At 43.5% G+C, this 72,089-nt stretch overlaps 1 protein-coding gene across 1 annotated transcript; it reads left to right on the top strand.

The window, feature by feature from the left end:
* Positions 1-17,784: 17,784 nt before the first annotated feature.
* Positions 17,785-55,668, top strand: SH3BGRL2 (SH3 domain binding glutamate rich protein like 2). The gene is made up of 4 exons (XM_068678111.1): positions 17,785-18,047; positions 35,522-35,707; positions 50,200-50,280; positions 51,429-55,668. Exons 1-4 carry the CDS (start codon positions 18,003-18,005, stop codon positions 51,435-51,437), a joined length of 321 nt encoding a protein of 106 aa, XP_068534212.1. The 5' UTR covers positions 17,785-18,002; the 3' UTR covers positions 51,438-55,668.
* The last annotated feature ends 16,421 nt before the right edge of the window (positions 55,669-72,089 follow it).

The raw sequence follows: 72,089 nt of genomic DNA, 5'->3' as shown, positions 1-72,089 counted from the left end.
ACTTCAGTTTCACAATTCTTTTAAAGCCTTTCTCTTGGTGTCACTTCTCGGGCTACGACTGGTTGCAACCCCCTTCGACGGGGTTTTCTGGAGCATTCTCTGCCCGCGATGACATCGGAGCTGCCGCCGCCTTCCTGACAGCCCCTTTGTGGCTCTGACAGGCGGCCGAGAATGGGCGTCCGTGAACTGAGCTGAACTTGAGGGTGTCTGAAAGAAGCACAATTGGCAGTGTTCATGGTGAATTATTTATAACAATACAATTTTCCAAGGCCGTGAAATACTGAAATATTAAGGGGAAAATACGGGGCAATTAAGGAAACGTTGCTGTATACTTCACAGCACTAGAGATTTCACTAATTTGTCCAAATTATTGCTTTAGTTTACCTGCTTTGATTTTCACCTCACGGCTGCCTTGCTGAGAAATATTAGGTGAAAGACAAAAGTGGTTGCTTGTGAATTCTGCGAATATAACTTACAATTTGATGAATGAACGCTTCCACATAATGAGATACTCCATTTCTACAGCATGAAGCGTTAACTGTGTTGTAGCTATAGGTCCCGAATTAAAACAAAATATTTTTTGCTTATGGGATAGCAGCAAGGATTTGACAAGCAATTTAAGTAACCAAAAACAAAACAAAAAACCAAACCAAACCAAACCAAAACAAACAAAACAAACCACCACGACCAACAACAAACACCATTAAGTTGTGGAGAGGTGGAGAAGAAACAAGTATTGAATGCTTGATTTGAAAAAATTATTTGAAGGAGACATTGCAGTTAAGGACACCTTTCTTCAGAAGGCGTATGCTACTGGAAGGAAGATTTCATGCAGATTGTTCAGGATCTGGTAGTTTTGTATTAAACCCTGCATTTGTTCTTAGAGAGCTTTAGTAATGCTTTTCCAGAAAATCTCTTTCTGAAGGACAAACATGGTATTTGTGGCCTTGCTTCTGCTGCTTTTGCACAACCTACACTTTCATATTCATAATATGCATATTAATCTTTGACAAAAAAAAATATTCAGTGGCCAAATAATTTTGACACATTCTTTAATCAAAAGCAATGTGTGTTGCTGCTGAACATCCGTCTCTTTTGACTTTTAACTTCATTTCTATTGCTAGGATAGCAAATTAATTTTGTTCTGTCTCTGTAGAGTTTAGTGATATAAATTATGGTGCAGAAAAATAAGGTCAAATATATCTTTGATACCAGTAAAGAGAATGGCTGCTGTATCAAAATAAATCTGGCCTCAGAGTTGGCTGCTGTATCAAAATAAATCTGGCCTCAGAGTTGAGTATGACTGCTTTGAAAACATTTGTATTGTCCCAGTTACACAGGCATACTACCAGGACTAAAAAGAATCTTCATCTTTTCTTCAGATATAAAGACAACTTGATTATTCGTGTTAGTCTCACGAAGAGAGTAGCTCACACCACTTGTAGGCACCTGATCATGTCATCGTCACTGTATTATTTTTTTAATTCATAATGGATCGCTTCCAGTGAGGGAGGAGAAGCACCAACATCTCAGCCCATGGCATTATCTCCCACAGTCTTTGGGGAAGTAAAAGGTGAGGATTTGTACCAACTGTTAGAGGAGGGAGTTGAAATTCAGATTTCTGGATGAGAACCTCCCACATCGAGCTTGTTACAGGCGTGCAGACAGACAGAAGCGAGTTATCTGTGAGATGCTTCCCAAGCTGCCCATCGCTGCGAAGGCTGAGCTGCTCCTGAGCAAGCTCATGCCTTGGGAAGTCTAAGCACTACTGGATTGGGACAGCAATTTGGAGGCATCACTCTTAACTTAATTACCCGAATTTGTTAAAATCCTATTTAGGGTAAATCTGAGCTTTTACAGCTTGAAATAAATAAAATTTTGCAATGTACTCATCAGCTTAGTTGAATTCTCTTTAGCGGGATTAAATACCATTAAACCAATATTCTTTTTGTCTCTTCAGGATTTGGAGTAGCTTAGCTTTTTTTTTTATTATTTTTTTATTTTTTGGGGGGGTAATAAGAGCAGGAATATTTTGTTATTCATATTGTGCCTCCATATTGTGTTTCAAGGATGCTTTGATTGATGAAGACTGCTTTGTGGATGTATTTTCCCTTTCCATTTTTCTAACTGAACTTGTCAATCCTCCCTTAAGACCTAGTAAATAATGAGATCAATCACTGTGGAGTCGAAGTAAAAGCAAGGACAGCGTCGGAGCTGACACGGGAATCCAGCTGAGCAAACAGGGAAGGGATATCTCTGAGAGTTAAAGCCAAATCCTGGGCCTGCTCAGACACATTTTAGGACTGTGTGCAGGATGCTTACAAAGGCTAATGTTAGGCTCAGGGGGCTAGTCCTCTAGAGAGCCCATATCAACAAAAAGGGAGAGACACACGCCCATACAGAGCATGTGAAGTAGGTTTTGGCTCATTTGCTTTCTCTCTTTCTGTTGACCACTTAGGAAGCCCTTCAGCAGCCCAACACAGCGACATGAACTGTCTGCCTGCTGGAGGCACCATCTTAAATGTGATGAGCCAGCCATCACAGGACGGTGAGGGGGTGGTGGGGAATCCTTCCTGAAGAGGCTAAAGAAAAGGGCTGCAGGATTCCCCTTTCCCACAGAGCAGATTCACTTCCTTTCCTTCTCTCCTGCACCTTCCAGGGTCCTATTACTGCAGCTTTAGGGCTGGGGAAAGGGCAAATTTGTAATGAGGGCTTAAAGTCCATTTTAGTTAAAGTAATAATAATAATAATAATAAAGTATCACTCATTGAGGGTTTAGTTCCTTTTTTTCCCATGGCTACTTCCAGGAAATGTCTGTCTGGAGAGAAAAAGCAGCATCACGTCTTTCTGTGCCACAGGTGGTACCCATGAACTCAAATGCCGTGTATACATTTCAGGTGTCTGCACTTGAAGAAAGGTGTTGAAAAACTAAAAAAAGGCTTCACAATCACATTTCAACAACCACCTGGGGTCTGTAAAACTCCAGGTTACAGGGAACAGCACCTTAAAGAGGATTCAATACAAAAGAAAGGTTGAGAGGTCATTGGATAGTGAGTTACGCTGTTTCTGATGGTGGATGGCTTTCAGTCTAGCAGTAAAAAGGCGTAATGGAACTTAGTGGTTAGAAGCTGGAGGCAAGGGAAAGTAAGAAAGTGCACGTTTTTAACTGGGAAGTGCTTTTACCCAGGCGAAGTGAGCAGAAGAGGTGCGGAGCTGTAAGTCGTGACTGCCCCCAGCTGTCTGCTCTGCCCAGCTGCTGCAGGTTCCTGCTCCCTGGGAGCCTGCAGAAGGAGGTGAGGGGCTGTGTCTCGGGTACTTCAGAGCCAGTCAGGCTCACCTGCACTGCTGACTGAAGCTGCTGATCTGAGGAGGTGGCACAGGTATCGTGCTAAATCACCACAGCACTATTCCCCAGAACTGGGGGGTTGTGTCGTCAGCACGCTGTAATGGCAACCTCTAAGTCCTAGTTGACTTGGTGACACTAAGTGTCATTTGGTGAAATAATAATGGTGAAACAAGCTACAGCAGTTCTTAAAAACAGGATGCTGAAACTAGCTAACCTTGAGATTTTAACTGGATGCTAGCTCAAAGGTCATTTCCAGTCCTGGCTAGCCTCTGTGTGGCAAAGACAGCCATATACATAGACCAGGATGATAATTAAGTACTGACTGGCTGAATGTAATGTGTAACAAAATTCACAATAGGATATACCATGCATGATATACAAGCATTAACATGACCCAGCAAAGCACCACTGTGGTAAAGGCAGCCGTGGCATCTGGGGCTGTGGGATGGGGAATGGTGGCAGCAGGCCGAGGGAGGTGATCCTCCTCCTCTGCTCAGTACTGGTGAGACACACCTGGAGTGCTGGGGCTAGGTCTGGGCCCAACAGTATGAGAGAGATATGAACAGATGGAGAGAGTCCAATGAAGGGCCACCAAGGTGAAGAAGGGACTGGAGCACCTCTGCTGTGAGGAGAGGCTGAGGGCTGGGGCTGTTCAGCCTGGAGAAGAGGAGGCTCAGGTGGATCTTGTCAATGTCTGCATCTTGCTGATGGAGGAAATAAAAGAAACGGAACCAGGCTTTTTTCAGTAGCATCCAGTGACAGGAGAAGAAGCAATGAGCACTCTTTGAAATACAGGAAATTCTGTTTAAACGTAAGAAAACACATTTTACTCTGCAGGCAGTCAAACACAGAAAGTTTGTCCAGGGAGGCTGTGGAGTCTCCATCCTTGGAGATGCTCAAAAGCTGACTGGACGTGGTCCTGCTTGAGCAGAGGGGTTGGACTAGGTGATGCCCTGAGGTGCCTTCCTACCTCAGCCGTACTCTGATTCTGTGACACCAGGGTGTATATGACATGCGTGGAGTGCTGGGGCTGACAATTTACGTTGCTGGGTGATTCCTCTCAGTGATACAAGTTGGTCAGCAATTGACCACTCTGCCTCAGTAAAAGAAATCTGGGGGTTGTAGTTAGCTTTGTTTGTGGGGCATAGGGTGAGGTGCTTGCATAGGAGAGAAGCAATCTTTGAAGACAGCAGTCCTAATAAGATCCTTCATAGTTCAAATTCTTATGTATGCAATGTTTTGATTAGGACATTTCCTTGTGGTATCAGAACCTGAGTGCTATTGATTAACCTGTTGGGATTTCTTCTGATGGTGTTCCTTCTCAATGTCTTGCTGCATTTAAACACTCATCCCCATATCTAAAAATTTGATTTATTATTATTATTTTTTTTAATTTTCTTCTTAGATGCATAAGATTGTATTTGGATTAATATTTGTTTTAACAAAACTGGACATTTTTTGAATCTCAACAAATGACTGATCAGTTTGGGTCATAAAACCACTGCCTTTGCTATTTTCCACACTATCAATTTGTGTGTCATAATGCAAATTGTATGTGCAGTAATGCTATATTTTCATCAAGGTCACTGGTAAAAATGTTGAGAAGATTCATGCTAAAACAGATCCCTCTAGGAGCTCACAAAATATGCAGCCCCCTGGAATTAAAACACTTTGGTTATAGAATATTGTTATGACCTGGTATTTGATCAGTTTTTAAAAAATATGAAATATGTTAATATCATTTTTGGTTAGATTTTTTTTTTTTTTTTTTAACTAAAGATTGTATCATATGTTTGGTAAAAGCACTATTCCAACAACAATCTCCTTTATCAGTTTAATGCTTAATCTCATTGAAACAGTATCAAATTTGTTTGACAGTCTGAGTTCCCGGGAAACCACGTCAACTGATACTAATAAATCCATAATCCGTTAATTCTTTCATTAGTATCCCATATCAGCAATTCTATTAGTTTGCTTGACATCACTTGCTAGCTAATGCTGCCTGTAGTTACCCAAACAATTATAGTATTAAAATACTGGCTCAACGTTAACTTTTCCTATGAAAAGCCTGACGTTTAAGTTATTGATGTACAACTGCCAAGTGACCCGACAACAGCACCACATAATTCCCTTCCATAATATGTTGTTTGGGGTTTCTCAACTGCTTTTCCATTTCCTTGGAGGCCGTCAAAACATCTTTGCTTGGCGATGGAGGTGCTGCCCACCCTGGGGTGCCGCAGGTTTGTCCATCCCTGATGCCGGCATGAGCTGAAGCCTCTCTTCCCCAGTCGTCCTGCGTTGGGGCCGGTGTCCTTCAGGCCTGCACACCTCGGTTTTCCCCCCGAGGACCCCAGGGTGGTAGGGACAGAGGCAGGGCCAGCGGGCGAGCAGCAGTGTCGCGCCGATGCTCTAGGTGGAGCTTCAACACTGGCGGAGGCACCGCACGCCAGGAACCAGCGGCAGACCTGCACGGCCTTCTCCTCCTCTTCCTCCTCTTCCTCCTCTTCCTTCTCTTCCTCCTCCTTTTCCTTCTCTTCCTCCTCCTCCTCGGGACTGCAGCAGGAAAACCAGCCACTGAAGGCAACGGGAAGGGATCTAAACCATCTCTGTTTATCTTCTTTTAAAATTCGTATACTTCTGGCTACCAGCCGCTGCGCATGGAGGAAGTTTTCATGGCACTAATTCCTAACAGAGATACATGTAAGAGTCCTCTAAACTATTTTGACCATCTCAACCATGTATCTTACGCGTATGCCCCAACAGGTACACCCACAATGCTCTCAGACATATGGTCTGATTTTCGGGTTGTCGTGTGCAGCACAGCCAGGGGTTGAACCTGATGATCCTTGGGGGTCCCTTCCCACGGTGGTCAAACCCAGGAAAAGGCTGCCCAGAGAGATTGTGGAACCTTTGTCCTTGGAGACGGTCAAAACTTGACTTCACACAGTCCTGGGCAACCCAGTCCAGTTGTCCTTGCTTGAAACCCCCTGTCTGACTAATGACCTGCAGAAATCCTGTCCAAGCTGTATTCTCTGTCAGTCTCTGGTTCCAAAATTGTGTGGCTGTTTCCAAACTGCTAGCGTGCTAACCTGTGCTATCTCCCAAACTATCTACAAGGATTGCTCAGGAGAGTCCAGGCTGACCAGGGTGAAAGCCATGCCCCTGGCTATGGCTAAAATTTCACAGGGAAGGAGACCGAGTTCCTGGACTCTGCAATGGTTTAAGTGAATAAACACAGTTTTCAAAAATAGAGGAATAAAATATAAACATGGAAAATAAAATCTGCTTTATTTTAATGCAAACAATGTTACCGTGTTCTTTCCATTCATTTAATTTGTATCAACAGTTACACATGTGAAATCTCAGGATACATATGGGACAGGTATCACTGAAGGCTTTTGCACACTGTTACAACTTTATGCAAGTAACTTTTTATTAGAAGTGGTATTTCATTTACACTTTGGAGATTCAAAACCCTTTATGAATCTGAAGACTTGTATTTCAGAACCAAACTAAACAGTTCTTACAATGTTTGACAGTTTTTCCGTAATAATCCATATACCTAATTATTTATTCCCTCATTCATGTTAAGGTTCCTTCATATTAAGGTTTATAGAAGATGACCATAAAGATTGCCCAATTTTCTGTGTACAGAAGACATTATTTACTGTATACATATATTTAAGCAGGTTTCTTGGAGACCTGGGAAAAACAGATTTTTTCCTGTGCCTTCCAGGTTCATGGTGTCATTCCTGCAGGGGGAATATAATCCAAAGCAACTGAAAATGCCTTTCTCTGTTTAATCTATTAGCCACTCAGCTGTATGATGTATTATCTGACACACAGAGATAATCAGCTTAGCTGCTCACAATCATATTAAATATGTTTAGTTTAGCCTAATTCTGCAGGGCACCACGAGGAGACACCCTGCTGTCCATCTGGAACCCTTTAGATATCTGCACAGCTTTGTACGGAGATGGGGACACTGCCATGTGGCTCATGGCCTTGGAGGTAAATATACTGTCCAATTGCCTGGTCCTTCCCTCTAGCCTAAAATACTTTCTTCAGCTCCTGTTCATGCACATAAGAAATGAAACATTCAAGTGAGTCCATGCCCTAGAAAACAAAAATATCCCTGTAGCAAATCATGCAGAAGTTTGTAGGTTATAACGGAACTGCCTTGATGTCTTGTTTAATGAGCTCAGATGGAAAAATACATTTTAAAAAGAACTCCTACCCTGTCATTTTCAGTACTTTAAAAATATATCCATTTAGTATTTTGTTGATAGTTCATTGGACTTTTGACAGTTGCATCTACTTAGATTCCCTCTTTAATGATTAGTAAAATTAATGGCACCTTGAATAATTTGATTTCTCTTCAGCCTGCTGAAAGCCCCAAAGTCCCAACTAATACACAGGTGAGGTAGCACTCACTGCCTCTTTCTGACACCTCTCTGAGGTTGAAGGGATAAAGACTCTGTAATGACAGATCCTCTAAGCTACCTCTCCACCGCGGCTCCCACTGTTACTGGCACGGATGCGTGGACTCCTTTTGCTGTTCGGGGAGCTCCATCTGCAGCTCAGTAATCACAAGATGAATCTTAACCAATAGATATAAATAGATTTGATGTGGATAATGAACGTGATAGTCATCCCTAGACAGCCACTGCCAAGAAAACAGCAAAATTCTTTAAAAAATATAATCCAATTTCTTTGGGAAGTGGGAACAAACTGAGGTGGAAAGAAGCAGCTAAGGTAAACACAAACTCAAACACAGTGTTGTCTAAATATTGTCTAAATTAAATAAATACAGCATCAGCTAAAATGCAGGTCTACTAATATTGGCATTTTACCCTGAAGTACGAATTGGTGTATACACTTGTGGCAGGAAAAGGAGAACAAGCACAAGTTTCTCCATGTCTGGCTTGACTTTCTATTCATTTTTTGCATATTTTTGAACACAACCACAATTCTCAGCTCATCAGCTTTAAAAAGAAAAAAAAAATCAGCTCAGGCTTCTCTGTAAAAAATGCTACAATGTCACAGAAGTCTATTTTAAGGGGAGTCCTTGTACTCCTTTTGATGGCAAATTACATTTGACACTGGAGTTAAAGGTTATATGACCTCAAACAAGATGGGTGCCAGCACTGAGGAAACTGAATAGAGTTATACAATTTCCACAGGTTTTAAAATTAACCTCATTGCATGATTGGCTTACATTTCTAATCCAGTATAGCAGACTAAATATATCCTTTGAAGACAATTTCTTTCCATGCAAATAACCACTGCAGGCTAAAAATGAGTAAAAATGTAAATTAAGAAAAATGTTAAATTAAATTATAGAGAAACTGTCATCTTGCTGGAATATTGACCTGAAATTGCACAAATAGAAGACAACTGCAAGAGAGAGAAAGCAAAAGGGAAAAAATAAATGGAGAAATTAGAATGTCTGAATATATATTTATAGAGGAAGAGTTTCTGATGCTGTCAGCAATTTCTGTCAAAGATCTACCTTCAGAGGCATCGCTTTTAGCTTTCAAACGTTGCATGTTTTATTACTGCATTTTAATCATTAACTATGAATGGAATCCCTGGATGATCCCTAGAAGCCATGAATCATTTATTATAACTAAAAATAAAATCTTATTTTCTCCATTAAAATAAACACATATAAAATAGTTTCCAAAAATCAGGACAGCAAATCCTTTAGAAAAACAACAATGACATCAACAACAAAAACTAATATGTAAGGAAATGCTATAAATCAATACTACAAAAACAAACAAACAAACAAACCCTACAAGGTCAGAGAAAGAACCAAAAAGTAGGGAGCTGAGATTAAGACTGCATGCAGTTCTTCTCATTTTCTCCTCTAATCTCCTTAATTCCTGAGAATGTAAATACCATAAAATGTATTATATAGGCAGATATAATTCCAATTTAATAACTCCTTACTAATATATATATATATGTATTAGTATATATATAAAAGAGAGCTGCTTTTGTGCAAGGACCAGCTCTGTCGCACTAAAAACATTTGGGAGAAGTCTTCCATTTCTCATATCAGCACAAGACATTAATTTCCATGTGAAAGACAAAAAAGATTTGCTTCACTGACAAAGGTTCCTATCTCTGTTGGAATTCTGTGAAGTCTAAACATAGAAGAAATATAACCCAGTTCACTTGGTTTTATTTGTTTGCTAATGCAAGTTTTACCAAGAAGTATAAATAGCCCCTAGTTCCTGGGGAAGTTCATGGCACTGTTTTTGATCATCCTCACAAGAAATTTGCCCTGTATCCCAAAGGGGTTTATTCTTAATGCACAAATTCCAGCCTACGAGAGAAACTAAATCTTCAGCCATGATCTTCATAAAATCAAAGTCCCACAGAAACCATTCTCATTGGTTCAACATCTAGGAGCAGCTTTTGGATAAGCAGGTGAGACGACACAGGCTTGAAAGTGACAGCAACATGGAGATACTGTGAAGATGCCTCAGGTTAAGCAGAGTCTGAGCAAGGTAGAGATGTATGTAGGTGTGAAAACCATGATTAACAATTACCTATTCCTTGTCAGGCTTAATAACTGCATCCCAGTGAGTGGCAAAATGGAAAGATCCCAAAAGAAAGACTGAAAGAGAGACTGTTAGGAAATGCTTTTAGAAAGATGCTGCACACCAGGTTAGCTGCAGAACTCAGAACCACCACAGGCTTCTTGGTTTGTAGGTTTGTAAGGTCATATCCTAAAGAGAATTCTGCTGTGTGAGTTCATGTCATTCACAGTTGCTATGTCACAGCCTGAATCTGCAAGTTTGCTGAGCATCTCACATTCACACTGACATTCCCATTTATTTCACCAAATCCTGCTTGCCTGCGTCAGGCCTACTCAGTGGGAGTAGGGACTGCAGATACAGGCTTTAACGATTATATGAGGAGGCTGGCAAGTGAACTGAAATGAAGAGGCTGAACTGGCTCTGTGGGCATATGAAACAGTATTTTTGCGTTCTTTGAAACCTTTGAGGTCTTTGTTGGACCTTGCTGGTCTACTGACCTCATGGACCCTCGACACTTGCCTCCAGTCAGCTGATTTTGAAGTCCAAAAACTCTGAGAAAGGGTCTACTTTACAGCAGTTTATTTAGATTGCTTTAAGAAATGCTGCATCTGATTACAACACCAACACATAAACTGTGGTGAGACCAATATTCCTCAGACTTTCCCAGACTGCAGTCATCAATGTTAGAAGTTAATACTGAGTCAAAGTTATCTCATGGTTGGGTCTTCTCTTTCAGAAGTTATCTAGAAGCAGCCTATGCTGACCAATTCATGGCTAAAATAGGTTATGATTCAGATAGGTATGCTGTGTAAAACAGGCTAAACTTCAAGATTTGAGATGTCTTTTTATTTGATACCCAACCTCATTAATCATTTTATCTCTTAAATTTGAATCCAATCTTTAGCATTTTTAACATAGTCCAGGGTCAGATTTTGCTCTCAAACTCATCACTGAAAGCATCTGAGAGCAAAAGTTTGCTACTGGGTTTAGTAACATATTTGCTTGGCCATACCTTTATGACTTATTTTATACCTGCTGTTCTGAAAGTAATTTTAGTCGAGTCCAGCTGCATTTAGAAAACAAAATCAATAACAGCTTTGACATGCTTACTCCTGCCATGTCATCATTACCAAGAGCAGACTCAGCCCTGCTGGCTGCATGATGCGTCTGTTGCTTAGTGAAACAGAAAAAGATTGCATCCTGAGATGTCTGGCCTGTGCATGATGATGAATCAAGGAATAATATTTCTTGCAGTGAGCTTAACTCAGCTAACCTCTCATAAGTTCTCATTTGGCTTGCCATGTTTGTTTTACAGTTTTCCAATGAAGACCAGTTGTGCTCCTTTCACCAGCCTTTTCCAATTAATTAAAAAGCATTGAATTAGTGTTTTGTTCTTGCTATCCAAGTCATGCTCTAAATAGTCTGGAAGCTGTCCTAAGCTGTGCCTTCACTGACAAAAGTAACACATACTTGTTGTGTCAACCAGCAGCTCTCCCAGTGGAAAAGCATGGACACAAAGCATGTCGAGTTTTCTGCAAAGAAGAGCAGGTAAGGTCAAATGTGACGAGGGGTCACAATACTGAGTTTTGTAGCCATCTTTTGGGAAGTGCTAAAAAAGCCACTTAGCATTTTCACCACTTCAGGTTTTAGAACTGAACAACAGGTTAATTATTCCTCTATGGAAAAACACTAGTTGCTATCCACTAGCTCCCCAGTACCTTTATGGCACTACAAAATGCATTTTGTATAGCTCTGAGACTAAACAACAGCTGTGCTGACATTCTGGTCTCAGAAAACATGGTGCAAAACCAGGACAGGGATACAGCAGTGTGGAAATGCAGAACATAACAAACTTTATGCTGTGAAGACCTACAAGTCTGAAAGGAATAAATAAAGGAATAAGCAAATTTTGCAGGGCTACTTTGCCAAAGAGCATAAAAAGTGTATCTGGTTTGACAGGCAGGCCCACAGCACAGAAGAGCTTGGTTTGAGATGAATAAGATACACGGAAGGGCAACGATTTGTATATACTTCATTTGAGAAGCTGTATGATTTCTCATTTCTTTAGCTGCTGTTTAGTGTGGCTCGTTGCCTCCTATCTGCTCCTTTCCTCAGCACATCAGTCGCACGGGTTGTACCTGTCCCACCTCAACCTCTACCACCATTCTCCTCGGTCCCCGCCACCAAGTGTGTGATGCTGACTGGGCAGCACACCTCAGGTCCAGAAGGATGCCAGTAGGTTGGCTGCAGTGCTTTTAGGGTCAAATCCACAGCCTTTACAAAGCCTGAGATCTCTGCCAGTCACGCAGCACTGCCTCCAGAGAGATGGAACACATCTGCAGCGTGCCCAGCTGCACCAGAACCTGGTGCACCCACTGCAAATGAGGATGCCTTTGGCTCTGAGCTAATGATTAGTGTGGGCCCAGGAGTCTTCCCTTCTGGTTCCCAAAGGCCACCTCAGACCTGTGCCTGAACAGTTTCATGCCCACGTGTTGTGAACGTGATGGCAAACACAGCTCTGCTTGTGGGCTTGAACCTATGCTTGAAATGCAGCGCACACATAATCTTTATCTTCAAATTTATCCCTCCTTTTGAAGTTAGTGATTTTTTCCTTCTGCTTTGTGAAGTATCTAAAGAACTCCTGAGTACTATAAAAATAATAACTATTCTTAGTTTCTTTCATGCACACTTTTCAGGATAGTTGCCAGTATTCATCTCTTCAGTTGCCTCTTATTCTCCACAAGATTGCTCAATCTTTGTCCTTGGGTACACAAATATTACTGCTGACCCACTTCTCCTGCATTACTCAAGGTTACTCAGGTTAGCAGAGATCATGACAAAGCCTTTTGCTAAATTGTGAAAACAAAGAAAGCTGCTCAGAAGTTTGCTTTCACCAGGAACTGCAAGTCTGTTTGGCTTGAAATTGTTGATTTGTTTGCAATATCTTGGTCTGGAAGAGTTTATGGAGCGGAAAGCTGGATGCTGACTGACACCTGCTTGGATTCCTGCTCCTTTGTCAGAGACAACAGCTCCAGAAACAGTGGGATCTTCAAAGGCATGAGTGCAAAACGAACTCTGGTATTTCTTACATTTCAGGCAATGTGGCTGTAAGGCTGTAAGTAATGATGAATGGCTTAATACCTTGAGAGTATGGAAGAAGCTTTTACCTTCTGGTTCAGCTATTGCAAGTCAGATGACTGAGTTACACTGGATGATGGACTTTACAGGAAAATGGTTTGTTTTTCAAGGTTCCTTAGTATTAGGAATTCACAGAGAGCCTCAAAGCAGCCACAGATACTAACAACTAGTAATGCTTTAACTAAAGGGCAGCAGCTGAAAAGAATGGACTCTTACTTTCGGAATTATCTAGGCATATTTAGATTTAAATGGCATGAAGGAAGGCTCACTAAGCTATGTGATTTGTTTTTGTTATTTGCTATAGGTTATAAAGAGATGGTACAAAACCGATCAAGAACAGAACAGCAATACCTTTCTGGTTTCCTCAGCATGCCACAAGTTTGTGATAGTGAGAATTTAAACCTTTGTCAAAATTGTTCCAGCTCTAGCTCCCTTCCCATGTGCCTGCTTTAACACCCGCATTTTATAGTAGCTTTAGATGACAAAATCAGCTTCAGAGTAATTCAAGCCAAAAGAAGAAAAAATATCTTGGGACACTCTTTAATTCTGTTGACATTATCTCTAAAATCTGACGGTGGATAAAGCTGTGAAATGCTCCGAATGTAAACATCTGGTCATGATTAAGGATCTGGAAAGCACAGAATCCTGTGTGAGTTTGCTATTGGGAGACTTTGGTGTGATTTACAAAACCTGCAAAGCCAAGGATACAGTGATCTTGACTATGAGTTGCTCAACCTGTTGTACATGTAGAGGCAGAGCCATAACATTATGCACAATGCACTACTACAGGCATTAATGCACCACTTAGAAAATGTACCCTGGAGACTTATTATATGATTAAATTGATACCTTAAAAATTCAGTGGCTTCCAGGAAGTATGTGCAGAATCTGGCCTCAAACTACTTCATCTTATATGCTTTGGAGCTGTGTCTAGCCAGGATATTTAGAGCCCATCAGCCACCACATTAACTGCCATTACTTGACAAGTGAAACAATCCTGTACTTACATCATATTCCCTTGGCCATTTTGTGTTTTAGAGCCTTTAAGTTATCCACATTCTCCTGGGGTTTGCACTGTGAGATCAGCTACTGATGCTCTGCAGCCCCATCGCAGCTGGAGTACTCTGCTTTCTCTTCTCCTTTGGCTGCTTCCTAGGATGATGGTCACATTTCTACCAAGGATGATTGCTCAGGATTCTCCAAGCTTCTAATGACACTTGAAGGCAGTGGTTTTCAATATATTGTGATACTTTTTTAAGCTCTTAATTTTTAAGAGCTGCTGAAGACCTCTTTAGAAATTTCAACTATGTGGATTATTGCAGACCATATGTGAATTTACTAATTCTTAACAACCTTTCATAAGTCCCACAGAAATAAATGATGAGTACCAACAATCCACAAACCAAAAAACTTCTAAAATGTCCCAGGCAGAGTGTTTCTTCCCAGTGAGAGATGAAGCCATTTTATACCCTTATTTAGGCCTGAATATAATGTCCCATATCTCCAGAATTTCTCTCCTATGCTTGCTGCATCTTGCTATACAAATAATCTTTTATCATACTTTTCACATATCCACAATCCTTGGTTTTGTGTGTTGTTTGCTACCTTAGCAGCAGTAAAGTTCTATTTAATCTGCCATGAAAATCTGGCATAACAATGAATCATTCTTACCATACAAGCTTTAGAAACTGCACCCCACAATAAATTCACGTTTTCAACTCCAGTCTTAGAATGCAGTGTTTCTGCACCTCCTGTAAACATGAAAAACTGCTCATAAATCATTTTAATGTTGCCTTTTATTTATCACATTCCTTATACTTAACTAAATGTTTGTACCATTTGGTCTTCGAGTCATTAGAATTGTACAGTAGAAGTGGAGTCAGAGCTATGGCCTCAGGACATTTACCAGCAGCAGCCGCAGAACCCTGACAACCAGCCTTAACCCATTCACCATCTGAAAATGTAAAATATCATGTGGTGAGGTCTAATAGGTTTTACACTCCACAAAGTAATAGTTCTCTGCTTAGGACCTATGTAAATTAAGAGGCCACTCTACAAGCTGTGAAATTTTTAACTTCTCAGTGCAAGGCGCTTTTTTTTTTTTCCTGTCTGCATTACTTCCATGGCAGAACTAGCTTCTTAGCACGTATGGTCTAAACAGAAACACTAACAAAAGCGAAATGAGAAAGTTAGCTGGATTCCCAGTGCTTTCCAGCCCATGCCACACTAAATTTGATCCTGAGAAATTACAGCAATCTGCAAGATTTTTTTTAGCCCCAAACTTTAGAAATTGACATAAATTGACAAAAAAAAAAGAGAATTACAAGGAAATTCATTGGAATACAACTTGTAAATCTCAGGTCTACCTGAGAGATGCAGGTAGAACAAAAGGGAGACTTTAGAAAAGTAAGGAAAACCTGTATTGGCTTGGCCAGCTGGGAATCAGTTTAGGGCATTTGAAATGAAGTAGTGGGTTTGGATTTTTCTAACAGGTGTTGGTTTTTACCTTTCCTACCACCTTTTCTTTCCTATAGCTTTTGAGAATTTATGCAGCTCAGTAATACTGTCAAGAGGAATGAAATGAAAGGTATTTGTTTTCTAGGTGGGAAAGGAAGCTGTATTTGTAGCTTTTGGAGCTGCCAAAGTAAAGAACTCTTAGAGGAAGAGAAAACAACCTTAAAAGTACTTTAGTTGCAGTGTTTCTGGTCCCTGTGGAATTTCTTAATTTTCTTGTTTACTTGTCGTACTTTTCCCAGTTAGTGCCATTGCACTCTATTTCAGACTTTGTCACATGGTTTGTTTAGATTTCTGTGTCAAGGTTGTCTGTGAGGGATGGGCAGCATCCTCTTCTGCTTAGTCAGAGTGAAAGATGTTCAGCACCACTCAGAACCAGACTTCCCTATCTTTTTTATTCCCGTTTTGCTATGTGTAAGAAATATATTAGAGGGATGCAGTTCTTAATATTATAAATTGATGCTATATATTGAAGCTGTGATAGAATCAAACACAACCTGCTGTACTGAGTTGCCCTGATTCTATTTATTTCACATAATAACAGTACAGCCAGCTATAATATTAAACATAATATTTTCTAGTAGAGGAATAAATAGGGCAGTAAGTGGAAAGTAAACATCTTCACTTTCTTGAGAACACTTAAGGACAGGAAAACGTGTTGTCAGAAATAATCTTTCAGTGTGCAAAAAAACACACTAAGTAATGGTGATTTCCCAGCAAATTCCTATAATGACTCACCTATTGCAGAATCTTGCTGGTTGTTCAGCAGCAATTAAGCAGTAAATTGGTTTGTTGTTGCCAATTAACTGTCACTGTTTTGTTGTTGCCAATGCGAGAGATGGACTCAAATTAAGACAGTGGCACTGAAGTCAAATAATAGAATCCTCAAATATAAAATGAATGGGAGGATTAATGTACAAGCAGAAAGATGGTACCAAAACAGTAAGAAAAGATTTAATCTAAATGCCTTAAGATGGTGCAAGAAAGAATGCAAAAGACTTACTTTCCAATACAGAAAACTTTACCCTTTGCACCAAAGTTTACTCAGATCCAGTTTATTCAGTTTTCAGCAAGTCCTCTCATGAAAGCACATAATGCATAGTTATAAACCTTTTCAAGATTGCTCCCTGAATTCTTGTTACAGGACTGTACATTAAGTGCCAATACCGAGCTCTGTTCCAGAGGACAGTGAAGCCAGGGGAAAGCCTGCCAATGCCTTCCACAAGATATAAATTAAGCTCAAAATGAGCTCCGAGTATCCTGATTATTCTTTATTGCTCTTGTTAGGTGTATTCCATGACTCCCACAAACATGTCATATTCTGAAATAAATGATAAATATTGAAATGTAAATAAAGCTTTAAGGACATAGTTGGCAGTCAAGGTTGTTTGACCAGGAAACAAAAAGCCAAGAGTCATGGTCTATGCTTAGCTTGGAAAATGGAAATTTACTGAGTGCAGTGACAATGCAAAGGTCTGGAAGAGTTTCACCATTGGGGTAAAATCGTGGGAGGAGAAAGCTTAATCACGGGAAATGAGTAACCATCTGGCCATATGCGGAGAGTTAAGAGGATGAAGGTTACAACTGCAGTTTGTGGAAGTCTACCATTTTTAGGGGGGCTTGAGCACTTAAATAAAAGCTGTGCCCTCACAGACCCCTAAGCTAAGGAAGGCTGCAGGGATTCCTCTCTGTCATTTATTGAAGAACTGACAGATAAAGGGCGATTTGGGGTTATTCCGTTGATTGACAACATCTGTTCTAATCCCTGCCAATACTTGACAGCCATGTGCCTATACCAGTGAGTGAAAATAGATGATGGTGTTTAATACTTTTGAAAGGTGTGGGAGAGCCCGCAGTGCCCCGCAGGCCTGCCTTGTCCCTGCCACGTGCCCTGACAGGAGGGCAGCCATGCCGCCTGCCTGCCTGCCCTGCTGCCATTTTGCGCCCCTTCATCCTGCAAGTGGCAGCCTATGGGGCTTGGCAAGGCAGTGAGGACAGCCCCGTGTGGGGCAGGAGGACCAGGAGCAGCTGGGTGGGATGTCTGGCATGGAGAGGCGACCCTGTTGGTGAGGCTGTCTGCCTTTGGGGTGAATTTAAGCATCTCGTGCACCACGCACCCTGCACCTGTGGTGCTGCGGGCAAGCAGGCAGCACACTAGAGGCACGGTGCAAGCTGTTTGGCAGACTTTCACACACGGATGGCGGCACTTAGCACTTGGGGCAGGTTTCCTCACACCACATTTTCCTAACACCACACAGGCGGCAGGACTACAGCGCCCGGCGGCCCCTGCGCGCCGCCCCCACCTGCCCGCCTCTCGCCGCTCCCGCCCGCCGGCTCGCCTCAGGGGGAGCCTGAGGAGAGAGGGAGGGAGGGAGGAGGCGGCGGAGCCGGTGTCCTGCCCCATCCCGTCCCCGTGTCCCCGCGTCCCCGCCGTGGCCGCTGATGAGGTGAAGATGGTGATCCGCGTCTTCGTCGCCTCCTCCTCGGGCTCGGTGGCGGTGAGTGGGGGGCGAGGGGGCTGAGGTGAAGCCGCCCCGTGGCTGGCGGGGGTCGCTGCCCAGCGGGAGCCCCCAAAACAGCCCCGGGGGTCCACAGGCGGCTGGGATCCGGGGCTGGATGTGCCCGGGCTGAGGGGAGTCTTGGGGAAAAAAAAAAAAAGTGCGTTTTGGGGGAAAAACAGGCTCACCCCCATCCCCGAGGGGCTGCCGGAGTTGTTTGTAAAGCGCCTCGGGGCAAGTCCTGAGGAAGGCTCGTCCTGGGGACATGTGTGGGGCTGGCTGGAGGGTTTTTAAGCCCTTAAAACCGGGCTGAGCTCCCCCACATGGGGGGGACCCCGGTGCGGGCAGAGGCAAATGCAATAAATGAGAGCCTGGAGACGAGCCTCACCTCCCTGAATTCCCACTTGCTCTGGAAAAGGTACAGCTCCTGTCAGACTCGGCTTGGAGAAGCATCGCTGTGTCCCTCTGCCTAAATGAAGCTCCTCTTGGTGCACTAATTCCATGTGTGACCCGTGAGTTTCCATATTTTTCATAGAAAATTGACAGTGCTCGGTTCCGTGAAGGCAGTCCGAGCGTAAGCGTTCAGCTGAAGTTGTTCTCTAATGAGAGCCATCAGAAGGATTTAGATGTAATTGCTGCTCTGTATGGTTCAGCAGCGTTTCGTGTTGTGGAAGGACGTGGCACTTTTCCCATCCGAAGGTTTAATGCATGTTCGCTGCCTTCAGTCTCTTACTGCCTGGTATTTGCTTTCAGTTCAGCAGCACGGTGACAGGTATGTGCGCTGATATGTTTTGGCATGAAGCGTTCAAGATGCTCAGTAGCTGCGTTACAGCTAATAAAAATTAATTACCCGTTTCAGTAGCCAGCTGAGTAGACACCGAGCGTCCTCAGGACTCTGCAGTCCGTGTGCATCAGGCAGCCGGCACAGAAACCTCTCCTTGCCTCCGCTGGCAGTTGGGTTTGTTGTGGCACTCTGGTATAGCGAGGTTTAGTTTCTGTTTCAAACAATACTCTTTAGTTTTATATTTTGTTTTTCTTGGGGGTGGAGAAGGACCACATAATTAGATCACCATATCTCCTCTTTTGACCAGCCTGCAAATAGGCTATTGATTGGAGTTTTTGATTCTGCCCTTTCCTTCTCCTGCCTCTGCCTGCAAGGTAAATACCTGGTTAGCAGCACCATAAATTCTTCTTCACTGTCTATTAACCCAACAAACCAAATCTGAGGTTGAAAAGCAATTTAGTTTGCATGCTGGTTCATCTGCTACCTTTTTTTTTTTTCCTGGGTCTGACAAGAAGATGACATCTACCAGGAATAACAGTTTGCATACTGGTGATAATCAACATTTTTTGCATAGTCAGCAGTACATCTGAGTATGATCTAGCCAGGGAAGAATAGTTAATTGAATGGCTGAAGGTACTCCTACCCGGGACCAGAGCTGTCACATCTCTTCACTGTCTGCTTTTCTTCATCTGTGTTATCTTAGCATTTAGGAATCTTCATCATGCACTAAGTTCCTGCTGTGCTCAGTGTTGGGCTTTTTTTTCCTGTGGGCTTTGTGGGGGTGTCTGTAGATCATGGCTAAGTGATTGAGGAAAATCACAAACTATTATCAGCGGGTTATGTGGGAATCCTTGTCTGGAGAAAAGGGCAGTAACTGTATTTGCACATCTCTAAGCAGGGAAATTTAAAGCTTATTTTCATCCTCCTGAGCATAAGAACAATAACTAAGCATCAGTGAAGGTAAATAAAAAGTGATTGAGTTGTGCAATTCTTTGTCTTCTACTCCAGGCTTCTGTAGAACAACATCAGATTATCAGATACTTCTTGGGTTGCAGTTCATGAGACAGGATGATTTCCCTGTCTAGAGAAATAAGTAGCCCTCATAGATACTGCTCTGTCTTCTGTCTAGCTGTAACGTTCCTGAGAAATACACTGATTGTGTAGTCAGCAAAGATCTCAGTTTCTGTAAGTATAACTGTCCCTGGCAACTTCTAAAATATTTATTGATCCCGTGTTATGGTGCAATTTGTTTTATGCTAAAGAATATCAAAATACATGCTAGCTATACAAAATTCGAAGCGTTTTGGGAGTAATTTGGAGAATGAGAAATAGAAGTTGACAGAGTGGATGAGGAGCAGCCAAGAACAACATGAACTTTCTGTCCAGTTGGGACAAGACACTTCCTTGCAACATCTTCCACACCTCTGAAGGTTTGTAGACCACTGAGAGGTTAATAGTAGTATTCTTTATTTTTAATAAAACTTGTAAATATTAATGCCTCGTGAGCTTAAAAGAGCCCATGGCAATGAAACCTAGTTGTTGCTTAAGTGGAAACATTCCTCTGCAGTGCTTACCGAAGCTGGCCTGTGGGTTTACGTGGTAGGGATGCTGTAGGCAAGTTCCTGAGTAAGGAGAGGCATTGTGTTTATGTGTACATTTCTAAATAACATCGCGTTGTTTTAAGCACGCATCAGACAGATGCAATTGAATCACAATGGGAAGCCTCTGAATAGGCAGGCAAGGCATGTTTTTACAAGCCTTTCCATCTTCTACTTTTTCTGACCTGAATTTCTATTTGTTGCTGGTGAGCTGTATCGAATTCCAAGCACTTTGTAGGCTGGGGAGGCAGGCTTTGCTACTCCTCCTTAATAAAGACAAATGGTCTTTTCTTTTGTGCTGAGGAGAAAGGCTACTTTAAAATTAGCCTTTACCTTTCTCCCTCAACAGTGCTTCACTGTTTTCAGGAAACAGTTTCTTTGTTTTTCAACAAACCATTCCAAGGTGACTGTAATTCAATCCACTTCACGTTTTCCAGTCTATCAATAAAAATCTGTTCTTTTCCTTGTGCTGCTGTAATATGTATTGACTCAATTAAATGGTTTTCATTGTTTTCAAGCTAGATTTACCTTAGACAGGAAGCTGGTAGTACTAGCTAAGTAACTTTTTGCTGGAATTCCTACAGCTAGCTGGAAATACCTAACCAGAGGGACTTCTGACCTCTGGCACTCAGAGGACTGAAGATCAGGTAAAGGAAATGTCGTTGAAGAGCTTTCAGATAATGAAGAAACTTTGAACAACTGTTTCACTTGTACTTTTTTTTTCCTGTCTAGTAATAATTTATTGCCTTGGAGCTTCCTCTGTTAAGCTGAGCAGGTATATAGGGAAGTTACTGAAGAACAGGGGGTAGAATCTGCTCTGACTAGTGAGAGATGCAGAACTTTCCCATGGAAATTTTTGTGTGTTCATAAGATGTGAAAAACATAACTGAAATCAATTCAGTTTAATGTACAAGAGCAAGCATTGCTCAGGCATAGACTTCTTGAGAATGTGTTTGGGAAGGAACAGCATCGATCTGAAAAGAATAGACTTCTTTTAAAAGATCAGAAGTTGAAAACTGACTCTTGCTAATGAAGACAATAATGTGTTTTTTTTTTTTTCTAGGAAGCTTGATAAGATAGGTATAATTATAGTGAAGTTGTTTCTATAGCAAATATTGGTTTTGTGAGACTAAAGCTTTGCTTTTTTTAAAGCATATTATGCAGGTCAATGTATAAGTGCAAACACGTTGGAATTTTTGCTTCCTGGAATTACTTTAAACCATGGTATAAAACATCAGAATGCCAGAGCAATCACAGTTGCGTTTATTTGGTTGGATAATATAATTGAAGGCAAATAAAATGCTAATGTCCTTTTGGCTAAGCTTGTCTCCTGGTGATAAGGACAACTTTCATCCCCACCTTTGTTTGTACAGGCTTGAGAAACTCAGTGTTTCTCAGTGCTGCTCAGGAAGAATGTGCTTCTTGTTGAGAGGCGTGGAAGAATTAACTTAGAATGTGTTGATTTTAGAGTATCCACCAGCTAGCAGATTTTTTTGCCTCTCTGCACCCCAAAGCAACAACAGTCAAAACTGGAAGTGGTTGAGCTGTACAAACGCTTTTTGTGAAAATTGTGTTGGTTCTGGCAGTCGCTTGAAGGGATCTTCAGCTTGTTGCATGTGACTTAGAGAAATTCAGCTACCTATGGCATTAAACTTTGCAAATTATAAACAGTATCATGAATTTTTAATATTGGAAGTTTGTAAAACCAGATGACAGCAGCAGGTAAGGTAGTTTTTCAGAAGTGAAATGTAATCCTTGCAACTAGAAGCAAACCTGCAATGTTTACATGGGAAATAGCAATATTTTAAATGTATAAGCACAGCGTTGTCTTGCATCTGTTCGCATGCTCCGAATACACCTGTTGGATTGGATGCTAAGGTCGGATTTATGGATTGTGGTCGTTGTACTGTGTCGCTTCATTCGATCAAAGTGATGGTGCTTTTGATTATGCACCTGCAGAGTAGTGCTGTAGCAAAAGCAGTGAGACCAGAAGGAAAAATGGACACCTCCAGATTCTTGCTTGGTCACAGGATGCATCAGGGATCTCGTGGATTTGTGGGCTTGACCTTAGCAGTTGTATCCTGCCCATAGGAGAGGGCAGGGGACTTTCTGAGCAACAGAATGCGTTCCTGCATCATTCCTCAGTTTTCCTCTTGCTGAGTGGCTCACGTTCAGCTTGGTGGGCTTCTGTCTGTCCTGACAGCAGGGTTCATGTAACAAAGGGAGCCTGAGAGCCCCGGTCATGGCCGAATTCTGCAACAGGGAGCTCAGCACTGAAGGCTTTGTCTCTTTTTCTCCCTAAGGACCCCCTGTGGATCTAGCTCAGATCCGAGTTCTAGGTACATCCTGAGAACTGAGAGCCTCCAAACGATGGCTCAGAGAGCTCGAGGAATGTGTGTGTTCATCAGGGAGCCCGGCAAGAACCTGGGCACAAGAATACAGGTGGAATTCAGACCATCTGCACACGGTATTCAGTACCTAACAGTTGCGCCACTCCTGTGTGCTCGAGTGCTTCTCAAATATTTACCTTTCTTCTTGGCAGATAGATCATGTCAGAAACAATGCTACCGTGTACAACACCCTTTGGAATACATAGCGTTAGGAGCAGGAGGACTGTTGCCGACCTTTGTTTGCAATCGGAGCTGCAATAAAACTTCAAAGGAGGTATTGTGCTGAGTGGGTTCCTGAGGACTGTTCGGAGCATGTTTTGAGTCTCTGTATGCTGATCTGCTTTGTACAGGCAATGTCTCTGACAGCTATATAATGACTTTCTCATTGCAGACTTAGCCCTCTGTCTTGAATATATTCAAGTGGACAGGAAAGACTGAAATGACTGATAACAGGCAACTTGGTAATTTTAACGCCCCCGCCTTTTTTATTTATTTTCCCTGTAGAACGTCACTGTCAGGGTGCAAGTCCCTGAATGGGCGTAATTCACTGATGGGGGCCTGCTCTCCTTAATCTTCAATCACATCATCAAAGCCTGGAAATACATTTTCCTATCCCTGGTTGTAGTGCCAAGGGGTCAAAGGAGATCACATATAAGTGAATTTGATGTTAACAAACAAAGAAACACAACTAAGTTACATGCAATTTACTGATTAAATGACTTTCAGATTATTTCTATTTTTGTTTTGTGAACTGCAAATCAATTTGTGCACCTGACTCACCTGTTTTCTGGAGAATACAACCGGGGAGGAAGGGCAGGGACTGAAGCATGTGCTGTACTGCAGTCATCCTTGTTTTGTTGTCTGGCGCTGGTACGCCGATGTAGAAACTGCCACTCTCTCAGTTGTCATCGTCACGTTATTCTCTGCCAACGCTGCTCCTGCACAGTCCCATCCCAGCACAGGAGCAAGGCAGGCAGCTCTCGTGCTGTTAGCACCTTGGGTCGATGCAGCTGCTTGCTTCAGTGAAGCTGAACTGGAGCTCTTGGTACCAGAAAGGTGCCAGAAACCTTCAGACTGAAGGCTGCAGGCTTTCCGTGCACAGCTTACCGCAGGCAGGGCGCCTGCCTTCTTGTCACTGCGAAGGCCACGCACACAATTTGTGCACGACATGATCCCAAGCTTGTTGAGATTAATGATAATGTTTTCATTGACCAACTGGGCTTTTGTCTGAGCCAGGTGGCTTCCATACTTATATTAAACCTAAATGGTATCTTGTGTGTGTGTGGAAAGGTGCAGGACCTCAGTGGTGTGCAATGTTCTGAATGGTTTTATTCACACGTGAACTGGATGCTGCTGTTGGCTCCAGGTTTGACTTGCTCTAACACCTCCTGCAAACAACATAGTGCCCTCGTTAGCTGTAAGGAGAAATGAACCTCAGGATATAAGCTCCTAGTTCAGCTGGAAGAACCAGGCTGTTGGTAGAAGGGCTCTGTTGGGCCACTGAGCCTCTGTCCTTGTGCAGACCACAGCCACGAAGCGCCGGTCATGTGGTTTACAGGCCACCACCGAGACAAGAACTTAACTTCCTGGGAAACACTTCTTCTGGAGGACTGGGAGGTCAGAAACAAACAGCTGTGGCTCCTGTGAAGTCACGTCTCTCTTGTGTTCTCAAATCCTTTCCCACTTTTAAAACTTCAAGGCCTGCAGGTAAAATTCAAGAAACAATGGGGATGTACCAGTAAATGGAAAAGGGTTCTGGTTGACGTTATCTGATGGTACCAAAGCTCAGAAAACAAAGCTTGCCACTGTAATGGAACAATATTTATTCAAGGTAAATTATCTTTCTTTGTACTTGTAAGAGCTTAAAAAATCGCCTGTGATTTAATTGATGTATTGAATATTCTGTTTCTAGTGGGCTTGTCAAAGATGAAGTATACTGCTGAGTAAGTCTGTTTCACTTGTTATATGAATGCTTTTGATTTTAGGCAAAATCAAAGCAAAAATTAAGTTTAGGATGAAACACGGTTCACTTGCTGTCTGCTAGATTCTTGCTGGTACTCTTCTGTACAGTGTGTCTTCCAATTGAATTGTTTCAGACAGCTTAGACTTTGATTTATCTAAAGAGGGGAATGTAAATAAATCAGGATTTGTGGAAAAAATAGTTGGTGTTTAAGGAAGTTCTTTATTGTAGGAAGTCAGGATTTCTTTTTTCTTTAGCAATCTGAGTATGACTTGGAGGTGCAGAATTGTCCCTAAGCTGCTGACCCAGGCTGTGTCATTCTGCTGGCAAATACACCAAGGGCAATGGTTTCCTCAGCTGCAGCCTAAAGTGTCTTCCTCCAAAGGGAATCTGGGATGATCTTTATGATGCAAGTGGTGTGAAAGCCTGGTTAAGAGGAGTAATGAACACAGAAGATGCAAGTCCCTGAAGTTGGTGGGTTTCCTTCTTGGTGGGGTGGGGGAAGATGCAGAGGCAGTGGCAATGTTTCCTACCTGTGGCTGTCAGTGGAAACAGCCTGGAATTAACAGCCTGGAAGAGCTGAGTTTCTCAGTAGCCATGGGATGGAGGAAACCATCTTCTCTCCTGGGTTTGTGTGTTGTGTTGTCAGTGCCCATCAGGTGGGCAGGTGGAGTTGACTCAAACTTAAGTTACTGTTGGCTCTCCTGTCTGACAGCAAACATGGGATTAATTTCAGGGGGACTCATGTAGGTGAGCAGAGCGTGGCCTGGTGTTTCTAGCAATGACTCAGTGTTGCTGGAGAATGGGCTGAGTGCAGGTATCGTACTTTTGGGGTGCTAAATGTTACAGTGATGAGCAACCTTCTTAAAACAAGTTATTTTTTTCTTCTTGTTAGAGGTGGAAACGGAAAACAACTGCATTTTAGATTAGTATACAAACATGTTTAACCTAAATTTAATATTGTATGCCACTGTAAAGTAAGCAGAGAAAGGGGATTAACTGGCTTGCTAGTTAATTTATGAAGAGAAGCTCTTAGGAGCTGCAGGTTGTCCAGTGACTCATGTTAATCACCACCACCAACATGCCCTTCGGTTGTCGCCCACCTCCCCTGGGTGGCACAGAGCTTGTCTGGGTGGTTAAGAGTTCCAGGGTTTTTGCTGGCAGTTCTGTTTTCACCTCAGGATAACTAATCCCCACCAGCCCTGCTAAGAGAACTTGGAAAACTGTAAGGTGGTGCTTGTTTTACTGCAAGGAACAAACTTGCAGAAGTCAATGCCTAGGAGGGACCTTTGCAAATACATCAATCTGCCTCTTATTCGAGTACACACGTGTGGATGTGCATGTATATGTATAGTGTTATGTCCATATGTCTGCACGTATATTCGTGTGTGTATATGGTTTTTAACCTCAGAGGTGCTGATAGATGCTAATTAGCACTCAGTAAAAACTAAATGCTAATTTTTACATCCCCAGGAGAGAAAAAACAAAAACATTCTGGTGCCTGACGTCGGTAGCTCAAGAGACATCAGCATCTGGCTGAACTCTGACAAAATGACTGCTGCTTTATTCAAATGGTCAGACCTCGTGGCACTGTAATCACGAGTGTCTGTTGTCCATGTAAACTAGAATGCAAAGACTGGATGTGCAGTGGCATAACTCTCTCTATCCCTACCTAGGGAAAAGGAACCTCAGTGTTTTCAGTGCTGGGAAGAATTTTGTCTAAGAGCTCCAACAGGGCTAGCAGTGGCACTTTAAGACCTTACTTCTTATAACTCTGCAGCTGCTTTCCTGTTGCAGAGCTTCTCTCAAGTAGAGGTACCTGTGTTTTAACCTCTTTGGTTGCAGCCTTATGTGTTTGCCACGGCTGCTGAAAGTGGGCCAGCAACACTTTGGCCTGTGAAATCGAGCATCTGAAGGAGGAGAGGACACGTCCAGTGCTGCCGCTGCTGCAGGGTAAGTGATAACTGCTGGCAAGGAGGGAGTGGCAAGCTGCTGCTTGCAGGAAAGCCTTTAAACAGCCACAGCGTCTGGCTTCCTGAACATCCCATTTTGTGGGATTGTTCTGCTGCAAGCTCTGCCAGCAGGGTTACTGTCAGGCCGCGTGTTTGCAGGCAGAGCCCTGAAACCACAGAGTCATAGTACACGTTAAATACAAACCAGAGCATGTGATTATGTACGTGTCCTTCACACGCAGTGGGAAGGTTTTCCTGTGGGCTTTTAGTTTTCCTGCTTTAACGGAGACAGAGCTTTGTTTACCTTCACGTGCTGGGAGCTACAGCAGGCTGTAACCCTTTGCTACGTAATGTGGGTCCTAGGATTCAGTGGATAGATCCCACTTGGAGCAAGAGAATGTGACAAAAAAATCCATCATGATTTAATGGTGGAAATTCCATCACAACATTGACAAATCACTTTATTTCCTGATATTTTCACATGTTGCAGCATATGATGTTGGGTGTTACCTGTGCTTTTAAAATCTCTTGAGTGATTCTTTGGAACACTTTAATAGTAACGTTACAAAGATTGCTTTGTTAATCATCGAATTGGGTCTGTGTTTTCAGACAACAGCAAAAGATTTTTGCGTGTTTTTATTTGAAGGAAAGCTTTCTTTGATCCGGTGAGCACTGGAGCATCATCAGCTCAAACCTGTCATTATGTGGCTGCAGGGCTAGTGAAGTTCTCATCCCTGCCTAGCCTAAAGAAGAACAAGCATGCATTAAACCTTTCATCTGGATCTGCGTCTCCTAAGGTCAAACAATCTTCCCAAAACATCTCCATTGGGGTGATCTGTTTGTGTAGAAGCAGAGACAGGAGTGGCACTGGAAGGATTTAGATGGGATCAAATTGTTTGGTGGGAACCTGCTGGCTGAGGCTGCCTTGCCAGAGGCAAGGACTCTGCTCTAGTAGAGAGGTTCCCTGCATCTGTGTCTGGGGATACAGGTGGCTGTCCAGAAATGGGGCTGCAGAAGTATGAAAGCAAAGGTAATGTGCACGTCCCAGAGCTGTGAGAAGACTTAAGCTCAAAGGCTGGAGCTGTGTTTGCTGAAAGAGGAATAACATTGACATTTGTTAATAAAGTTAGAAGCCTCGTTCTGCTCTCAGTTGGACCAAAGGTAATTTTGTTATTGATCTGAATAATAGCGGTGGCAGTCAGCCCTAGTTTGGGGACTGATAGCAACAAAATCCATCATCCTAGTGTTACAGAAACACGTGGGTAGGACTTTGCAGTAATACAGTCCAATTTTATCTGAAATCTGACATTTATCTGAAGCCACAAGTGCATTTTTCTGTTGCTGTTTCATATACTGTTGGGAAAAGCCTGTAAATATGCTTAAAACTTAGCACGACAAATTGCCAGTGACTCGTCCTGCTGTTACTGCTGTCAGTGTAAAGGGCATTATCAGGGGTGTGTGTGCCTGTAGCTGGCGGGATGACACAGCTGTGCTGCGTGGATAGCAGCTGGCAGAAGAGAAGGGCGGCAGTATTGACAGCTTCAGCGCACGAACTTGTTTTTCGAATTCTTTAGAGCGCTTTGGGATCCCAATATCTCCGATCCTTCATCCATCAGGAACAGAAAGCAAATAAATGCGAGCACGATCCTCTGTAGGGAAAGGCTGCCTGTTCTTTCTAAGTGTCCAAGGGCTTTTACCATTCCCTGAAATTCACAAAGGGGGGTTGGTGGCTGTGGAAGAAGAATGGTTGTGACTTATTTGTGAAATAAGCCCCCCTTATGTGATTTATGTGGGGACAGGGCTCTGCATGAACCCAGCACATCACTGCTGGGCAGTTCGTGAGCCTGAGCAAGGCTGTGTAGTCTTGGAGCTTGCCTGAATGTCTCTGAAACTCTACCAGGCAGTCAGGACGCTCCTCTGGTGGTGGCATCTTGTGGCTCCCCGCTGCAAGCAGCCAGCTGGGTGCTGCAGAGAGTGCTCTGCAAGGTGCAGGGGGAGCAGCCTCACGGCTAGGGCAGCAGGAGGCTCGCACCAGGAGTCCACAGAGCTGAGACCCTGCCTGGGCGAAACACAAATCACTTCTTACATCTTGTGAGCTGCTGGGTGGTTTTAGCTGCTCTGGTAGATAAATATTCCTGCGCCAATGGGTTTTGGTGCTTAAAGCTACTGAGAAGGAAGAAACATGACCTATTTTTTTAGTGGCAATAGGTTTGCTGTTATATCTCGGCTGCAGTACGTACAGAAAATGCAGCTGGGAATGATTTCGTTGCTGTTACAGAACAACGGGACTGATAAATACACAGAAGGAGTTCACAGCACTTCCAGTGCTCTGCTGACTCACCATGTCACAAAAAAAAAAAGACAATTGTATGTTTTCGTCTCAAAAGTCTAGGTGATACACTTCATTTATGTAATGTGTTTATGTGGATTTCTTGATAAGGGACTTTTTTTTTTAAGGCAAAACTTTTAGTTTTCTTCACAGAATTTGAATTCTGTAACACTTGCTGACTGTCCTAAGCCTGCTAATAAAGCTGATCTTAGTGCTATTTCAGTGAACTTCAAATGGCTCCCAACTATTTAACATATTTTAAGAAAATAAAACATAATTGTGTTTTCTTCCCACTACCAAATCACAATTCTACCAAGCCAGCTGGATTCACATAATAAAGTGACACCTCTAAATCCCTGTGGAGTTTCAGCCACAGCAGGATTGGACTTGTGTGCAAGACCCCAAACTGCTCCCTGTGTTCTAGCCTCAGGAGGAGGTGCTGCGAGATTCAAACACTAATTCCTGGTTCATCACTGCAGGAATAAGGACTGAGTTTCCGATAATTTAACTACCTTGCTGCACTGGGACTTGACTGGGAAGAAAGAATATTCTTCAGAATCGAACAACTTGCATAAATAAAGGAAAATAAGCATATGAATCAAGAAAATATAGCATGGAGATGAGAGAAAAATGTGTTTGGTGAGGAGGCAAACTCTCCTACCAATAAAGAGCAGGTGAGCAAGTGAAGGTTGCCATTATCGTACTTGTATTTATGTACTCACTGTGAAAAGGAAGATAGATACTGCTTGGTGAAGGGGTGTTTTCATGATGCAAAATACTTGCTATAAATATGCCAATTTGACAAAAGAGAACAGAACAAGGAGGAGTTAAGCGCAGAATGCTAAGCAGGAGATGTAAATTAATCTCTGGCAACTTTGAGAGATGTCTGTTGGAAAAATGCACGAAAATAACACTTTCTTTTTAACCAGTCTCTTGAATCGCTGAAACATATGGTAAACTACAAACAAAAACATCTATCTATTGGAAGATTTCAGCTGCCAGCTCGCGTTTGAGTTGTTAGTCTTTTGAAATGAAGGATTCTCGTCCTGCAGGACGGTTTTGTCAGGAGGAGCAATTCGTGATAGCTGAGAACATGCTTTATGAAACCTTAAAACCTTGCGGGCTGCTCAAGCTGTCTGTAGTGTTGTGCTAGCCGCTAGAATCCCCAACATCATTTGAAAACAAGCAAACAAAAAATTTTGTTTTAGTAGTTTTTTGATTTCCACGAGCAGTGCCGTTTGGTTTCATCCTGATGCGATGGGACACGGATCCCATTCATTAGAAGATAGATCCAGCCTCTTACCCTTTTGATGACAAGTAGCGAGCTAAGATTGGGAGGTAGTTGGTATTTCTGTAGAGCTTTTTCTTCTTTTCCTGGTCTTCCCTTTTTTTTTTCAGTCTAGCCTGTGTCTGTTTTCCATTACAGGCTCACTGATGTAAGTAGCCCCCCGAGCAAACTTCCACCTGTCGGGTTTTGGGCAGGGGTAGGCGCGGTTGTACTTGCTAAAGCCTCCTTCGTGTTTCTGAGCACGACCTTGGTACTTGCACAGAGAATGAAGGTTTCTTACAAACCGTCTTAAATAAGAAACTTTCTGCTTCCACTCGCAATAAGAACATGTAGAGGAGTAGATTTAAGTGTGTTTTATCGCAGTGCAGCATCTAACAATGAAAATATGAGGCTAGCAGGCCTTGGATATGGAACAAAGCTCCCTGTCTCCTGTGGCTTTACAGCAAAACTAAATCATGAATTTTCCTTTGCTGACTGCTTGTGAGGAGGAGTCTTTAAAAAAACCAAGCCTGGCTTGAACTAATTGCATTTTGTAAATACGAGGCTTTCAAAAGTAGCATGCGTATCCCACGCAGAGGTAGAGGTAAAAATCTCCCGGCAAAGCGGTGTCTCAGCAGTTCTCAGGGCTCCGCAGGCTTACTTTACATCAAGCTGAACAGATTGCCCTCCCGGTTTGATGGAGGGTTTCATGTGGCGTGTCCTTAATTATGTCTCTGTCTGCAAGCGGCAGGTTGCTGCTGGCTGCAGCCCAGGGCAGTACACACTGCGTGTGGCTGCTGCTCAGGGACTGCTTTATTTCTGGTCAGATGGAAGGGATCTGTGGGAAGTTGTGGGATTTGGAAACACGAATGTATAGGCTTTCTTCAGGGTGAAGTGCTGAAAGTGTTGTGATCTCTGGGGAGGTCTCTGAGCAGGCCATTGCTCTCCTATCACGTGCAGTGCAGTGCTTGCTGCAGCAGCTAGCCGCTTACTTTGCTGCTGGGAGTAGTTATGTAATGCAGAGTTATTTTCCTCTTCCTTCTCTTCTTCCTTTCTCCACCTCACCACGGTCTCTCATCTCCCTTTCCCCTGTGTACCCAGCAGAGTTGTGTTTTGCTGTGCCCAGAACAATGAATTAATCATCTGAAGCCTTGGGAAGGGCTGTCACAGCCCCGCCACCTCTCTGCAGTCAAAACCTTCAGGAATCATAGGGAGGGAAGAGAGAAGAGAAAAAAGTAACCCGTTGGAAGTGATGAGAAGCTTTCAAGGAATTTTGGATAGAGGACGTGATTTAATTTTGCTGAATTTCTGGTCCTTTCTGGGTGTGATCTGTGATGGTAACATCCCTGTTTTGTTACCCTGCTGCTAAAGGAGCTGCGGATCTCTTTGTCTTTTTGACAAGACCATTGCCTTTACTAGAGATCACTGTTAAGGTTAGCTGGGAGATGGTTGAGGAGTGACATAAGTACGTATTAGTTGTGCAGGAAACAGAAACGTTACAGCAGAAGAGTTTCCAGTCTGACAGGCAAAGATATTGAAGGCCGAGTGGCTGAAAACTGCAGGAGAGGTGAATTCTGAGTAGAAGCAGGAAAGGATTTAAGTGAGGGCATTAATTGACTGTGGGAACAATTTACCAAGATGGATAGGTTCCCCGTCATTAACAGTTAAGGAATGGAGCTTAGGGGAAAGCAGTTTGAAGGAAACTCCTTACTCCTAAGCAAAATTGATTCAGGGATGCTAGAAGTCAGAACAGATAACCCCAGTGGTCCCGCCTGGCCTGGCGCGAGGATGGCTTCCAAGTATTTCTGCAAAGTCAGTGGGAGCCTGTTCTGCTGTTACCTGTTGCAAGTCAGGATTGAGAAAAAAAAACAGGGGAGAAAGCCTGGATGCTTCAGCTGAGGTGGACTTTATCAGCTGAGCTGAATAGAATAAGCAATTAACTCATTTAAGCAGTTGTGTATATCAACATTATTGCTGGTTTTAGCCCTAATAAGGAAACCAGCTCCAAGTACTGGGACGAAAGGGAGATGTCTCTGGGGATGTTTTTCTTGTGGGTAGCAATACAGCCTAACAGTAAAACCAAACCCATGAAAACAGAGGTTCAAAAAACAGTCAGCCTGCTCAAAACGTGGAAGACAAACATTGGATCATAATAGTAGACTACTTAGCTCAGTTTTCTTTGCCATGTTAGAGATGGATTAGGATCATATCAGGTAAGCAGATCCTGATTTTGTTTCATAGGCAGTGTGGCTGCTTAACAGAAAGAGGTGACATTGCCTATTCCTGTTTGTATTTATGGCTAGTATTCTTTTGTGACTACAAGGAAATTTTTTTTAAAAAAAAAAATCAACTTTGAATTGCCCACCTGAGGTGAGATAAACGGGATGCCTGTGGAAGCTGCAGTCTCGTTATGGCATACAAGATGAGGTGGGAGTGTTTCTTCCCCTCAGACTTCACAGTGGATGGATATTTTGATGGTTTACCTTACAGAGTCTCCTGGTCTGCTGGGATGTAAGAAAAGCAAAATAATTTGATGCTAAAGCAGCCTATCCTAAAAGAATACAAAGGCTTTCACAAACTGAGGTATGAATAGCCATGAAATGAGTTTTTCTGAACGTAGCATTTCTAATTGGAGGAATACCCTTTTCAGGTTCCTTTTAGTTACGTCAAGTGCTGGGAAGCCGGGAAGCAGCAAGGTAAAAACCCAAATTCCACAAAGAGGGCTGGGGTAACCCCCTTGGTAGTTTGCCAGAGGAGGATGCACTGATCTTCTCCGGGCTCTTGTCAGGAGCTCAGGTCCTCTGTGTAGTGTGGTGAGGAAGGAAGAGGTGGCACTGCTCTTTGGAGCATCTCGTCTCTGCTGTGGGTTTCCTTGGGCTGAGCACTGGAGGTTTGTAACTTGGAGCAACCACAAATGCGAGCTGCAGGCAGGATCGTGAGGCTGACGCACTCCTGCGGCACGGATCCAGTTGTATGGGAAGACAAAGGTCCTGTGGTTTTCGTGGGGCGGCATCAGCTGGCGTCTGTTGTGGCAGATGCTCTGAGCATCAGTCTTCAACAACAAGGCATGATTTAACGGGATTTTTAATGCAAATAATTCTCTCGCTTCATTTTACAGACTTCAGTCAACTCACTAGGGGGGGGAGGAGGAGGAGGAGATGTGACTTTTTTGGCTAAAAATTTTCAGGGCATTTTGTTTAAATTTATGCAGCTGGCACACCCACAGCTGATAACTCACGCAGATGTCATGTGGAGAATTGCAAAGCTTCTGGATTACAAAAAAAAGGCAAAAAAAAAAATCCCCAACAATTTATTTCCCTTCAACATCTTAATTAGGTTTATGAAATTAAAAGGAGAAATTGGGAAATGTGTGTTTGTGGGAGAAACTCTCATGGTGTGAAGGGTAAAGTATTAGGGATCTGCTTAAAGCTGAGTGGCACTTAAACTTGTGTGCACAGTAGAGAGTACTGGAAGAAAAACTGTTTGTTTTGGGCCTCTCTTGCAGCTTTTTTTGTATTTATTTATTTTCTAAAAGAGAGAGGAAGATATTCTCATCCTTTACTTCTGCACTGACAACACGATTCCTGGTTGCAGTTTGTAAGGAAGCTGCAAGAGTCAGGTTGGTTTCGGTCCCAGGAGTGATGACGATGATGCAGTCGTTTTGCTGTTGTGGATAATGCATTGCTTGCAAGCAATTTGTAGCCTTCCGTGTGAAAAAGTGCACAATATGCCTCAAATCCAATACTGTGTATGTTTAAAAAAAAAAAAAAAGAGGAAGAAAAAAGCCTGTGAGACACAACCTGGTTATGCAGCCCATTTCTTCAGGAAGGCAGTCATCTTTTTAGCCCTTTGTCTTTCTAGTTTCTTGAGCTGGCTACTCTCTTATTTTCAAGGAAACAGCGATTCCATCACCAAAAGCTGTGCCTTTTCGTGGTGCATTTGGGTAGACAGGATGGGCTGTGCGACAAGAACAGCTCACATGCACTTTAAAAATCCTCTGATTTCCAAACAGCATCTGGGTCATATGATGCCCACAGGCGTGATTCATCCACCTGGGCTTTATGCCAATCAGCGGCTGTGTGGATCCAACACTCCAGGAATACTGTAAAAATATTAAAGCTGTATTTTTTTTTTCATCAAATAATTCCGTTGATGATAGCTGTAAAAATACAGCGTGTAATTTGTAGCTTCTTTCTGAAGGAATTTGTTTCATTAAGTAGATAAAAAAATACAGCACGGACTGAAGAGAATGCAGAGAGGATTGAGACAAATGAGTACAGCTTCCCTCAGCCCCACATGCTTTCTTTCTCAAGGTTGCTGGCTTGGTATAAAATCCTCTGTGAGGCAGATGTCGTCTTCACCTGACTGCATCTGCTTGGAGCCCAGCTAGCTGGTAAGAGCTGACATTAGGTAGCTGCAGTCAGCTAAAAACTGCCAGCCTTCTGCTTCTGTTGGGCTTTTGCATGAGGATGATAATCTCTTTGAGGGGCAGAAATCCCATACGTTTAGTACATGCCTTTTTATGCAGGGAAGTTAGTTTTCAGGAGATGAGATCATGCTTATTTTTAGGCATGTGTATTATGCAGACAGACACTCTTAATTAAAGATTCAACGAGCCTTCTTTAGGAAACCATGGAGCTGCATTTTTACAAGATGTCTAGGAAAACAAAAATATGTGCAGCTGGGTAGAGTGTGCTTCTTTTTTTTCTCCCTCTCAGATGTACCAACATGTTTATCTCAGTGGACGCCTATAGACACCTATAGACTCTTCAGGGACATGCCAGGTTGCTCACCTTGCATTTCTAGCTGCCTGTATACTTCAAAAATGTAGCCCCTAATGATTTTGAAAACCAGCTACATCTTTTACCTCCTACTTGTTACAGTCCTATACAGATTATTTTTAAAAAGCTTCTTCTAGAGAGTAAAGGCTGACATTCCCACAGTAGGACTAGAGAGACAGCCTTCTAAAAATGAAGCATAACCTTTGCCAACTTGCAGAGAAACAGCAGTGTTTGACTGCGATGAATTTAAAACTGGAAAAAAATATTTTCTCCTCTCTCTTCCTGAGCTTGTGACTTTCTGTCATGTGGATGTGGGACAGGATAGAAGGAATGCACTCAGGTTTGTAAATGAGTCTGGGTTATGGGGGCCTTGCTCTGATGTATTGTTTTGCTTTTTTCTTTCATTCATCTAGATAAAGAAGAGGCAACAAGATGTGGTGAGGTTTCTGGAAGCCAATCGCATCGAGTTTGAAGAAGTGGATATCACAATGTCAGAGGAGAAAAGACAGTGGATGTACAAAAACATTCCCGAGGACAGGCAGCCCGCACAAGGCAACCCACTGCCACCGCAGATATTCAGCGATGACCGGTACTGTGGAGTAAGTAGCTGCCGTGGTGTATGTGCCCTGTTGGCCACTGAAACAGACAGACCTTGCTGTTGAGCTTCTTCAGCAGTATCTGAAGGTTAAGGTTAAAGTCTGGGGAGGAGGATCCTGCGGTAAAAATTCAGATCCTCCATAAACGCGTGTGTTGTCTTCAGCTAGCGGATGCCCTCTGTGGATGTAAGAATTGGTAACATTACCTGCTTCGTGTACAGCCTGTTGATGGTGAAGTCCCTTGTAAGGCTGCTAATATCTGTGTAGTTCTGGTTTTGCTGCTACTTGGGTCTAGGCCAAGCGTAAAAATTCAGAAGGAAATTTTTGGTACAGTAAATGAGAGCACAGCCTAGATTGAGTTACATTGTCATTGTAATTAAGCTCCCTCTCTGCTGCTGTTATAGCATAAATCTAATTTATGCTCAGAAAGCCTTGATGCAGTCGGAGTCTCTAGGATAAACAAAACCTATTTGCTATTTGAACTTGGGAAGAGCTTTATTTTTCCCTAAAGAAAAGCAGCTTGAGACTTCTCTTTTTCTGCTGAAAGACTGGTAAGCTTGAGAGCTTGCGAATCTGACAGCAGATCGATGGGTGGGCTAATTTGTCTGATGGTGTAAGCTGCAATAACTCCTCCATCTGCTAGTGCAAGCTGAAGTGGTAGTCTTTGACTGATACATTAAGAACGGTGCCATATGAATGTTTTATTTCCCTGCTTAGCCAGCAGCCCTGATTTTTAGGTGCCCTTATAGTCTGGGAGAATCTTCCCGGAGCTGAGACTCTTAACAAAATGCTGTAAGAAGACCAGAGCTGGCTCCTCTCTGCCTTGCTACGTTCTTTCGTGCTTCAGCTGTGTCATCTGTACATCCTTTAGGAGGCAGGGCTGAGGTGACCGCCAGGCTGGCTGGTGAGGTTGACAGATTTGCCACGCTGGGTGCATCAGGAAGCAATTTTGTGAGGTTTGTATGCGAATTTTGTAGGAGGTTGCCATGGGGAAGTTGGGGTCACAGTAGCTGGACCAGAGAAAATGTGGGCACTGTGTAGGTGTCTGGCTGCAGCGTGGTGGAGAGAAATCCAAGCGGGTTCTAACTTCCCCCTGCCTGACTCCGCTGCAGCACAGCTGAGCTGCTTGTGGCTGCTGGGTGATCCCCATCAGCTGAGAACCCGTCAGCTGCGCTGCGCTGGGTGGGTAGCTTAGGGCAGGAAGTGCACAAGGAGGATCCAGGATCCTCAGCCACAAACAGACTGAGTATGATGCAGCAGCTAATTGGCTTTCTGAAACAAGATATTCAACATCCCTCCATATATTTCGTATTGGCCTTCCTTGTGTACTTTCTACCTCAGTTATTTAACTCATACCTTCCTACTTCAGGGTAAGAAATATCCATTAAAGAAAAGTATCTGGGACATGGAAGGATTTTTAACAATCACTTATGGAGCAGCTTCCTCACTTGCAAATAACAATATTTGCTTTGTTCAGTGTGATGCTAGTTTGTCTGCGGAATACATTTTTTTAAGCAGTTGTTTTTTATCCTTTCTGCATCTCTGCAGCTTTTCTTTATGGCATGTTTTAACTTAGTCTTAGAAATTGCTGTTTGGCATTAGCACGGCCAAAGATGTCATGCAACATGCAAGATGATCTTGTTAATCTGCCTGCTCAGCTGATAGCTGTTTTGAGCAGAGTTAATCCTATTACCAGACCTCACTGGCTGTAGGAACACCTTTAATGAGCAAACATGCTTTGAAAGGAACTGTGTATTTTCTAGGATGAAGGAAAAAGTATCTGCCATATCTCCTACATCCATCGTTTAACCTGACAGCATTAGGTAATGAAGTTCTCAGGTAATAAATTGGGGGCAGAACATTAGGCAGGAGACAAAGGAGGTGAGTACTGGAAAGGAAGTTGGAATATCACACAGAAGTTAGCTGAAGTCAGCAAACATCGTGTCTCCATTTTGATTTCCACAGTGAGGGTTTTCATATGTTTATCTTGGTATGTTTAAAAAAAAAATCACTATTAAATAATTTAAACTAAAAAATAACCACCAGGATTTCTGTTCATTGAGTTAGTGAAAATTGTAGCTTATTCCTGATTTGTGTCCAGGCAACTTCTGATCCAATTTGCTCTATTAACAAACGCTGTCTGCTTCTTTGCCTGCCAGTTCGACAGTCTCAGCACGCTACCAGGAAACTGCCTGGGTGCTCATTCTGACTTACACCTTATTACTGACAGTACAGACTGGTCAGATCCATTGCTGTTTCCCTAAATGTAGGAGGGCCAGACAAGCAAAAGTAAAATATATTCTTTATTTTGTTCATGCTCTTTCAAGAAAGATGCTTGAGGTTGTGATGTAAGAGCCCTGACTCCACGTCATGCTCTACCGTTTAGGTAGGATACCCTATCGTTTCTTCTGTATTAGTAAAAGCATTAATGTTTGGGGTGTGTTTTTTTTAGTTCCTTTCGTCTCCATTTTTCTGGGTAGGACATTACCGTTTGAAGCAATCAGTTTGCAGAATGTAACTGCACTGTAGAGGAAGTTTGGCTTCAGTGTTTTCAGTAACTACCCAAAAAGGCTTGGTGTTGGCTATTTGAATATGTATGAGCTGTTATAAGGGGAAAAAAGGCACAAAAAGATGACCTTTTTTTCACAAAATAATGTTTTCTCTACCACAGTGGGAGGGATCCTTCTGGTTCTAACAAACTCCACGTTTTGAAGTGTGAGCCAGACCTTGAAATTTCTCTGAGTTGATGTAACTGCAGATATGATCGTTAATCTTTTCCTTTTTTCATTCTGACATCCATTCCCCAATTTTTCGGTAACAAGCTTAGCTAATAGGATTTTGAAGTAAGTAAGGATTGTTTTTCAGCAAGAACAGTTTTTTATTTCATGTGAACAAACCAGATAAGAGCTGTGAGCACACAAGAACACAAATCACTTTACTGATAACCCAGTGTTATGTCATAACAATGTCACTGATAATTTACATATTTTTATGACTTTACAGTCAGTTGTTTCATCTTAGTGGCATTACTGCACCATTGTAAGTCTGTGAGAAGAGTCTACATTTCAGTCAAATTGGACACACGAACCTCATTTAATTACAGTAGTGTGAATCTGAGATTGCTGCAGTTCTTGCTTTAGTGCTCTGCAAGAGTTAGAAAATGTCAGTACCTGTTGTGTGTTCACAGAGGGAACTCACACATTTTGCTTAAGGAAAAGTAAAATTGAGATACATTGGAAAAGGCTACAAAAAATGGGACAAGTAGAGCCATTTTTCTCCATAGGAGGTAGATAATATTTCGGCCTCTGAAGGAATTTTTGTTTGACTAGCAATCTATAGGTTTTTGATTCAGGAATCCTTAATTTTATAGGGATGATGTGCTCAGATCAGATGATGTGCAATATATGAGACCTTCAGTTAATGTTTTGTTTCATGTAATAGTACATACTTCTTTGGGTAGCTCTTTCTAAAGCAGTTTCATCATGTAATGAGATCACAGATAATCACGAGTCTCAGAATTGAAGAAGGCATTCATCCAGTTTTAGTCATTTTAGGATGACATTTGGCAATTCTGCTATGTGCTGTGCTTTAACCCCTTTCTTTAAGACATTGGCATTATTCTAATTTGGGAAAGAAGTGCTTATTAGGAAGGCTAGTCTGTTCTCACCACTGTGTGTACTACTGAGACACTGACCTGAAGAACTGCATTGTTCTGTTGGCTTGCTGCCACTCATTTACTATAGATTTTTCAGCCTGTGTCTGTCCAGAAGCCTATGATGATTGCTTTAAAAATCTTTTCTTTCCTTTTTTGTCTTTGTTTTTCTTCCACCAGAAGGTACCATGTGACCTTTTGACAGCAGGGTTCTAATCCTCTCCCTTACTAAAGTGTGGATCGACATTTTAGTCTTACATTAAATGTCCATCTCTAGCATTTTTCAGATGAATTTTGCTGGAATCCTTGTGCACAATAACGGAGGGCCGAGCATTGACCCCTGCCAGCAGCTGAGCACCCACACGGCTTCCTGCTCACTCATCTCCCCTTCCCCCCTACCTCACCCAGCAGGACTTGGGGAGAACAGGAAGAGCAAAAAAAAAATAAAAAAAAAAATAGAACTTGTGAGCTGAGATAAAGAGAGTTTAGTGGGTGAAGAAAAGGTGGGGAGACAAAGAGCAGATGATGGGAAGGCAATCACTCACAACTGCCCAAAAGCAGACCAGGGCCAACCCAGTCTCTGAGCAACGGCTTCCTTGAAAGAACAACTCTCCCTCCCCAGCTCTTATTGCTGGGCTTGATGTTACATGGTATGTAGCATCTCTTTGGGCAGTTTGGATCAGCTCCCTCAGCTGTGCCCCCTTCCAAACTCCTTGCCCACCTCCAGCCTACTCATTTTGAAGGGTGAGAATGGGGCACAGTGAGAAACAGGCAAGACTTCGATGCTCTGCAAGCGCTGTTGGGGAATAGCCAAAACACCGGTGTGTTATCAAGGCTGTTTTAGTCACAGATCCAAAACCCAGCACCCTGCGTGTGCTGCAGAGGAAGTTAACTCCATGCCAACCAGACTCGGTAAATCTTGACTTGCTCAATTGTAGCACATTTTGCATTTATGGATGACCTACATGTACTTCAGTGTTCAGGTCCACTCCTCAGCCACAAGCCCACCTGTACTTTGCGTGTCCTCCTGGACGTGCCATGGGCCCGCTGAGCTGTGAATAAATAGCTCACCCTTATGTTCCCACCTCAGGTCCACCAGAGCCATTCCAAATCTGGCAGCCTGCTCTCCCTGCTGATTGTTTCGGTGCACCTTGGTGGCGTGGCTCACAGGCATGGCAGTGAGAAAGCTGCCCTAGGTACCTGCTCAAATTCTCCCAGGTGCCTTGCTGCCCTGCAGTTAGTTGCCTTGGGGCACGTTGCTGTGTGGGATTTCCAGCGGGGTGGTTAACCCTATGAAGAGCCGTAATCAGCACTAATACAAACAATGCGGTTACACAGGGTTATGCAAGAATTTGGAGGGCCACTGCAATGAGGGTGGAAGCAGAAGATGTCTTTCATCATTCCTTCACAAAGTGGCTCGTGGAGTAGAGGAGAAAGGACCAACTGCTGATTGTCTCCACAAAATGGTTCACAGAATATGGGGATGGCAGCAATGCAGGGGCCAAATACCAGATTAGGCTCAAGGCCAGTGCTTTTCTTATAGCTCTTCCAGGCAAACCAGAATAATAACACAGCCACAGCAACATTAACAGCCCCTGGTGTGTGATGTATAGAAGGAAAGGGAGCAAGCAATGGAGCAAGTGAGGGAACAAATCAATCAACATCCAGAACAGAGAAGTCAACGTTGTGACCAGCGGCAGCAAGTGACAGGTAAACAGCTCTAAGTTCAGCCTGGCACACGCTTATCAAATCTGTCACTGTCTTGAACCCTCAGAAGTCCCTGTTCAGGAGCCAAAACAGATTGCTGTTAGTGCCTAAGGAGCCACACAGATGGTTGCTCACACCACACCTCCAAGCAGGACAGGGAAGAGAATAGGAAGAGAAGTGAGAACAACAGGTGGGTCAGGAGAAGCATTTCAGTAAGTGAAGGTAAGGGGATAAAACGACCAAGTGATATGAGATGATCCCATACCATATCCCAAAAGCAGACAGCTCCAGCATGTCTCTGAGCAATGGCTATCTTGGAAGACAACCCCATGACCCCACGTATTTATTGCTGAGCGTGATGTTATCTGGTGTGGAATATCCCTCTGGCCAGCTGAATTCTTCCCAACCCCACTGCAGGTGGTGCTGGGGAGCAGAGTAAAAAACAGAGCTCTGATGCTGTGCAGGCACTGCTGGGCAACAGCCAACACACCGGTGTGTTACCAAGGCTGCTGTAGTCACAGATCCAAATCACAGCACCATGGGGGTTCCTGTGAAAAAAAATATGAACTGAGTCCCAGCCATGTCCAATAAAAATGAGAAGATGAAGACTGTAGTTCATTTTCTTTTCTAAGTTTACGCTATTAAATCCTTTTGCTTTCAAGGTTACAGGAAAAAAAAATCTAAATTTTCTACCTCTCACTGCATATTTATCTTACACTAGTTAGCATGTGAGTTGCTCAGATTTTTTTCTAAAGAGTCACCGATAGGATACACCATAACACTAGTCAGTATCCTGCAAGTTAAAAGCACTGTCCAAAAAAAAGAAGGGATAAGTGATTATCTTGCTTAGTGCAAGATAAAAGTGCTTTTTTATACAGACTCTGAAACTCCAGACAGATGGAGAGGTCACTGTGGCCGGGTACATTAGGGCTAGGTTCAAAGAGGGAGTGTAGCATGATGCCAAGGACTGACATGCCTAAATTTTGGGTACGTGGCTCTTGAGTAGAAATTGCAGCCCCCTGGTACAGCTCTAGAAAGAAATGCTGGAGAAGTGGAGTCTGAAATTAGGCCTGTACCTCACACCTCCCCCTTCTGTTCTCTCTGATGCCCCCACAAGTGAACGCAGCCTTCTCAGGCTAGAAGCCAATCCTGGATCTTCTCAGAAGACAGAAAATCTCCACTTCCCCATGAAGCTGCACTCTAATTTTAACCTTACAAGCTCAAGTTAGCACACTGAAGCAGTGACAGTTTTATATGCACAAAATCTGCCACTGATGTGAGATTGCCTGAAATTTAGGCCAACCAAAATGAAGGTGGGAGTTTGAGCTGAAGGGAAAATATTTACATAGCAGGCTAACTCTTCTTTCTTTTTTTTTTTTCCTGGAAGCTGCTCAGATGGTTTAGAGTGCTAGGGTAAGTAAGCACTGATGGAGTGCTGGGTGGGCACAGCAGCAGAGACAGGGACACATGATATTTGTTGTCCTTCCCTGAAATGTTATACATGGGTATCAACTCCATCAAAACAGTGAAGGTCTATAGACAAGAAAGAAATCAAATATGCTGCTGGAAGGGACGCAGTGTTCTTGAGAGACTAGGCAGTGCATGGGGAATTACCATGGCACTGATTTCTCTACACTGTTAAGTGTCAGTTTCTTCTGTTATTTTTTTTAATGAAAAAAAAATATTTTTTTTTTCCTGGAAAAAAATCCTATACTTTTTTTGTCCCTTTTTACATGTGTGAAATAGCAATTCAGTAACTGCTCATCAATAAGAGGAAAAAGAAAAGAGAGGGTCTAAGAAAAATGCCTAGAGACCATCCCAAAATTTCTGTCCTGGGCTGTCGTTGGGGAGTTTGTCTTACTTCTTGTGCCTACAGGTACACAAAGCTTGAACTCTGTCTCTTTGGATCCTCAAGCAATATGGCATAATTCACCTATAGCATGCCTGCTGTAGTGTCTTTAGGAGCCAGGGCAGTTGTGAGGCTAGCTTGGTATCCAGCAAGCCTACATTTGCTTCCCTGCACCTGTGCAAATGTCTTATCCAACTCACTCAGCATCGTGGTGGTCCCATTCTGCCTTCACAAGAGGGATAATCTTGTTTGATACAAGTTAGTGTGAATTCCTCAGGGATCACGTAATGTCTATTTATATTAATGAGTGATTACGCTGCAACTTTCTTGATAAATTACTTTTTCTATTAGTTAGGATTTCCCCATGTGGTCAATTTAAGCTGTTTGTTGAAATCATTTTGAGTCACCTTTGCAACTGCACATCTACAGACCCTGGGCTGAATGTGAGTGACCAGGGGACGGTGACATGGAGCTGTTTGCCTTCCTGATGAAGCTGTTTCTCATGCAAGGAACACAGAAGACAGAGCTGGTGTTGGAGAGCAGCCCCTGCCCAGACGTCTTCTCCATGCTGACAGTATTGAGCACTGGTTGTCCCTGTGCTGACTGCTCAGGCCATTTGCAAGATCCACACGGCTGTAGCTTTCAGGCTGTATCTGTGCTTTTGCCATCCACTTCCCCACTGCTTTTCCATGTTGCAAGACAGAGCTCTAGCTCTGTGTGGTATGTATACAAGGAGCACGGTGCCAGAGGCAAAATGTATCCAGCCTGCCCAGTGTTAGAGCTTAAGAAGGTAGAAACTCAGCAGTAATAAGGTAATGCAAGAATTTTGTCATCCCCAGAGCAGTTAGAGCTGGTACCAGTAATGTGTCAGTGCTGCTGTCTGTCCTGTAGTATGTATTATATCTAGTTTATGTATTTTAAAACAGCTAAAGATGACCAGTGTAAAATTAGAACCAGCACCTTAACAGAATATAGTAGAAAATACCACAATTTCTGTCTTCTTTTTTTTTTTTTTTAAATTGCACTGATGTTCTGCAGAACTCATGGATAATCAGTGTGGCATCAGTTACCAGCAATTTTGTTTGGGATCCTAGTTCTCCTTTGCATGACATTGAAACTTCATATTGTGCCATAATTTCTTGGGGATAAGGAGTTTACTCTTGAATGGGTCACGATGACTTCAGTTATTGGCTTTTATAAAAGGCCTGGGCTAGTAAAATATACAGAGGAAAAGATAAGGAAGTGTGTTAAATGGCTGTAATATTTTGAGGGTACGTAGTATTGTACGGGAAATAGATGGAGCAACATCTAGTGAGGGTTGTGGCTGTTGTCAGAGAACAAGAAGGATAAAATAACTAATTCAGTGCACCATTGCACCACTTGCAATCATGTTTATATGGGTATGTTTAAGAAACGCTTTGAAGATGCAGCAGTTACAGTCCATTTATAAATAACCATGGTGTTAATACATCACATCACCAGTACAGTTAGTGTGTCTTTCTGCTTTCTTTAATGCCTTTCTATTGCTGTTCTGTGAAGGAACCACAGAAAACAAAGAAAAGGTTGAAAGATGTTCTCAGCAATGCCTCATCCCCCAAATAAACAGAGGGAAAGGGAAATCTGCTGTGTTTTGTGTAGTGCTCAGAGGTGTCACCTGATCTCGGGAGGAGTAAAATGTTCAGAGAGGAAAAGCCACTGGTGTGGTTGTCGTGCCTATTGTAAAGTTACAGCTGCCTTAAAACATGTTAAAGCCGACATAGGTCCATGCAGGTTGGTTAATTTATGTCTTTTAGCCATAATTTCTTGTAAGGGGATGACTACCATTGCTCACTCCCCGAGGTTTCAGTCCCTCTCTCTTCTCCAACTCCTGTCATTGCCAGATTTGATAATATTCTTATCCAAATAAACAGCTGGACACAGAAAATAATGAGCTAGAAGGTGCACAGGAGTGGGGCACCTGTTGCCATCCACAGAACTTTCTCTGCCACTGTTCCCCCCAGATATCCCCCTGCCCTGTCAGTTCTTGGACAGCCCGTGTCTGTGTACCCTGAATGAGTGGCAGACACCAGGGCAGCATGCCTTTGGCATGCCCTGTCCAAACAAGAGAGCTGGAGCTGGCACGGGGCTCCTCTTTATTAAAGCCTTTGTTTTTGCAAGCCTACAACTGGAGAGATTACGGAAATAACCATCTAGCCCTTAGGAGGAGAGAAGCAGGATGCTTTGTAGAATCATTTACATAAGCTCTTTAAAAATCCTGCCCAGAGATCTTATCAGAAGGGTAGCTAATGGGAAGCTGCGCTATGTTTTGGCTGTCCTGTGTCGTGTAGATGAGATCTTATTTTTGTGTATCTATGTAGTAGTGCAAACAGGCTCACACCCGTGTGCTCACACTCCAAGGAGAGCCGTGCTGAGTAAGGCTTTCCATTGTAATCCTAATCAGATCAGTGAGTGAATGTCAGCTGGCCCAGCGAACTCAGCTGCCCTTTTCAGGAAGGATGCTAACAGCTCCTTCTCGCTGGCATCCAGCACTAGCTCGGGCAGCAGCAGAGTGCTCCTTCAGTGCATTGAAATTGCGAGCTCGCCATTATTTCTTGTAAGAGCAATTACCTTGCCCCTTTTAAAATAATGGAGAGATCGCAATCAGACATTAAAAATGATTGCTGACGAGAAACAAATTAAAGCAGCATGGCAATGGATTTCTCTTTAAGTGCTGTACAATAATTAGTACATTTTTAAAAGCTTTATAAAAAGCAGTCGAGCTGCGCTTGGGCAAGTTGCTTGTTTTTCTGCTCCTTTGTGTGGCAAGCACCTGATAAACATTAAGGATTTGCCTGAGATGTTTAACGAGCTCACTCTTTCTCTTCTTGCGAGTTAAAAGCCAGCACCAGCACAGCCAGCCTGCTCTTTTAAAGAAACTTCCTGGGAGGAATTTTACTCACAGTTGCTGTTTTGGAAATGTCATCAGGTAAAATGTGCTCCTGCTCCCAGCTGCAGCGATGTGCAGGCAGTATGTGTATAACTGCTAACTGCTAAATGAAATCTGCTCTGCGTTAATGGTTTACTTTGACCCGCTGTCATCACTCCCTTGTTATTATCCTTGAAGCACGAACCATTAGTTATGCTGGTCTGCAGTTCTGGCAGTTTTACCTTTGGTGTGCAGCAAGTAGTTTCTTCCCAGCACTGCCAGGGTTTATTTACTACAGCCTTAGTGTACCTGAGCTACCTTGGAGGTGGCATTTCCAAGCAAGGGGGGATTCCCAAGGACCAGCAGCTTCCTGTTGGGATAAATTGGCATAAAACCCACGTAAATGAGCACTTTCCCTGACTCTAGCTATTTTTCTGAAGCAAGTATAACACTAACTTATTAAATAATTCTTATTACATTCCTCTTTCATGAACTCCAGCCTCCTGGTAAGGCCACCTAAGCATTTAGTGTGCCTCCTGTGCTTCTGAGCTCTGCGTCGAGCGCCGCCTGTCCTGCTGCCGCAGCGAGCTTCGCAGCTGTCCTCCCGTTACCGCCTGGGGTGGCTTTGCTTCTGAAAACCTTTTCAGCCCCGGGCTGCCTCTGGTCTGGTTAAGAATCACTCCGCAGGAGCAGGGAAAGCAGAGATGAAAGCCAGGTCTGAAGCAGTCAGGTGGTTGGTAACATGTTCAGAAGCATTTTCTAGCTTGGAATAGCTTTTTACTCACCTTATTTATTGTCCTGTCGCTCCTCTGTCCCCTCAAACCATCCCGAGATGTATTTTTTACCCTAACTGGCGTTCATCATTCTCTGTAACCTTTCATACCTTCATCTTTGTGATTTATCACCTGTATTTTTAGTTTTTTGTGGCTTTTCAGCTTCTCCAGAGGGATTGAGCATCCCTGCGTCGCTGATGATTCATGTCCACCGTCCCCTTTGGTTTATTAGCCTTAATCAGCTCCTGAGTTCGCCAGGATTTTGCGTGTTAATCACGTGCAATTAGCAGCTCTGGAAGGCACCGGGGATCATAATTTAAAGCAACAGACACGGTCAAAATGCTGTTTGTGTGCAGGGTTGCCTTCCACAGCGGCGCAGTGGGTGGCAGTTTGCCACGCGTGTGTATTTTTAGGCTAACAGCTGCTTTCCCAGCGCCTCCAGGGGCGAGGCAGCGCTGCTCTGCTGGGCTGCGTGGAGCTGTGTGGTGCCGTGGCAAGGGGGCTGCAGGAGCTCGCTGCTGGCAGCGAAGCCTGGTGCAGAACCAGGGGGCTGCTGCCTTGCCAAAAACAGGTTGGTGGTGGCCTTCCTCCGTGTGAGGCAGTGCCCCGTGGAGATTTATCAAGGGGAAGCTCTTGGCTTGCGAGTGGGCTGTGTATGAAGCTCCCAGCTTCCTCTGAAGCACCATTTGCCTTCCTCAGCCCCTGCTCTCAGCAGCAGGATGTTTGTTACGTGAGACAGGGATTTTCACGTCCCCACCCACTGAGTTAGTGTCTCTGCACGTGGCCCAAATGTTTCTGGTTTCTTTCAGTGAGTTAATCCAGCTTTGATCCAGCCAGCAGGAATGTGGAAAAAGCCTGTGGGCGCTTCTGGAAGTAAAAATTGGTAACTCGCACTTCAGAGGAAAGGGTGCTCTTGGTGGGCAGTGGAAATGATGTCTCCTTGAGCCGTGCTGCTGCAGAAATGCTTGCAACAGCTGCCTGGGTGGCTGCTTACGGTTCGCTGGGTTGTAATGAGCAGCTTCAACCAATTTACACCTGCCCTGATACTAAAAGGGTTCTTCCCTCTCTCCTGTGGGTTGTACCTGTCCAGTGCTGCCCTACCTTCAGCTGCACAATAGCGTGACGCACCTGTAGTTCAGCCCAGTGGAGGAAAACAAGGTTATTTCTCAGATCGGGCGCTGTCTTCACATGTGGGTGCTCATCTACCTCGTGTCCCTCGTGGCCTTTCATCTGCCGTAGCAAAGTCAGGCTGCCTCGTCCTCAGGTGGAACAGCAGCCATGCAGTTTTCAGGTCTTGTTCTTTGAGATCAAGGGCTCAATTGAACATCCTATGGCAGAGCTTCAGTATTAGTGAATTTACTACTCATTGCTGAATTTATTACTTACCCAGGTATTTACTGAGCACGTGGTTCTCTTCTCAGCCGTGGCACTGTTGGGGTTGCTTCCAGTACTGCTTCAGTTTTTGCTATGGCCTGACAGTTTTATTTGGATTTACTTTGTGGCGATTAATTGATGTTAATTATGTTCAGTTTATGTGAGAATTTATGTTAAATTAGAAATTAGCATCAGTTCATCACCTTTATTGATTTTAATTGATGTAAATATGCCTGTTTCCTCTGGTTAATTGTATGCCTAATTTCAAAGTTGGGCAGAATGGATCACACCTAAAATTAACAAAGAGGGAGCTTGAAACTGTGCCTAAAATCTTAATGTGTTAGCATTTAAAAATGTGATAGTAATAGTTCTGTGCCCTTAATGATAAGCAGCATCTGCCTGCAAAGCCTGTTTTCCAGTCCGTGCTGCTGATCGTTGCAGGAGATTCCACCTTCCTTTGCTCCAGAGCGGCTTTATCCCTACAAACGCTTCGTTCCCCTGGCAGTAAAAGCAAATAAACTGAGCTCTTCCTGTAAAGCAACGTGAGTAGGTGGTGTTCGCTGGAAGTTATGCATCACGCTTGGAAAAAAAACACAGAAAAACAGACAGAAGAAGCGCGTGCTTTTCTCTGAACCTGTAAATGTCTGAACATTGAAGGCAGCAGAGCAGTAGACATGAAGTTGTGGAATACTGCCTGGTGCGCGGGTATAGCAAAGCAATGTGCCATCTTTTAAGAAGGCAGTGGCAAGAAGTCACCTTTAGAAGGAGGTTTGCTCCTTCTACTCATGTCAGCCAGTACATCTGAGGCCTTACTAACATCACGGGCTTCTGCTGGCTCTCTGCATCTTGGAGGGCAGATCATTTTCGTATAGACATTGGCTGGGAAAGCACGTAGCATGAAGTGTGGCTGTTTCTAGGCTGAAGGGACTCGACTGACTGCAGCTGCAGTGACACTTTGCTGGGACAGTGGTGTCCACATCGGTGCAGCAGTGCTTTAACAATGAGAAAGGAGTTCCCAAAAAGCAACCAGCTCAGAGGATAGGAGCCAAAGAAGTGCAGACTTTAGGGGTCAGGGGCGTTGTGAACGCCTGTTACGGAGACGGAAGGTATGTGGAAGCACAGGGCCTACCTGTTACTGTTCTGTATTGAAGGTGTGTGTGTGCACAGTCCGTATTTAAAGGATTATCTCTTGTTGAATGCTTCTAAGTTAAGCATAACTGCTAATCTTAGATGTTTAGGGATAATTACTATGTAATGGTGAACCCACCTGAAATTTCCCGACATTTACAGAGTATTACATGTCAGAAGTGGTTAAATGGGGATTAATATTTCCATTTTATGGTTATGTAGAGGAGAAAAGGAATCTGAACTGGGTGCTTTATTGTTTGCCAGTGGTCATAGAGGAAATATTTAACAAACCACTAAGAGAACCTGAAACTTCCTGGCTTCTCACTGTGTGCCAAATCCGTTCACTAAACCGTGCTCTGTTTTCATCTCTGTCCCTCAAAAACTGAAAACTGTCAGCTCATCTGGTAGATAGAAGAGTAGCAGGTGTCCAGTGCTGTAAAAACGAATTGATAAAAGTAGTAGTAACATTTGGAGATCAGAACCTGATCTTAAGCAGTTAAAACACAAAGAGGACATAATTGTGATAATAAAGCTTGTTTTAAATAATCTTTCCGTAAAACAAAATTCCTTATGGTAATATTTTATAGTTAAGTATGTGGTTGTCCAAGGCTGAGATATGCTTGCTGATTTCAAAGGATAGAGTGGTGATGAAGTCTTCTGTTCCACCACGGAAGACCTAAGGAGTTCAGTTGCCTTAGAATTTCTCCTTGGATGTTTCCATGTTAGTATCTTGGTTTGCTAAAATGCAAGTTGAAAACCTCATTGGAAACTTACTCGCATTGTTTGGCACTTAAGTACCTTTAAAATATGCCCACAACAGATTTCTTGTTCATGTAAATCCTTTTTTATATTTTTTTGTCAAATAAGGTAATGAAAAGTGTTTTAATTAAAGCATCTGTGTGTTTTACTTTGCCATCAGGGTTGGTGATATCACTGCCTTCTAGAATAGCTGTTAGGTTTGCATAGGGCAATGCAGGTAAGTACCAGTGTTTTCCTGAGCATTATTGCATAGCACCCTTTACTCTGACACATGGTGTGGGAAGATCAAGCAGGAAAACACAAATACAAATGTTCTCATCTTTTTTTCCATTTTTTTTTCCCCTCTAGGATTACGAAGGCTTTTTTGAATCAAAGGAGAGCAACACTGTCTTCTCCTTTCTTGGACTGAAACCAAATTTAGCATCAAAGGTCAGTGTCATATGGCAGACTGTTCGTGGGATTCTTGAAATATTCAGACTGAGCTGCCCTTGAACTGAATGAACTCCCTGTGACCAGATGCACCTCTGTGCACTATAGCTGTCCATACCAACATCATGCTTATGAGGTAACTGAAACAATTGCAGTGCAAAGCATTTTGTAAAGCAAAGTGACACTAAGCATATACATGAGGTAAGCTGAGACTGCAGGTAAATAATGTTTAAAGAGTACATTTTGCTCCACATTGTCGTAGTAAATTGAAAGCAACTGGCATACTTAACAGGACAGAGCTAGGGTCTTGGTCACTGAAATATCCAGAGCTTATGTCAGCAAAATATGATTGTGCTGAACCAGCCTGGCTTAGAACCAGCCCTAGTGGCCCAAGCAGGACAGCATTTCTTCATTATGCATTATTATTTTTTAAAAATGCCAAAATGATGGAGCACCCAGGAGTTGTAGCAACTTTTTGGATAAGAATTAAATTTTAAAGAATGCATATATGCAAATCGGAAAAGAATTTGAAATCGAGCCAGTTAACATCTTTCTGCCAGGACAGTGAAATAGATGAGCTTTTACCGCCATATGGAAGCCTGAATGATCCTGGACATTTGTTCAAGAGGCTGTATGGTGTCCCTTTGGGCAGTAGATCAGACACACAGGAGATTATTTCCTTCCCTTTGCTGCTGTAGGTATAGCTGTGCTGGGTAGCAGTGCTGTTTCAGGCCTAGATGGTCCTTCTTGGCTATCCAGAGAGTTACTCCTGCCAGCAAGTCATTTATTTCTGGATCCCCTGGGGAAGAGGAGTAGGAAGGGAAGTCAGCAGGGAACTCCAAAAACAGGTTATTCTTGCAGTCTGCCTTGCTTTGGTGCTTGAACAATTAGTCCTACGAAAAAGGTGCTGTTCTGCTGCAGTCAGAAGTAACAACTGTGCATCTGTGTTCCTGGGAAAGCACCTGCTGCGGTCCCGTAGGGTTGTCTGTACAAACTTGGCCACGTCGCTGCATCAGTCTGCTACTCTTGCAGAGTGCCGTGTCCTTAGCTGCTGTGTGAATGTGTGAAAGTCACAGATGCAGAAGATGAAAATGCATTCATAGCTTTAATAATCTTTTTCTAATTACTCTTATTTTTCTTTTAAATAGGAGTCATAACCCTAGAAAACCTATCTGAACTATCACCAACCGCATCTTCTGGATGAATGACCCTGTCCTTCAGCACACGACAGCTTCACTTATGGATCACTGTGATAGAGCAAACGCATCCTTAGTAGTAGTCTGCTTGCCATGAGACGGTGCTCTCCAACAATTCGGGGTTAATAACACGTATATGGAGTAGGATTAAGTCTGGGCTACTGATCTTCCTTTCTAAAATACTCACTGTTGGTGTTTCACTTTTGTCTTTGGATTGCTTTTGCAGCTGGCACTGATATTCTAATAGACACACGTTTAAAGATAAGAAGTGGAAGTGGGGGCTGCTGTCATTCATGGGTATACTCACATAGTTGGGTTCCTTACCTTTTTTTGATTCTTCCAGCTACTGTTGTTGAAGTTAACTCGTCACGACAGTAAAAGTGCTGGTGGTTATTGGAATGTTTGTGCTAGCTATCACTCAGAGGGCAAAAACTGTTATCTGAAGATCTCAGTCCAAGCCAGTAACTGCTGTATTTTTGCTACCCATTTATTTATTGTTATGTTTGTGCTAGATCGGGTTTATTGTAAGAAGCACGGGTTGCTGACCTTTTTCACGAAACCTTGATTTGCCTCATGGTGCACATTGCAACTGGTTGTTTAAAAACAGTTGTTATTGTGGAGGGGGTGCCAAAGTGAAATATTTTGACATGGTTCCTATTCCAAATGAGGGTGAAAGGCAGGTGAAAACACTTGGTGGGATTATACTTGGTAGGTCAGAAGAGGTCTTATAGCTAAAGATTACGTTGGTATTTCTCTATTGAGAAGGACTTAACACCCAAAATTGGAACTTTATAATTGGATTGTCTTTAGATGAAATTTTGCCAAAACTTGGAGTCAATTTTTAATAAAACACAGCTCCACCGTTAGCCACGAGAGAGTCTGGACAACCAATTACGTGGGAAAGCTTCTTTGCAATGCCCAGCCTCAGACTGTGGCTCGAAGGAAGCCCAGCTTCTTGTAAAAAGCGTCAGGAAGCAGCCCTGTCTGTGTAACAAATCACATGTTCTGTTAAAATCAGTAACTGTGGCATCCTAGACAGGTTAGCTGGAAAAGGACAGCTGGGGATCATCTGGTCCAGCCTTGTCAAAACCAGGGCTAACACCAGCTCAGCTCTGGTCAGTTGTGAGGTTGTTTCACAGAGTGTTAGAGGCATCCAGAGGTGGAGATCTTGCACCTTGTGCTGATGCTGCAGGACTCTCCTAGTGCCAAGCACGCACTCCCAGGTTGTAATTTGTGGCCGTTGCCATTCGTGTATTTTCTGGCACTCATGGGAAGAGTTTGGTGCCATCCTTTTCGTGCCCTCAAGATAGTTGTAGGGTATTATTAGGTCACCTCTTAGCCTTCTTGTGCCAGACTAACCAAGCACAGCTTCTCTACCTTCTGTTTGTAGGTTCTGCTTTAGGCACCTGGCTGCTTTGGTGTGGTGGAGGGCCTGCTGTCTCCAGTTGCCTCACTTTCCTCTACGACTGGGAAAAGGTCCCCAAAGTGGGCACAATATTTTGAATGTGGCCTCACCAGGGCTGAGCAGAGAGGGACAGTAACTGTCAGCAAGAGCATTGCTGGCTTGTGACCAGCCTGTCCTTCACCAAAAACCCAGTCCCTCTCAGCAGGGCTGTCACTCTGTCAGTCACTTCCCAGCCTCTACTGGTGCCTCACCGCCCCCGAGGACAGAGCGTGGCACTTGCCCTTTCCAAGCTTCATGAGGTTTCTGTTGGCCCAGCCTTCATGGCTGTTGAGATCCCCCGGACTGAAGCTTTGCCAGCTGTTACCAACCACGCTGCCAAGGTCAGTCCTGTTCGCAGATTGCTGAGGGTACACACTAGGTCACCATCCAAAGATGATGAACAACAGGGGAGCTGTTGCCTCTCAGATTTTGGACAAGAGGTGACTGAAGACTACAGAGGTATGACATGAGCACTGTTTATGAGTTTCTGGGGTAAAGCACAGGTTACCTTCCTCTTGGTGTTGTCTCAGCTACAAGCTGCTTAGTTACTTTTCCATTTAGTACAAAGGGAACACTCTATGAATTTTCCCTTTAGTATAAAGGCAAGAAAGCTTTAAAAAAGGAGATGGTAAGGTTTAAAAGATGTCCATCCACCAATCAGTTTCCCTTCAGATCCTCTGGTGCCTCCTCAGCTCAGTTAAGGGAACTAGATGGAGCAAGAGCACACACAGATTTTGAGTCCATGGTTGCATTTCCTAGTCAAAATCTTCGTTAGAGCACCTTCTCTAGAAGACTCCTTAATGGGAGTTGATAGCGTGCACATATACGTGTGTATGTCTGTATATATGAGTATGTGAATATGCATTTTTAGGAAGTTTGTTGTATGTAGTAAGTTATTGTGATGTTCTTGTCACCATTCCCACGTTCTGGTGAGACTTGAACCTCGCTCTGAGAAGGGAAAGTGACGTGAGGTGGAGCTGTACATTAACAGGTTATATAGAATATTCCTTAAAAAAAAAAAAAAGAAAAAAGTTTAAAATATTTAACTTTGAAAAAGAATACAGATACAAATTTATGTAATGACACAGTTAATTACAGAGAAGCCATCCTGGATTTATCACGTACTTGATAACGCTGTAAACTTAGAAAACTGCCCGAAGTCCCAGCTTCGAAAAGCTCTCAGAAGTGGTAGGTGCATCCGCTGCAGTGATCCCGCGTGGATCCCAGGCTTACTCACGGGGAAGGCAAAGTCACACTGAGTTCTCTGGGGATGAAATGAGTTTCACAAAACTCTTGAATGTTGCTAGTTGTGGAACTGAAGCCTCCAGTTTGGTGCAGAGCAAGTTCTGCTGCGGCTGTTGGGCAGCAGTGGCGTGTCTCAGAGCACGCGTGCGGGTGATGCTGGCCGTGTGCAGGGCAGCACGAGCCCCAGACGCATCCTGCTGGCTCGCGGCGATCAGCAGTGTTTGCTTGCAAATTGTACATGGCCAGCTCGTAAAAAGAGAGTCTGTGTGTTGCTTGAGTGTGAATTTTGCCTGTTGTGCAACAGCCTTATTTTTGTAACGAAAGCAAGCAGAGTTCTAGTTTGTTACACGAGATGATCTGGAATTTTTTAACCAGTTTTGTAATAATGAAATGTTTGGCTAACAGAAACGTCCTGTGGAGAACCAAATGGTCCCAGTTTTTAGTTAAGATTTGTACGTACCCCGCTTTTTAAAAGGGAGAGAGCAGCGTGAATTAAATTTTAATCTTTGTACCGAGCTAAAGTTGCTGCGTGTGCCCACACACTGACTGTTCCAGGGGCTGTGACAGAGGTGTTCTCGGTGGTGCCACACGGCTGGATAGTGCCTTGCCAGGAGGAGGACTGTTGGCGCAGGATCTTCTCAGACGTGCTCGACCCTGAACTCAGAGAGAGCAAGTTTCTATTATTGCTATTTTTTTAATAACGCAGTAAAGTGATGTTGGTGAGTCAAAAGACACGTGCTTTGTAGGGTTCAAACAGTTCTTGCTGAGTCTCGTAAACTCTTGAATTTCCTTAGTATGGCTTTCTCTCTTTTATTATTTTATTGACTGTTTAGAATCAAACCTCCCAAGGAAGTGGAAATGGAGTAAAAAGCCCCTAAATCCATCTTTATGCTTCAAAATAACCATCTTATCCAGGCGTTGAGCGGCCCAAGTGCTTCACTAAGATGAGTAAGAGTTGCCAAGCTCTTATTAGAGGATTTCTTGGTCCTCCCTCCCTGCCCCTGCCCCCAGCCAGGCCATTTATTCAGGGAGTCCAGTTATTTTGGGACTACCATGCTTCCAAAAGTAAGAGCCCGAGATCTGAGGCACGAGAGCTGCTTCACAGCAGGATAAGAGCGGGGTCTTCACCAGCTAGTGCCAAATCCCCACAGTCTTAGGGGACCTGTCCGCCGGTTTCACTGGGTCTGCTTGTGTGTGCTGTGAGGAGGAGGCAGCCCTGGGTGCCCACCCTGCGCCCCAAACGTCTCGTTGGCAGCACCCTCAGCAGCCGTTCTCGCAGCAGCAGATCCAGCTCACTTCTTCCTATCCTTTGCCTCTTCCCAACGTGCTTCGTCCCGTCCTGCCGAGACCTGTGCGCAAAGCTTCAGCTCCCGACGTCCCCGCGATGCTGCGGATGCGGACCCGGTGCTCCAGGAGCACGCTGCATCCCGGGCTGTGCACGCGTGGGGTCTGACAGTCTGTGTTAACGCCGCGTTCATCGAATAAAAAAATGTTCTGAAAAGACGCTGGGGCGGTGTTGTTTGTGCTGTGGGATGCAGTGACAAAACGCAGGGCTTTCTCCTTGCTGCAGCTCCCTCTGCTGACAGCTTCCTCGGCAGGGTGCTGGGCAGCCTTGGTGCTGGAGGCTTAGCAGGGGCTGTTTTCTGCTGGACACCTGCGGGTCTAGGTCCTCCCCAGGGAAACGGCAGGAAGGGAGGAGAAGGCAAAGGGTGACTGCTTGTCTCCTGTTCTTACGCTTGGGTGAGTTGATAAATGCTGCAGAAATAAAGGTTGGATCCTGTGGGGTGGCGTGGGCAGTGTCATCAAGTAAGTAGATTTGGCCAAGATGGTCCAGGCGGGGTTTGCTGGAGATGGAAGCTGTGTTTGGGTCCATCCTGCTCCTCCAGCAGCTGCCGGCCATCGCCTCCTCTTCTCAGCTGCATCCTTACACCCAGCTGCATCCTTACACCCTTCTGCTGGGAGAAGGGCAATTGGGGCTGATGGCTTTTGTGTGAAGAGGCAGAGCCGGGTGATGCTCCGACCGTCTTTTCAGATGCGAGGACTAATAGAAGCTCAATTACATTTTACGCCTGGCACGGGCAGCATGCTCATGTGTCCACATACACATTTTTCATCCTTTAATTATAAACTCCCTAATTAAAGCTCTACCTGGAGAGGCGGCCAGCTCTTTCTACCTCGGCTGCCTCTGCCTCCCAGCTCTCCCTGCTGCGGGAGGGGATGCCCAGGCTGGCACAGCCCGAGACACAAAGGTCCGGGTGTCCTGCAGCCTGGCACTGATGCCAGAAGACACAGGAGCACTGCCCGAACTCCTCAGTGGCCCCATTGGGTCCTGCACGTGGGCATCGCCTGGGAGCGGAGGAGGCTGAGTGGTGTCGGGGCATTTGGAGATGGGCAGGAGGGCTGTGGGCACCACCAATGTCCAGGGGAAAGCACCGGGATGAGGATTTCTCCTTACAGTGGCAGCACCATGAAGCAACTCCAGAGTGAGCGCTTTAATTGCTTCAGCTAGCAGAATTTGTAAATGAGGGAGAAAACAAAAACAGAGACGATGTTGATACTTGCTTTTGGCATCTTGGCAGCAGCCTTGTCATTTAACAGTTTCTCGTTTTAGCTCTGACTGAGCTAATGCTTCCATTTAGCATATTTCCTGGGCATATTGTGTGGGCAGATGAAAGGACGGCACTCGCTAAATACATGAATTAAACATTCTCTTGACACACTTTAACCTTTGATTAATTCAAGGTGTCAGAAAAATCGATAGACGGGGATGCGCTCCTTGAACTCACACCAGCTGCAGGAGTAAAATAAAGCTCGTGGAAGGACCTTACGGAGCCAGCAATCTTTTTAAAAGTTACTTCTCTTTCCTCAAGCACGTACAAAATCTGTCTCCTTTCCTTCAGCAGCCAAACCCCGTCTGCTCTTGCTGCACGGGGCTCGGGCTCTCCCCCTCCCCGCTCCCACCGCTGCCTCTCCTTGGTGCGGTCCTGTCTTCCCGCGTGTCAGGCCAAAATCACTGTGCTAGCTGCAAAATTGCTCTGGCTGTGCTTGCTCTGACCTCCTCTGTCACGGCTGAATCCCCTCGGTGCACTTCCAGCACATCTATCAGTGGGTTTGCCAGCCTCTCCTTGCTTCACGCTTGGTCATGTCCTCAGCCGCAGCCCCTGTGCTGTGCTCTGTGTTTGCCTCCCTTCACCTGGCGTCACCAGATGAGAGGTAATGAAGATGGGTGAGCAGTATGGAGATGTTTGGTGGGTGGAAATATAAGGAATGTATTGATTATCTTCTTCCTGGGATAATAGTTGCCTTTTCAAAGCACCACCCATGACAAAGCCGCTCACCAAGTGTTAGCAACACCCCCAGAGAAGAGGCATCTGGAGTAGGGGGCTACAGAAAGCACCTCCGAGTAGGAGGAAAGCAGCTCCTTGTTAGCTTGAATGGCCCGATCCTACCAGCACATGGCAAAAAGCTGGTCACGAACGAGTGGTCAACCAAAGGGTTGACCACTCAGCAACCAGCCTTCCCAAATAATGAATTTGGAGATCTGCGCCTCAGCTTGGTTTTGAGGACCATCCGCTTCCGTGCAGCTACAAAGGGGGAGTCCCAGCACCAAGGCCGTCCAGGTAAGCAGCTTGGCACCACGTGCTGAGCATGGTGCCAGCAGGTAACAGTTAAGAGAATGAAGCCCCCCCTAATGGCAGGCAAATCAGCTTTTTAAATTAAAGAAAATAAGTAGGGCGGCTCCTGGGAAATTAATTTTAATTCTAGAGACATTTTCACAGTGGGTTCCTCTTCCTGGCACAGCTGAGATGAAGATGGGGGTTATGACAGACAGGCCACCTCTCCGTGCCGTTATGCCGGCACCAAGCTTGTGCAGGATTAGGAAGCAACCAAAGAGGCCGAAGCAGCACTTTGTGCAATTTCCAGAGGGATTTGGGGACTCGTTTTCAGCTGTTGGCAGTTCTTCAGGCTGGGAGGGTGCCTTTGCCCCAGGACACACATCAGGAGTCGCGCCAAGCCTAGGAGCTGCTCCTCGTTCAGGGTGTGTGGACAGGGGCGCAGCAGCTCATCCATCACCCCCCTCAGGTCACGCCAGACCGGCACCTAACGGGGCGATTTGTTGGGATCAGTGGATTATCCCACGCCTTTGCGGGCCAGCACCCGTGACAAGGGTGTCCTCATAAGGAGAGCACGAGCAGAATAGTAAAAGGATGAGTAACCCGTTTCGCACAGAGCTAATAAATTTTTTTAGAGGGATTTAATTAGCATTTAATTAGCGATTCCCATGCCTTCAGCCATGCCCCCTGGATTTACGGGGCTGAGGTCAGCAAGGCACTGGGTGCCGCCGGCTGCGCAACGCTCCCGTCAGCCGCCCCCGCTGCTGCCCCCTCGGCAGCTGGGAGGCTCCTGGCGGCTTGCTTGGGCAAGCAGCACCTCCAAAAACCTGTGTGTGAGGCCCCAGCTGGCTGACGGGCCCAGGGCTTATTGCGTTTTGTGGGATTGGTGAAGGAGATGCGGGAGCAGTGAGCACCATCCCCGTATCCGTGGTGTTGCACGTGACGGCAGTCCCCATACCCTGCACTCTGTGATGGGAACTGCAGAACTCCTCCCGTTGTGCCCTGGGACAAAATCTCCAAATCTTACATGGCTTTACTTCATGAAACACCCACTGAGTGCTATCCTTAGACCCAGGGATATTTTGGAAGTGGATGGAAAGAGGAAGGTTACTTCAGCCCTGCCTCCTACTCCCCCAAACACGGGGCTGCTTCACGAGCCCTGCCGAGGGGGGCGCGGGGACAAGGCAGAAATGCCACCACCTCACGGGGACAGTGCTCACCGGGACAGGAGCCACTTCTCCAGAGAGCCCCCGGGGAAGGGTGAGCCACCGTTTTGGGGCTGTTTTGCACCGTCGGATCGATCAGGCCTGGCGGACAGGAGGCTGCGTGCTTAGGAGGAGGTTGAGCAAGGCGAGTCCGGGAAGCTGAGCTCCGTGCCTCGCAAGGACGCCCTGTTGCTTAAGCGGGTTGCTAAAGGAAATCGATTTTAAAAGCAGATGGTTTAATTAGAACGGCAGGCTCCCTCCTTGTAATGCTCTGTCTCTGGATATTTTTACTGTTTTATTAACAAGTCTCTCGTACTTCTTTCTCTCCCATTTCTTGACAGATGCTTTCATCAGGGTTATATAAAGCCTTACCCTCATCCCTGCCTTGCCTAGAAATAGATTAAAGAAAGGCTAAAATGCAGATTCGCAATGATGTTCGGAGCAAAATATTTACCACACTTTTTTTTTTTTTTTAAATAATAAATGCAGTTTTTCAGAAGTTTTACAGAAGACAATACTTCACAGAGGTATCTGCCTACCTAGGAGAGGTTTCCCCAGGGAAGCAGCTCTTGCACTTCGCCTGACAGCAGGAAGAGCAGGCACGAGCTGCCTCTCCTTGCACAGGCACACAGAAATGGGAAAAACCCCTTGGAGAACTTCAGGGTGGCTGTTGTCAGACACCAGATTAGGCTGAGATTAGACAGGCGCCCATTAAAAGATGTTGCCTCTGTTAGATGAGTTTCTGAGCAGTCAGGCTGAAATTATACAGGGTGACACGAGTTCACCAGAATGTGAAGGTGAAGTTAGCCCACCGTACTGTGGGACCCAAAGGACTCACAGACACCATAAGCTTGCGGGCAGTGGTATCCTCGCATACTTGCTTGGCCGGACAAAGTGACCAACTAATGGACATATCTGAAAATCAATCATGTGCTTTCTTACAAGCCAAGACACCTAAAATACAAGTTCTTTTAAAGTAAACCATAGCCACAGCACCATTTTCAGTTATTTAAATATCTAAATATTAGTTACCTTCCTTCAAAATTAGCAGTGTCAAAGAGATCTTAGCAAATCTGTAAATACCTTCTCAACCCCACTACCTCATTAGTTGGCTTTCTCACTGAATAAATACACCATCACTTTATTGATGTTAGTTACAATCCAGCTACTGAATGCATCCTTTGGCTTTATTGTTTCTGGTTTTTGTTTTTAATTAAAGATGTTTTGGTTTTAATTAAAACAAAACAAACAAACAACAAACAAACAAACAAACAAACAAAAAAAAACAACAAAAGCAACACTGATAAACAGACAGGAATGCAATTTAGCTCCACATGAAGATACCCAACTGCATGTTCTTACATGTGAGCAAGGTACCCAAGCTCCATCACAGCCAGCAGAGTCCTAGGGAAGGCTCAGTTCAGCTGCCTGTATCTAATTACCCAAACCTGGATCCAAATCCCATCTTCCATGGGAAAGATAGCTAATTACTGTACATTATCCCATGACCATCTCTGATGTACCAGCTATCACAGTTCCCAGACCTCCAGGGATGCATTTTCTTTCTGCTTGTCCTACTGTAGTTGACTCAAGTTTTAATACAGTCACTGTGAAGGGGATTCTAGTCACTGTCTTGGATGATTGAGGGAAATGAGAAAAAAGTCTGCTTTAGGTCATTTAGGAGTGGATATATTTTAGAGAAAAGAACTTATTCCAGCATAAAATAAAAGGTCGAAGCCTAATTTTGTCTTACAGGAACTCTGAAAGTCCAAGGTATGCTCAAGAATATTCTCCCCAAACCTGTAGGTTTACATTATATTAATCAAACTAAAATTGATCAATAAAAATAAATAAGATCAAAAATAATAATGATGATAAAAAATGAAAAGATTTAACTTTATACTTATTTTTACTGATGTAACTAAATCTCAAAGGTGATTCATAAACAGGCCCCAAGCATCATTATCTACTTCAAGTATTTGTAAAAAACATAGGTGGCCTAAGGAAGGGTATTGGGCAGCAAAATCCACAGTTGCCAGGTGCAGAAATATTTCCCCATAACGCAGGGAATGACTCTGACTTTCGCCATCTTTACAGCAGAACAAACAGTGCATGAGCACGAGCAAAACAGGAGCTGTGGCATCAGTGGTGAGCAGCACAGTTCCCAGCTTTTGAGTCCTAATACAGCACCAAAAAAATGCATAATGAACACATCCCTCTGCACAGGGCTGAATTTCTATTTGACTGAACATCTACTTGTTTCTGATAAAGTACTAAGGTGGTTGTGCCTGAATTCACCTACCAGGAGCAGAGCATCCTTGAAATGTTCTTGAGGGAAAGACAAGAGAGCCAGGGAACAGACGGATGTCAGCATTCCTTGAGAAGTGGCTTTTAACGAAGAGCATTTAATGAACAGCAAGCAGTGTGTGTTACAGACTCTGTGTGGTTTAACTAAAAGAGGCCATAACCCTCTGGAGTTTACAAGTGCTTTGTATGAACTGCAACGATTTGGCTGACATCTGCCTTTACAGCAGAGTTCCCATAGCATCCAGCTATTCCAGTTTATTCATAATTAAATGACATCAGAGACATCTGCTTTAAAAGTGGAAGCAAACCTTCCAGAGCGGTTACAGCTGCATGATCTTTATTTTATTTTCAAAGCAGTGGGACCATCTTCTTTTCAAATGACCTTTAATTAATCTCCTTTTTCTAACTATCTCTACAAATACTGCCATTGTCCATGTCTTGTTACCACAGTGAATTACTGAACTAGAAACAATACAGAATGACCTTCTTTTTGAGATGAGATTACTGGGGATGGAGCTGCTTCTTCATCAGGACCAGCAGCAGGAAGGAAAGAACAGGAGAGGCAAGCAGAAATAACATCAATACTGGCAATGATAACCTTTAAAAATCTTTCCTATGTGGAAATGGAGATCAGGCAAGAAAATAATGAAGTCTTTATTGATACCAGATCATAAATAAATAAATGAATGAAAAATCTTACATTACTCATCGAAACTGTACTATTGAGCTGCCATTTCACCTGGTTTTACTGTTGGGAAGGAAGATCAAGTAAAAGGATCAAGTGACTCTTTTCCCACTGGCCAACACCCTTTGTAAAATGTTTTATAAATGATGATGCATGGAAATAAAGTTTCTCCCCAGGCACAAGACCTGTCAAACAAAATTTTGCCTGCCCACATTTGGGAAATGAAATATCACTGTTTTTGTTGTTGGTGGTGGCGGTTTTGTTTTTCTCAATACACTTTTATTTCAAAGGAAGACCAGGTTTCTTTTACATTTTCCTCTGCTCTTCCATTGACTATCCTGGCAATAACATTTCAGCTTCATGTAACTGCTTGTCTCAAATTCGCAGTCAGTGGCATCACCCCTCTAAGAAGGCCACTGTTCATCTGTAGGGATGAGAGAGGGCACCCAAAGCTTGTACTCCTACTGGAATTGCTAAAATAAATTATTTACAACCTCTGAGGAAAATAACTGCACATAGCAAGTACTTTTCTCAGAGCCTTACAAAGCAAAATTGCATTGCCCCCATCAGATGGCAAGAAATGTGCCAAAACTTTTTGTCTTTTACTCTTCCCTTTAGCCAAACGCAGACTTGGCCCAGTTCTCCTCAGAGATGTACCCTCCACAAAATGTGTTTCTTCCAGAAATGAAGCGGCAGTGCTCACATCCACGCAACAGAAAACCTCCAAGCAGGTTAAAACCCTCCAGCAGCCTCACATCCAGGCAGACCTAGGGCCCAGAGGCATTTTGTGTAGTTTCCCATCAACAGGAGGTTGCACCTGCCCCATTTCCCTACCTGTCCTTCAATGCCCGTGCCGATGTCCATGGATGGGGACCATGGCACGGCAGCACATCTGCATGGAGTAGGATGGTGTCCCGGGAACATGTCCATGGCAATAGTTTGTGATGTAGCAGCTACAGGAGAGCAGGACACCCTGTGAGCACGAGAAGAGTGAGAAAAACATGCTGCAGGGTGAGCTTTGGAACACAGCTGATTTGTGTATGAGAAAAGATGGTGCTTGAACTTGACTGGAGCCAACCAGAGGCACCAAGGCTAAAGTACAGTGCCGTGTCTCAGAAAGCATGCAAGGTAATCAGTGTGAAAGCAGCTAAGTCAAGGGGAATTTGGAATTTCTTTTTGGTGAGCAGAACCTTGCAAGAGCACCTGTGCCTAGGAAACCAGACCATTAGTGCCATGTAAAGTTGAGATTGCATAGGTAATAGCATCAGAAATACTGAACTTGGAAGTGGATACAGTGAAATAGGGGTAACTGTGTTGATATATGGGGAGGAGACTGGGTATATGGGAGGAGAAAGGAAAGTAAAGGTGAAAAAGAGACAAGGAAGGAAAAGAAAATGGAGAAAAAGATATGAAATAACCATTGAACAACAAATAGTGGGACATTTCATGATAGGATCGTGGACACCTACAGGTAGCACTGAAGCTGATGAGCATATCCCAATCCTTTTATCCCAAGATACTGGAGGAAACACCTTGGAAAACATGCTGGACTCTCCATCAGGTCTACGTCCAAAAGACTTGTGTGGGAGGGTAGAGAGGTGGAACCAAACGGCAGAGCCCATGGCATGGGAGGGCACAGGGAGGGGTGGCAGAGCTGGATCCAGTGGTGGTTGTGTTTAAAGAACAAACATGAAAGATGATTAACTCGGAAATCATACATAAAAGTATGAAGAAGATAGAACTGCAAATTGGTGAAAGTGCAATGCTCTTATTTAATTAGTTTATTGGTTAGGTAATTGGTTTATTAGTATGGTGATGGTTAACCAAGCCAGTGACCTAAGGGGAAAGCTGGCCCTTGAGGCAACGGTAGGCCACCCAGCCCAGTGTTAAAGCATCCCCACAAAAAACAAACTGAACAGCAGTACAGCCATGCTATTTAGTTCTTTATTTCAGGGCAGGAGCCATTTGGCATCAGTAGGATGGTTGCAGGTAGTTTCTGTTAGATGAAGCTGGGACATAGAGTTGAAAGAAAGCTGACACAGGGAGACCAGGGCTGCTGAGGGGAAAATGAGAGTCTCAAATATTTGGGCAAGCTGGAATGGAAATGACCACGGTGTTATCTGCCAGGCAGCTACGGTTTACCATTAGACCTTTCAGTCTCGTAAACAGGTAAATAAAGCTGCAGCCAGTCACTGGAAAATCACAGTACTACTACCCACTCTAAAAAGTAAATATCTTAAAAAAATATAGTATCACATATTCTAATAAATAAATAAATAAATATATATATATATTTTTTAATATTACATGGGGTTTTGGATGTCATTGTTGCTCAAAAGCCATCTTTCATTCAACAGGCATTGCTTAATGCATGTTCAGTTAAGGCGAAATACTTGTTGAGAGGTATGTAGTTAACTTGGATTTTCCTCTTTACGATGAATGGTGATGAAACACAGATGCTTTTAGAAACTCGCAAAGTAGTGTTCATCATTTATGAGCTGGCTGGTACTCTAATAACACTGAGTATTATCCCATTTGCTGTCTGCTCTGGCAGACAGTGTTTCGTCGCTCCACACCATCATATCAGCAATGCAAAGGTCTCCGCAGTCTTGTGCATCAACCCCAAAATACTGCAAGGCTCTCATTGGGTTAAGCAATCAGAAACTCTCCAAGCATGCCTGTAATCTGCTTACTGGTTAAGCTGGTCTGGAAACAGGCAGATGAGTTCTTTCTGACCTTGACACGGGGGTCATTTCAGTCCACACAACTTTCGGAGGGTCTCACGCCATGCAAAGGAGGCATGGAGGCCCTGCCCAGAGCTGCTACTGGTGCATTATCCAGAGACAGGTGATCTTTTGCCTATGTAAGAGTTGAGAGGAAATCTGAGTAGATGATAGTAATCTGCTGTTAACTTGAAGAGGCTGACAAAATCAACTAAACCATTGTTTCAGGATAAAGGTGCATTTTCTAGTACTACTAATAACACTGAATTCAGACAAAGAGCAGGGGTTTATTTTCCATGGTTCTCATTTAATCATAGACTCATGGAATATCCCGAGTTGGAAAGGACCCATGAGGATGATGGAGTCCAACTCCTGGCACCACACAGGTCTACCCAAAAATTCAGACCATGTGACTAAGAGCACAGTCCAAACGCTTCTTAAACACCAACAGGCTTGGTGCCGTGACTACATCCCTGGGGAGCCTCTTCCAGTATGCAACCACCCTTCTCAGGGATTGAGGTGAGGCTGAATGACCTGTAGTTCCCTGGACCCTCTTTCTTGCCCTTTTTAAAGACAGGAGTGATATTTGTTTTCTCCCAGTCCTCAGGAAACTCTCCGATTACCATAACCTTCCAAAAATAATCATGACATTGCCATGACATTGGCCAATGTCCTCAACACTGGTGGGTACATCTCATCAGGTCCCACAGAGCTGTGTATGCCCTGTTTGTTGAAATGTTCTCTAGCCTGATTCTGCTCCACAGAGGTCTGCTCCAGACTTTCCCTCTGGTCTTGAGGACATGGGACTGCTAAAAGCTGGTTTTACCTGTAAAGACCAAGGAAGAAGGCATTGACCTCAGCTTTTTCCATGCCGTTTGTCACCAACTCTCTTGTCCCACTCATCGGAATACCTGCATTTACACTAGTATTGCTTTTGCTGTTGATACACTTTAAAAAAAAGCCATTTATGGCATTTGTTTTGTCCCTCACCAGATTCAGATCTGGAGGGGTTCAGCTGACCAGTTCTCTTTCTATCTGGATTGTAGATCCCTCCCACAGAGACCACCTGCGTTTAATATTATCAAAATCTTTTACTTGTTTTCAGTAATTCTGTATCATTTTCTATAATATTTTTTCTGTTACTGACATCCTCCACATTACATTTTGTCGACACCGTACTGTGGGCAGATACTTGTACGTGACTGAGAAGATTCCTCACTCATTTAGAAGATAAGCAAGAATAAGCAAGCTGTTGCAAGTTAAAAGGCTCCAAGTTCATATTATCATCATTTATGCCTAACACATTTTTTTTTTCCCTCGGGGAAAAGAAAGGGAAGATGAGAAAAGTTGGAATTTCTTCCTGCATGTGTACCTTCATTTTCTGTGAAGTTGCTCAAAATGGATTGGAAGTACTCAGCAGAAATATTTGCCTACTTGAACTCTTTTATTTATTTATTTATTTTCATGGATTTGAGTGCCATTCTGCTTTGTTTTGTTTTGTTGCTTTTGGTTTGTTTTGTTGCTTTTTGTTTATTTTATTTTATTATCCCTGGGGAAATATAAATATATTCTTGCAGTTATCTTTGTTATCCATTTTCTATGTGGACACACAGTATTACAGAGGCACGAACTTCACACTTGAGGGAGATCAGTAGAATAAAACCCTCAGATATGTTTGTGTCCCTATGTTGCCCTGACCATGTGATGATGACCTTCACATTGCTGCTGCTCTTGAAGGGACTTTTAGAGTTTTTTTGCTGTCTCACAGAGTTTTGTACAAGATGCATTTCTTTTTGCTGTGATGCTAGCTTGAGAAATTCCCACCCGAATGCCTTTGCCTGAGGCCATTTGTTCACCTTCTTGGTTTATTCATCCAGCCCCCAGGCACTACAGTTTGTTGCCACTTCAGCAGTGCTGCTATAAAGCTTATTTTTAGCTCTCCCTCATCTCACATTTACAGTTTGGACCTCAGTGAATAATGGAAGAACTGGGGACAGAACATGAATTGGAAAAAGGGAATATTGGCACAGACAAGTGGTTTTAGGCTCGAGCAAGAGTGACTTAATCCAGCTTTGCATAAAGACAGTCTATTATGCAATTATGACTTTGGAGGTCAGCTACTTCTTCAGAGGGTGATGAAGTAGCCACAAAACTTATATTTTGAAGGATTGTTGTTAAGTCTTTACCCTACCAAATCTCTCAGTTTATCTTAAGAAAAAAAAAAAATAATGCTCCTGTGAAATGAAATCATACTCTATTTCTCATCTTATTTCTCATACAGAAATAAGAAATCGGCATGCGTGGGAAGTGGAGAACAAGGATAGAGTCCCATATGTTGGGACCCAGGAATGCCTGAATTTCTGTTTGTTTTTAAGCTGGATTTGGTAAAGATTTGAGCAAGATTTATTCCCTGTTTTTCAAGAATTACACTCCATTCCCAATTTAAAAACATTCCTGTGTCTTACCCGTTCAGCTTTGGAAATAGATTGAATTATTTATGCCAGTAGCAAACTTCATCCATTCCCTCTCTGCTGACTTGCCCAGACATTGACACAGAGCACAGCTCCTTACAGGTCTCCCCGGGGAAAAACTACACATGCATCCATCAGAGAGGTTCAATACATCTCAGTATGCGGGAACAGCCTTCTGCTATGATTTCTGATGTTTAAACAGACCTCTGTTCACTCTAACATTGCATTCCTTTCTCTGGGCTCCATTCTTTCAATAGCTTCTCAAGAAAAACACAGAAAGCTTTTGAGAAGCAAAGTAGAGAAGACTGCCTTGCTGCCCTTTGAGACACTCCCTTTTTAAAATCACCTACCAGGTTTTCTCCTAAGGAATCCTCACTTCTCTGAAAATACAGATTTTTATTTTTCTCCTCAAGCTTGTGGTATTCTGGCTTGATGGGACAGCTTGGCCTTGGCTTGGTTGCCCACACAGAGGTGTCTGGTGTGATAGGATGCCCCAGGCACCCACCTGCCTATGTCCTGGGCCACTGCCAACAACACCTCACAGCATCTCAGAGAGCCTACAACATCTTGAGTGACATGAGGCACTACTATGTGGGCAAACAAATCGTGCCATTACTGTTCTTTGGGCACTGAGAGATGGCACATAGTCCTTTGGTACTTCTCTGGTGAGAGGCCTGTGATGGACCAAACACCACAAGTGCGTACTCCAAGCAATTCCCAGAAGGTCCTCATTAAGACTTCTCACAGATTCTCTTTTCCCCAGCATGATGGGAATCTCTGATTTCACCAGCTGTATACTGACCCGGAGTTAGTTTAAGATTCACACTTGAACAGAAGCATATGGATTAGTTCTTTTTAGTCATTTATTTTTATCTCTAGAGGTTCCAGTATTCTGATGTGCTGGTTTCTAAGTCCTGATGCGATAAATATGCCTTAGCTTGCAGACAGCCCACAGTTTTGGCTTGTGTAGTAATGTTCTTCCTAAATATCCACTGAGAAGAAAGAATTGTCTGTCTATGAGTTTAGTTTATTTGAATTCTGCTAACAGCTTCATTTCAATATTTTTTTTTTCTGCTCCAAAAATCTGCAAATAGATGTTTATTTTTTTATATAATTTCTCCAATAATGTTTGTATTTTTACTTCTTTTCTAGACTTCATGAGACTATTTATCAAGTTTATATTTCCAGCTTGATTTCACTAAGCTTCGCCCATGTAAACCTCATAAAGTTAAACAAGGCCAAGTGCAAATTGCTGAACCCCAGTCAGGGCAATCCAAAACGTCACTACAGTCTGAGGGATGAATACACGGAGAACAGCCATGTGGAGAAGTACTTGGGGATATTGGTAGATGAAAAATTGGACATGAACTGGCGATGTGCTCTTGCAGCCCAGAAGGCCAACCTTACCCTGGACTGCATCAAAAGAAGTGTGGCCAGCAGGACAAGGGAGGTGTTTGTCCACCTCTGCTCTGCTCTCATGAGACTCCACCTGGAGTGCTGCATTCAGCTCTGGGGCCCCCAGCACAAGAAGAACATGGGCCTGTTAAAAGATGATCAGCAGGCTGGAGCATCTCTCCTGCGAAGAGAGGCTGAGGGGGTTGGGGTTGTTCAGCCTGGAGAAGAGAAGGCTCCGGGAAGACCTTATGGTGGCCTTTCAGTACCTAAAGGGAAAGCTGGGGAAGGACTCTTTGTCAGGGGGTGTAGTGACAGAATAAGGGGCAACAGTATTAAACTTAAAAAGAAAGGTTTAAATCAAATACTAGGAATAAACTATTCATTATGAGGGTGGTGAAACAGGTTTCTCAGAGAAGCTGTGGATGCCCCATCCCTGGAGGTGTTCAAGGCCAGGCTGGATGGGGCTTTGGGCAACCTGGTCTGGTGGGAGGTGTCCCTGCTCATGGCAGGGGGTTGGAAATAAGTGGGCTCTGAAATCCCTTCCAACCCAAAACATTCTGTGGTTCTACGATTCATACACTTGTACTTCACTTCCTTGGCATCAGGAAGAAATGACATTCAACATGGGTTTGTTTGTTTCGTTTTGTTTGTTTTTATTGTTTACTAAAGCCAAAAGTATCTCAAAAGTGGGTGCCACTGACTGCATTTCAAAATGGAGAAGGCTGCAGAAAAGCAGGTCAGTCTGAAACCTTTTCTCAAAACATTGTGTATATATATATATATTCTAAAAAACGATTGCTCACTTCAAGTTCTAAATTAAACAAACTTTACTTTAGAGTAGGATTGATTTTCTGTATCAAGATAAGAATTAACTGCTAATAGCACGGTGTGGAAGACTAATTACTCCAAAGTAGATACAGGATAATCAATCTGGACATCGTTAAAGAATGCTGAAATTTATTTAGCCTTGGCCAATTTATTCAATTAGCTAAGAAAATACAGCAATTTAATACAAAATATAAAAAAGTGAAAATTCCATAAAATGTTTTACATCCTAAGATATCATTTTCTGAAGAAAAATGTCACTCAGAGCTGAATGGTAGATGAAAGTTGATTGTGAAATTGCTTACCAGAGGGGATTGGCCAAGAATATGCACTGCAGCAGGAGATACATGAAGTCAGATGCCCAAACAACGTATTTTAGAAAGTTACAGCAGAAATTTAAATCAGCGGGCAAACAAGAGCAGAAATACTATCTAATGAGAGCTCATATTATTATGTCTACCCCTGTGTTTCTTCTAATCCTCTGTCTCCTCTCTGTCATTTGTTCTCTATAACCATTTTTATATCACCTAAAAAAAATGATACTGTGGTTTATATCTTATATCTTATATCTTATAAGCAAGATATCTTTATATCTTGCTTTATATCACCTAAACCAAAAACAAACAAACAAAAAAAACTGTGGAGGGAGTTTAGGCATCTAATTCCTTCCTTCAGGTGATAACGGCTGGATGGGAAAGAGAATTGTGAGTTCTGCCCCTCAACAGCATGGGAAAGATACATCATGCTTAACACAGCGTGTAGCAGGACAGCCTGTTTAAGAATTATGTTTCAATATTATTCACAATTTATATTTGACCACCTTACATCGAAAAGCACAGAGGTGAAATGACTGGCCTACACTCCGTGTGGAGGTAGGATATGGTTGTGTCCCAGGCAGCACTGCACAGGCTGATCTCCAGGACCTCTGCTGCTGCTACTGTGAGTCTCTTGCAAGGAAAAAAGGTTTTGGCTCAGTCCCATCTCTCACAATTGAGTGCCAAATGAGTAGCCTAAATGATCAGGTACCAGATCCTAGGTGGCTAAATTAGATTATATTCTGTTACTTTTTATTTCCAGTGACATATTAAGATTTATTGTAATTGAGGAAGATTATGAATATACAGCTAAAAAAAAATTGCTCTTGGAAGACCATTTAACCCACCCTCCAGCATACCTAATCCAGCCTTGTCTCAGTAACCTACAGACCTGCCTATGGCACAGACCCCTCCTACTCCCCTGGTGACCCATTTTCCTAAGGGCATCCATCTTTTATAATTGCAGCTTTCAAATCTTAAATCCCATTGTCGTTTACAGCTTCTTCAACCTTCCATTTCTTGGCAAGTAACTCAAAAATCAACTTCTCGTTTGGAACATGTGCCATTCTTCTAATCCATTTTGCATGATTTTTCGTTGACTGCCACAGATAAAGCAGCATGAAAGTAAGCTGTGTGATTGAAAGGTATCTTTCATAAAACCAGAGGATACAACCTGTGCTCAGCGTTTCACTGAAAGCTCTGCTCTATTAGCACATGTTATCTCTGCTGGAAAACAGTTACCTTGCTTCTCTGGGTGATTTGCTCCTGTGAGGGATTCTTGGTGCAGTCACAAAGAAATGGCAACGCTGGAGCCTGCTTTTCCTTGAAAGACCAAGTTATTTCAAGTAAAGGATCTTAAATATGAGGCAGGTACAAAAAAAAAAAAAAAAAAAAAAAAAAAAAACAGAAAGAAGGCTTACTGTAGAGGACAGTAAGCCTTCTTTAGCCTGGAAGACATGTACCCAAACCTTGCTGCACTTACCAACGAATATAGAATTAGAATAGCTCAGTTGTCAGGGACCTACAAAGATCATCCAAGTCCAACTGCCCAACCACTTCAGGGCTAACCAAATGTTAAAGCATATTAGTGGGGGCATTATTCAAACATCCCTTGAACACTGACAGGCACAGGGCATCAACCACCTCTCTAGGAAGCCTCTTCCAGTGTTTGACCACCATCACGGCAAAGATTTTTTTCCTAATGCCCAGTATGAGCCTACCCTGGTGCAGCTTTGTGCCATTTCTGCACGTCCTGTCATTGGTGAATGAATTGATGAAGATTCCTTCCACTTCAGCTATAATAGCACTACATCTTCTGTGCATAGCCCATACTTTTTTTCTCTTTCTTTTGGATAAGTTCCATGTCTCAGCTCTAATTTTCAAATTACAGGGAAGCAGAATTATTCAAAATACATATAAGAGCAGATTTGGAAAGCAGCGTAATAGCATGTGCAATTTTGTTTGCATGATAAACATTAGCTGTTTGCTTCTTCCATGAAGACTAGAAAATCTGTTCTAGCTGAGGAGGAGACATAAGGCACGATACCTCAGCTGAGTGGCCGAGGTGCTGAGGATCCGTGTTTCGCATCCCACTTACATTACTGTTGGAGATGCTGCTGGAGATAGCAGACTATACTGATAAGAAAAACCTATCCAGGAACATTTGTACCTGAACCTCCTAATACTCAAAGCCTTCTTTTTCCAGCCCCCTCATCTACAGTACCTGTTACAGGCACAGGTGCCTATAAAATGCTGAAGGAATCCCTGGCCATGGGAGGGCGGTGCTTCTAGCACTTCCACAAGTCACATCGACAGAATAGTCAACACTTTCTACCCAATAGGTTAGAGGGAACAATCTGTTTCTGGACCACAGAGAGGTTTTGA

Source organism: Anas acuta, chromosome 3, assembly GCF_963932015.1.
Source record: "Anas acuta chromosome 3, bAnaAcu1.1, whole genome shotgun sequence".
NCBI lineage: Eukaryota > Metazoa > Chordata > Aves > Anseriformes > Anatidae > Anas > Anas acuta.
This window is presented reverse-complemented; position numbering and strand designations above follow the sequence as displayed.

Coding starts and splice junctions, on each gene's coding strand:
- SH3BGRL2 (XM_068678111.1), top strand. CDS start 18,003: ATGGTGATCCGCGTCTTCGTCGCCTCCTCCTCGGGCTCGGTGGCG. Junction 18,048..35,521: donor CCTCCTCGGGCTCGGTGGCG/GTGAGTGGGGGG, acceptor TCATTCATCTAG/ATAAAGAAGAGGCAACAAGA. Junction 35,708..50,199: donor GCGATGACCGGTACTGTGGA/GTAAGTAGCTGC, acceptor TTTCCCCTCTAG/GATTACGAAGGCTTTTTTGA.